The sequence below is a fragment of the Harmonia axyridis genome, chromosome 7 (genome assembly GCF_914767665.1).
Source record: "Harmonia axyridis chromosome 7, icHarAxyr1.1, whole genome shotgun sequence".
Classification (NCBI taxonomy): Eukaryota; Metazoa; Arthropoda; class Insecta; order Coleoptera; family Coccinellidae; genus Harmonia; species Harmonia axyridis.
In genome coordinates this window covers 26,649,388-26,721,476 of record NC_059507.1, presented here as the reverse complement: position 1 = coordinate 26,721,476, position 72,089 = coordinate 26,649,388, and the positions used below count along the sequence as shown (strand labels likewise).

Below are 72,089 nucleotides of genomic sequence, written 5' to 3'. Positions count from 1 at the left end.
GTATGTATTATCGATAATTCCAAATAGACTAGGGCCCTTGATTGGTTCACTTACAAAAACGTGAAATAGTCTAGACTATTAGCGAAGTGGGTGAATTAGTATGTCACTGATGGAATGAATACCACCAACTTCAAGAAATGGAGATTCAAAGTGAATACGACGAAAACGGTTGCAATCTTCTTTGGAAGAAGAACAGTAAAGAAAAAGAAAGTAGGAAACGTAAAGATAGAAAATCAGACGATAGAATGGAAAAAGGAAGCAAAATATCCGGGAGTAATTCTAGATGAAAGAATGAACTTTAGCAAACAGATAGAAGAAAATAGAAAAAAGGCAAGGCAATTGAACGAGAGACTCTATCTGCTGCTCAATCCGAAAAGTAAACTTTCCTTAGAAAACAAGCTGAAGATAATAAATATTATTAGTATTAGTAACAAGCATTACTTATACAGGAGTAACCTGCTTTAACATGGAAGACAATAAGAAAGATCAGTTCCGAAGTATACTAAAATAAAGAAGATTATAGAGTCGGTAAAACCACACGAGAATAGAGAATCAAGAAAGATAATACAAAGTCCAAGGAGAAAGACAGATAAGGGGGAATACCCCTTTCAAATCATCGAATAGAGTAAAATAGTGTCATGAGAAGGAAGAAAACTCCTTCAAATGAACAACAGTAGAAAATTAAAGAAATTATAGTAGAGACGAATGGAATAAAATTGCAGTTCTTAACAAAAAGAAGACCTGTATAATATGTTAGAGCTATTCTCTCTACAGTTCGCCTTCCAGTTTCAGGGTTCTGATGAACTCCAATATCTGGGATGACTTCAAGGAGGCTAATTCCTAACTTCTATAAGTTTCGTGTCCAAGGTAGGTTTTGCGTTGACTGGCGATTGCGAGGCATTCCGTCACCAGGTGGTCCAGAGTTTCTTTCTCTTCCCCACAGAATCTGCACTCGTCATTTTCTGTTAAACCCATTCTCATGAGGTGTTTTCTTAGGCGACAATGCCTTGTGAGGAATCCAGTGAAGAGGTGTGGCATATTCTTACTAAGATCCAGATACTTCTTGGATCTTGTAGAGTCAAAGTTTCAAAGGATTCTTTTGAAGTGATCCAAACCAACAAGATTTCGTCAGAGTTTTTCTTTTTCGGTTGCCTCCCTTTCCTGAAACTCTTTCTTGTAGGTACAGTTGTCTACACCACAGAAAGGTTCCAGGCCGATGAAAGGAGTTTGTGCTCCTTTTCGGGCAAGTGTGTTGGCCCCTTCATTCCCTCTAATTCCCTAGTGGCCGAGAACCCAGATTAAAAAAGACCATGTTCATCTTACCTATTTCAGTTTTCTTCGGCACTCCAATACCATCTTAGAATCGATGATATGTGAGCTCAGTGCTTTAATTGCAGCGTGACTATCGGAATGTATCTCTACGTCACATTTCCGATTGTTTCTTGCTATGTTAATTTCTACACATCTTTCTATTGCAAGTATCTCTGCCTGAAAGACACTTGGACTGTGGCCTAGCGATATTGAGCATTTGGTATACCAGCTAGTCATCAGACAGCCTTACAATGAAACATAGAGAAAATCAATATTATGATAATCATAATTGTTATTCCTCATTCCAATTGGAATGATTACAAATTCATGTCAATTCAAATCCAATATAACCATTAAACTATTGATATTTACAGATATTTAATAAACGGACCAAAAGCTATCCTAATCGATTCATAGGTCTGTTGTCTCAAGAGATTCTATATATAAATTCATATCTCCCGATAATTTTACCCCCTGGTAGATAATCCACAGACTGCTTATCGTTTGTGACTGTTTACAGTGAGAGAATCTGAAGGGCCCGTTTCTTAATTGGTCTGTTTTTTTATTTTTGTTCCGATATATGTTGTTTTCAAGGTATTATCACTTCAATAAATATATAGAACGATGTCGGATTTATTAAAAGTGTTTCGAGATAACGATGAACTTATCGAGAAAAATTATGACACTTAATTGATAAGTTTTCGAGATGTAGCAAATTTATTGGAATTCTTATCTACTTCCTAAAAGAGTTCGTAGAGAGGTCAGCATCGAGTTATGTTAGGGGTACTTTTGAATTCAAGCATTTGTATGTGATCGTAGAATATTTTCGTTTTGTTTGGCAGGAGTGACTTTCTTGAATTTTTACCTTCTTAGTAATCATTTCAGAATAATGAATTTGATCAATGAAGATTAATACAGATAAAGATATCAGTGAAATTCCTAAAAATCAAGTACTTATATTGCTCTAAATGATTCTATAAAAGAAGATATTTATTGCTTGACTTGATATCAAGCTACTTGAAATCTTTTTCATAGCAGATTCGGATTCAGCGGGAAATTTTACATCCGAATTGGTGTTTTTTTGTGCCCTATGCAGCGTTTTTGTACAAATATCCGTGGACGTTCATTCAGATCGGATGCAGACTTATATTCTGTTACTGAGGACACTGAGGTCCTTAGTAATTTTTCTCGTTGAATCGATAGTTATACGAGACAAGAGGCACAACCTTGAAAATTCATAGTTGGCCCTTTTATCTCGTATAAGGCACCCAAAATCTGATGGGCTCAATCGATTCAAGGAAAAAATTTTTGAGGACCTCAGTATCAGAATATGAATTTTTGCATCCTGGTCTGAATGAACGCCCCGGATTTTTGAACAAAAAATGCTGCATAGAGCACAGAAAAGGACGAAAAAATTCTGGTCCCAACCAATTGAGATGTGAAATTTCCCGCTGAATCCGAATCTGCTATAAAAAAGCTGAGTTTGCATTTAAAATTTCAAAGTTGGGCCTCATATCTCTTTTTGGGTCCTAAATCTGATGGGCCCATTCCATTCCTCAGGCGAAATTACTACCTCAGTTTCAGAATTCCGATTTTCCACTTGTGCTTGTGAATTCACCGTTTCCAGACTTTTGAACCACCCGGTATATTCATTTCACATAACAGAATCTTCATTTTGCAGAGTTTTTCTTTAATATTTGAATTTCCAATCTTTCAATTCTTGAGATTCATATTATTTTGTAATATAAGAATATGGGGGGCATATGTTCAGTTGTTGAATTTTTATCGAAGAAATAATCACAAAAGAATAAAAAAAACCATCAACGATATTGATAATCGTGAATTAATTCTAATTCTCAAAAAAAGAGCTAGTCAAATATAGAAAAATATACAGGGTGTTCCATTTGAAAAAATTAATTTGCAATCAATATGTTGGACCCTCTGTATATATTTCATTTCCTGAAATCATTTTAAAAAACACTAGTCGATTTCGTGAAACTTTTATAGAAAACATTCTTTTGTACCTCTTTTAGTAACAAAGTTAAAGGGGGGGTAAAATTATGGTGAAAAACCCGGTACAACTTCATCAGCGATACCAAGCTTTTGGGAATATTTCAAAGTTATCAGGGGAAATAATTTTACCCCAGTGAAGCTAGTAGAATCAATTGGAATTTTAGATTTTTTGGTCATAAATTTAGGACAATTTATTACCCAACTGAAATTTTTTTTTCTCAAATTTTTAATGAAATTCTGCTAACTTAACGTTAGTACCAGAACCTAAAAGCCTATAATTATGTAATCAAACAGTGCTCGGAGGTTTCGCGATATCAAGAAACTGTATTTTTTTATATTTTATTTTGTTATGAGTGATTTAATTTGTGTTTTCATTTTAAAATAGTTGATATTATTGGTTTAATAAACAAAAGATTTTTTTGCAAGATTTCTTCTCATTTAATTATTTTTGCATGCATTTGATTTTTCAAATAGTTGATAACAGAGGACTTGGATTGCAATTGAAAAACTACCACTTGACTTGATTTCAAGTCAAGTCATGTCAAGTAGCTTGAATATCTAGTCTCAGCAATCAGAAACACATTCTAGAAATATTCGATAAAAACCATATTTCAAAATATTACCTATACACCTTTTTATGAGCAATTCCAATCCAAAAGCATAATTGCTGAATATTTTTTCTCACTATACCTTTTTCTGCAAATAAAATGATTATAATTTGTTCTTCAATAAAAAATATTGAACAAAAAATTAATCAATTAATTAATTGAATCTGGATGACATGTTATTTTTCATTCAATCGCTTCGCCGAAAAAATCGATTCATAATCATTATAGTGTCACAAGCGAGAATTCACATGAAAAAGCTTTTTGTTACTAATAGAAACGTTATAATTACACTTGGGTCGCCTTAAAAAACTTATTTTATCAGCAAGGATGTCATAAGTCAATGTGGAGGTGATGAAAGGTTTGGGGAATATCAATAGTATACATTTTGATAGAGTTACTTTTTATATGTATCATAAATAGATATAACATAACAAAATCTCATTCTGGCATTTTTTACAATTACTCAAACAACACGAACAACATTGAAAATTTCGAAAGCATTTCCTAAGAAATTGTGATTTTATGATTATACAATGCTGCAGTAAATGAGCGATATGAATTCTCTCCAATTCTTTTATCCCATTTCGGTAATTTCATTACTCGAAAATCCTTTTTTTATAATCGGTAAGCATTCCAAACTTTTCTTCAATATTTCAGTGACAGCAAATTCGAGTGAGTTCAGAATTTATGGGAAATATATAAAAAACCATTGAAATTTCGAGTAGAATATAAAAAAATATTTCATTAACAACAATAATAATTTCATGTTTGATGCAGAATTTCCTGTTCATCGTTAATCAGGACCATAACAAACTCAATCAGAATAATATCGAAAAAAATGTTAAAATTAGGTTGTATATGAAAAATAATCAGTCGAATTGTAAAAGGTTCATTACAATCACTTATCAAGATAAGTTCCGTGGTTCAAGGGTCCAATAGGCGCATGAAGGAAAGATTACTTGAAATCTCCTGACCCTAAGGCGGTGCTATTCTCGATTTTTATTGTTATAACATAAAAAATACTACTCCTTTCAAAGTTTTAAAATATAAAAGATCTCATTCGGAATTTGCGACAAATAATTTTAGGCATAAAAAACATGAATTTTCTCTACTTCCAGAATCAATTTATATTCGGCATTTACACCATAACAATGAAATAATTGAATCAAATCAGAATATTCCTTCAGTAAAAATTATTATTCTAAGGTTGAGTACGAAGTTTTGATTCATGAATAATAAATAACCCAACGTTGTGTTTAACAACATTTACAATCTACTCCTGGCTTAGGTGCTCATTTCCTTTAAAGGCTTAGAATTCCGAGTACGACGGAACCGGGAACCCTCCATCAAGCCCACACCTACTATGAGAAGAGTACAGCAAAAATTATAAATGAATATCAAGTTATTCAAGCATTCTCCACTTCAGAGTATTTATTTTTGAGGTTTCTACGTCAGAATATCTGAAAAAATTGAAGAATCATTGACATCTGGAACTTAAAAGCGCTCGTTCTTTCATGCGCAAATTGTGTCCTTGAGGACCTTGTTATTTTTTTTTTCGATAATTTCAAAACTATAGATTCGATCGAAACGAAATGTGCCATTCTGACGTAAAATAGCTTCATTCAAAATTTCATGTGTCCAGAGAGAATTTCATAGGTCCAGAGAGAATTTAAGAAGACTATTGGAAAAGCAATACCCAATACTTCCTAGACAACATATCCGATCAAGTTGAGGTTCTGAGTGTAGACGTATAATATACTAATTGACAAAGAAACTGCAAGACCCAGAAGGAGCTGTTTTAATTTTAATTTTTTTTTGGTAAAAAAAAAACATAGATAGCAAGGAGTAAATGATAGAAATTTGCAGAAAAAACGAAGGGTTTGAAATAAAAAAAAATTGTTAATAATGTGTTTGTCTATCGCGATTAACTATACACTCCCTAACATGTCTTGGCATTGATGCAATAAGATGGTTTATTTCTTCTTGTGGGATACTATTCCAAGCTACCTGTACTTCATGTCTCAGAGCCGCCAAAGCCCGTGGGGGCTGGGGTAAATTTCCAAGCCTTCTACCCATGATGTCCCAAACATGCCCTATGGGCGAAAGATCGGGGAATCTGGGCGGCCATGGCAAAAGATTCACATGGTCGCTTCGAAAAATTTAAACTAACTCTAGCAACATGAGGTCGGGCATTATCTTGCTGAAATATTGGATTCTCGAGCCGGTTAAGGTAAGGGAGAACATATGGCTCCACTATTTCTTGAAGGTAACGCAGCGCTGTCATTTTACCTCGAATAGATACCAAAGGTGACCTACTTGCATGTGCAATAGCACCCCCATACCATAAGGCCAACTATCCGGTCTGCATGACGCTCAACACCAAACTGAGGTTCACGTCTTTCTCCCCGACGTCGACTAATCCTTCTTCGGCCATTATGTGCACCCAAGGAGAATCGAGATTCATCAGAAAAGACGACCTGATGCCATTCCACATTCCAATGTAGATGTTCTCTGCACCACTGTAATCGTTGCCGGCGATGCTCAACCGTCAGAGGTAACACAAGATGGGGTCTATAATGCTGCAGTCCAAAAGACCTTATCTGGCGGTAAACCGTTCGGACTTCAGACTGTTTCAGGATGGCCTTGATCTCCCAACCACTCATCAGCCAAAGATCGAGTTGTCGCAAATCGGTTTCTAATGCCCATAGGTCTTAGAAGTCGATCTTGAACTTCATTTGTGCCCCTTCGACGTTCGGTGCCTACTCTTCTTCAATTTTGGGCATTATCAAACCACGCTTGACAAAATCTCATAACAGTAGTTAGATTTCTGTTTGTACGGTTAGCGATTTCTCGCCTCCCATATACCAATAATTCGAACTCTTTTAAATTCAATTAGCTGGCGATTAATTCCGCGTACACGTGCTCTAGGCATTTTAACAACAAATCAAGATCGACTTTGGATCTCCTCGAACAGGTTTGTTGTTTGTTTGTTGTAAAATTTTGAAAAGTTTCAAAAAACGACTACAATATTCAAGTAACAAAAATTGTTTACATGAAAAAAATTTACGACTTTTTTCTCCAAATTCAATAATTTACATCTTGCTATATAATCTAAGTTCCACAAAAAAAATAAAAATAAAATTTAAACAACATATTCAAGTAGGTCAAAATTTAGCATGTTCATGTAAAAAAACCAATCCAAAGAAGATTGTTCGATTGTTACATCTGAACCACTTATATAGCGAAACTAACCGACAACATTGACATTAAAATAAATAACTTCTCATGTATAAAGTTCTGTGATATCCACGGGCACAAAGACAGTGCTTTTCTTGAATTTTTTACTAGTAATTATGTTATTATTCAGAGCACACTCGGGTTTCACCATTATACAAGCCACGTATCTGGATATATTGACTGAATATTGCTGGATTATTTGCTAAGGCTGACAGAAACTCGTGACCAAACTTCGGTCCGCCAGTGTGTAAACATATAGTCATTTTGTATTCCTTAAATCCTATCCGTTTGTTCTGTTTGCACACTCAATAAAGTTACGATAGACCGATTCCAATTATTCTCGAATACATGTTTGTTACAGATTGAGTGCTAACTAGTGTTAATAAGTTCTTACGTGGGTAGGCTGAGCGTCTTACAGTTCTTATGTAATTTTTGTTACAAAAGTTCGCGGAATTCCAAGCAGTATTCATCAATTTCAGGGCTTTTATGATATCTAGATATTTTTTCATCGAATAGGGATTTTTTTTCGGTTGTTGGTCATAAATGAAAAATGAGTTGTAAAGTGTATCACAATTCAAACCAAAATTTATTTCTTCTACATTCATGCAAAAATCAAAACTTTATTCGACTATATTTCGTGGAAAAAGAAGTTCTTTATTGCACTAGTGCAATAAAGTTTTTATTGCACTCATCTGTCATTCTACTTCAACGTGCTGTCATCATGACAAACAAATATTTCAGCCTGAAGGAAATAACGATGTACAGTTACCAAGTACTAGTACGTTTACAGCAGTAACAAATCAAGAAGTGGATTTGAAAAGTACTTTACTACGAAATATTCATATTGAAAATTGCACCAATTGTTCATTCACTTTCAATAATGAGGGTAAAAATAAAGTTTGAGTTAAATTGTTCGTAACGTATTAGTTCCTGTTTCAATGCAAATCGATATTAATAATTAAGTTGCGCTTTTCATTTTCCTACATCTAGTGCCGCACCTCAATAAATCATTTTCTGCTTTTTGCATGAACGTAGAAAAAAAGTTGTATGCAACTCGTACAATAAACATTCACTTTTTGCACTTGTTGCATAAATAACTAAAAGATATAACATGATATTGGAAAATCCCCCAGGAGGTTTGATTCATTTTCCATTCCTCCAAAATTTTCAGGAATAACGTATAGTAGTTGTTGAATTTTATTCATTTCTTGTATTGTTTTAGGAAACAATTCACGAATTTCGAAATGTTTGACTCAAAAAATTTAACAAAAAAAAATACATACCTCGCACTTCAAAAAGTATTTAACAAATTTGAAAAAAGTCAGGATCTTTTGAGCGCTCCATCATTCATGTGCCAATCGCACACTTGGATACCACATAATTCTATAATAGGTATACAGATTGGGTCGAGAGGAATACACCAAACTCCAGGTGAGTATTGTTCACGTGAAAATAATTTTAAAAAACTCATATTATCCAATTCTCATTTGTTTTCAAATTATGGTGTAATTAAAATGTTTTGAATAGTTCACACGAAATAGTGTATCGAAAACTAATTTTCAGCAGAAGTTTTTGGTAAACTTTTGGTGTGCTATTGGCGATAGTTATTTAATTGTCCACTCATTATTTGGACGAAAAGTTTCCAGGACTATTGTTTGGTCGCCTATTAGTTGGCCTTAAGGATCACCAGAACTCACACCACTGGACTATTGTTTGTGGGGCTGGTATGAAGGTGAGATGTACAAAGTGAAACTCGACACTCTTGAGGCCTTAATTCGACGCATTAAAAATTTGACAGTGTTTGTCAAGCAAATACATGAATCACTTAAAAAAACTACAAGAGTAGAATGTGTTTAGAGGTTAACATTTGCCAAAACAGTGCTATAATTAATCCATGTTCATGTATGAAATTTTGTTTGTTTTAAATTACGCATTTTTTTGAAAACAAATGAGAATCGTATGAGAACATAATATGTGTTTTTAAAATTATTTTAACGCTTATAATACACACCTGGAGTTTGGTGCGTTCCTCCCGACTCACTCTGTATATGTGGTCTTCGAAGATGCAATTAGAGCATGAACGACGAGCGCTTAAAAGTTTTTCAATTAGATATTCTCCTTGAATTTCTTATAGTTTGCTGGTGATCGGCCAGCTTCAGTTTTTGCGAACCGAACTTTAAAAGCCCTAAAAACCTCATGTAAAATACTGTATAATGTCGTTTGTGCAATGCCTAACTTCCAAGATTGACGAGGAATCGACAAACCTGGGTTTTTGTAAACACTAAGTTGTTCTTGAGCGACGCACACGGTTCCAATTCTTCACATCACTCCACAACTAGAATTTTTCCACTAGTTTCACTATTGCCGGCCGGTAAGGTGCTTCCCGACGAGTCAAAAGATCTTTGGTTTCGCTAATTGTTACTGCATTTTTTGACCATTTTTTTAGTGAATTTTAACAATTTCAATACATTGTTGGTGCGTGTATCGTTCCATTTTTAGTAAAAGCGTAGTGTGAACAGCTTCAAAGGCGACAGTTTTTCAAAATAAATTCTCTTCGCCTGATATCAAAAAGTAATATTACTTGAAATATTCTTTTCTGAAATAGTATTTCTAAATTAACAAAAAATATAGCTTTTGTCTAGCATTTATTCAATTGTTTAAAATCGCGGAATAAATTGAACTACAAATATTCTATTTCTCACGTTTTCTGGCAAGCAACTGAAAATTTTTTTATCATTTTTTCGTTCTCAAGTGAGAAGCTCTAGCTTCTGCCCAATTCTCCTAAAAATTATACGATAAACCTAACACTTTACGGTGGCTATTAAGATAATCGTAGGTCCCGATGAAATTTTCCTCAAGTCCACTGATAGCTCAACACTGAAAACGAGTCCTTGCTCTTGAGATAAGTAGACTCAATTATAGATCTTATCAGCTAAATTGAACGGAGCAAACAACTTATTACCTTTAACATTGAATACCAACTCCGAAAGCAGTCCCGTTTCTGTTCTTGTCCAGAAGAAACGGCATTTAATTTTATTATTTGCTAACCACATAATTTGAAAAATTTGAAACCTCAAACATTGTGATAAATTGAATTTGGCATTTTGATAAAAATATTATCATTCCGAGTATCATTCCTAGATTTTTGGTTTCAGACTTATCCATCAAAGTTTTATATTATATTCTACTCATTGAAATGGAAATTTAATAACATAATAATTATATATTTTATTTGTGAGAATGGGTAGATTTTATCATAGAGATTAATTCAATTCAAAATGCATATTTACAAAATCACTCATCAGCCAAAGATCGAGTTGTCGCAAATCGGTTTCTAATGCCCATAGGTCTTAGAAGTCGATCTTGAACTTCATTTGTGCCCCTTCGACGTTCGGTGCCTACTCTTCTTCAATTTTGGGCATTATCAAACCACGCTTGACAAAATCTCATAACAGTAGTTAGATTTCTGTTTGTACGGTTAGCGATTTCTCGCCTCCCATATACCAATAATTCGAACTCTTTTAAATTCAATTAGCTGGCGATTAATTCCGCGTACACGTGCTCTAGGCATTTTAACAACAAATCAAGATCGACTTTGGATCTCCTCGAACAGGTTTGTTGTTTGTTTGTTGTAAAATTTTGAAAAGTTTCAAAAAACGACTACAATATTCAAGTAACAAAAATTGTTTACATGAAAAAAATTTACGACTTTTTTCTCCAAATTCAATAATTTACATCTTGCTATATAATCTAAGTTCCACAAAAAAAATAAAAATAAAATTTAAACAACATATTCAAGTAGGTCAAAATTTAGCATGTTCATGTAAAAAAACCAATCCAAAGAAGATTGTTCGATTGTTACATCTGAACCACTTATATAGCGAAACTAACCGACAACATTGACATTAAAATAAATAACTTCTCATGTATAAAGTTCTGTGATATCCACGGGCACAAAGACAGTGCTTTTCTTGAATTTTTTACTAGTAATTATGTTATTATTCAGAGCACACTCGGGTTTCACCATTATACAAGCCACGTATCTGGATATATTGACTGAATATTGCTGGATTATTTGCTAAGGCTGACAGAAACTCGTGACCAAACTTCGGTCCGCCAGTGTGTAAACATATAGTCATTTTGTATTCCTTAAATCCTATCCGTTTGTTCTGTTTGCACACTCAATAAAGTTACGATAGACCGATTCCAATTATTCTCGAATACATGTTTGTTACAGATTGAGTGCTAACTAGTGTTAATAAGTTCTTACGTGGGTAGGCTGAGCGTCTTACAGTTCTTATGTAATTTTTGTTACAAAAGTTCGCGGAATTCCAAGCAGTATTCATCAATTTCAGGGCTTTTATGATATCTAGATATTTTTTCATCGAATAGGGATTTTTTTTCGGTTGTTGGTCATAAATGAAAAATGAGTTGTAAAGTGTATCACAATTCAAACCAAAATTTATTTCTTCTACATTCATGCAAAAATCAAAACTTTATTCGACTATATTTCGTGGAAAAAGAAGTTCTTTATTGCACTAGTGCAATAAAGTTTTTATTGCACTCATCTGTCATTCTACTTCAACGTGCTGTCATCATGACAAACAAATATTTCAGCCTGAATAACGATGTACAGTTACCAAGTACTAGTACGTTTACAGCAGTAACAAATCAAGAAGTGGATTTGAAAAGTACTTTACTACGAAATATTCATATTGAAAATTGCACCAATTGTTCATTCACTTTCAATAATGAGGGTAAAAATAAAGTTTGAGTTAAATTGTTCGTAACGTATTAGTTCCTGTTTCAATGCAAATCGATATTAATAATTAAGTTGCGCTTTTCATTTTCCTACATCTAGTGCCGCACCTCAATAAATCATTTTCTGCTTTTTGCATGAACGTAGAAAAAAAGTTGTATGCAACTCGTACAATAAACATTCACTTTTTGCACTTGTTGCATAAATAACTAAAAGATATAACATGATATTGGAAAATCCCCCAGGAGGTTTGATTCATTTTCCATTCCTCCAAAATTTTCAGGAATAACGTATAGTAGTTGTTGAATTTTATTCATTTCTTGTATTGTTTTAGGAAACAATTCACGAATTTCGAAATGTTTGACTCAAAAAATTTAACAAAAAAAAATACATACCTCGCACTTCAAAAAGTATTTAACAAATTTGAAAAAAGTCAGGATCTTTTGAGCGCTCCATCATTCATGTGCCAATCGCACACTTGGATACCACATAATTCTATAATAGGTATACAGATTGGGTCGAGAGGAATACACCAAACTCCAGGTGAGTATTGTTCACGTGAAAATAATTTTAAAAAACTCATATTATCCAATTCTCATTTGTTTTCAAATTATGGTGTAATTAAAATGTTTTGAATAGTTCACACGAAATAGTGTATCGAAAACTAATTTTCAGCAGAAGTTTTTGGTAAACTTTTGGTGTGCTATTGGCGATAGTTATTTAATTGTCCACTCATTATTTGGACGAAAAGTTTCCAGGACTATTGTTTGGTCGCCTATTAGTTGGCCTTAAGGATCACCAGAACTCACACCACTGGACTATTGTTTGTGGGGCTGGTATGAAGGTGAGATGTACAAAGTGAAACTCGACACTCTTGAGGCCTTAATTCGACGCATTAAAAATTTGACAGTGTTTGTCAAGCAAATACATGAATCACTTAAAAAAACTACAAGAGTAGAATGTGTTTAGAGGTTAACATTTGCCAAAACAGTGCTATAATTAATCCATGTTCATGTATGAAATTTTGTTTGTTTTAAATTACGCATTTTTTTGAAAACAAATGAGAATCGTATGAGAACATAATATGTGTTTTTAAAATTATTTTAACGCTTATAATACACACCTGGAGTTTGGTGCGTTCCTCCCGACTCACTCTGTATATGTGGTCTTCGAAGATGCAATTAGAGCATGAACGACGAGCGCTTAAAAGTTTTTCAATTAGATATTCTCCTTGAATTTCTTATAGTTTGCTGGTGATCGGCCAGCTTCAGTTTTTGCGAACCGAACTTTAAAAGCCCTAAAAACCTCATGTAAAATACTGTATAATGTCGTTTGTGCAATGCCTAACTTCCAAGATTGACGAGGAATCGACAAACCTGGGTTTTTGTAAACACTAAGTTGTTCTTGAGCGACGCACACGGTTCCAATTCTTCACATCACTCCACAACTAGAATTTTTCCACTAGTTTCACTATTGCCGGCCGGTAAGGTGCTTCCCGACGAGTCAAAAGATCTTTGGTTTCGCTAATTGTTACTGCATTTTTTGACCATTTTTTTAGTGAATTTTAACAATTTCAATACATTGTTGGTGCGTGTATCGTTCCATTTTTAGTAAAAGCGTAGTGTGAACAGCTTCAAAGGCGACAGTTTTTCAAAATAAATTCTCTTCGCCTGATATCAAAAAGTAATATTACTTGAAATATTCTTTTCTGAAATAGTATTTCTAAATTAACAAAAAATATAGCTTTTGTCTAGCATTTATTCAATTGTTTAAAATCGCGGAATAAATTGAACTACAAATATTCTATTTCTCACGTTTTCTGGCAAGCAACTGAAAATTTTTTTATCATTTTTTCGTTCTCAAGTGAGAAGCTCTAGCTTCTGCCCAATTCTCCTAAAAATTATACGATAAACCTAACACTTTACGGTGGCTATTAAGATAATCGTAGGTCCCGATGAAATTTTCCTCAAGTCCACTGATAGCTCAACACTGAAAACGAGTCCTTGCTCTTGAGATAAGTAGACTCAATTATAGATCTTATCAGCTAAATTGAACGGAGCAAACAACTTATTACCTTTAACATTGAATACCAACTCCGAAAGCAGTCCCGTTTCTGTTCTTGTCCAGAAGAAACGGCATTTAATTTTATTATTTGCTAACCACATAATTTGAAAAATTTGAAACCTCAAACATTGTGATAAATTGAATTTGGCATTTTGATAAAAATATTATCATTCCGAGTATCATTCCTAGATTTTTGGTTTCAGACTTATCCATCAAAGTTTTATATTATATTCTACTCATTGAAATGGAAATTTAATAACATAATAATTATATATTTTATTTGTGAGAATGGGTAGATTTTATCATAGAGATTAATTCAATTCAAAATGCATATTTACAAAATCATAAATTACTATAATCAAGATTCAAGGGTTAAATTTCAACCGATATATTTCACCACCATATTATGGTGGTGAAATCACTAGATTTTTTTAGATCTATGAACATTGAGAACAGGAGAATTCTTATAAATTATAGAAGCCTTTATGATTAACTCGTTCAGATTAAAATCAATCGGCTTTACGAACAAACTATTCTAGCTTTGAATCTCGAAGATAAATTTCATTCAAATTTTTTGAACAGATTGCTCATGTAATTTTCGACTTTTGAGTGTGGATTGGACTCAAACGATAAAATTCGCCTCACTAATGAGTTGAAAATTTTAGGTGTCGTGATAAAATAATAGTTCATATTTTTGGAAAATTTTCAAGCAGATCACACCATTAAAGCATGGAAAATTTAAGGAGAATATTGGAAAAAACCATCCGATATTTTCGAAACAACATATCCGAACGGGTTGAAATTTTACGAAATTTCAAGCTTGATGTATAATTTCTTGTTGATCTTATCATCGGAACCACAGAAAATTCAATCAGAATATCGAGAAAAGATTACGTTATATTGCTGAATATAAAATAAAAATTTCAAGTTGCAAAATTTCATGCTGACCGCGCCATTAGAGTTTAAAAAATTTGAAGCACTGACGTGAATTCAGGATGAATTCAAAACCAATCTATACGAAATCGACTCTAAATCGACACGGATATGTGCACTTTGGGGAGGTGCATTGTTCAACACGGGTCAAAGGATACGTCCCACTTGCAATTGTCATAATATGGATTCATCTAGCGTAGATTTCGCGAGGTACCAACAGGTCAGTCAGCTATTCGAGTCAGCGACGCAGGTCAACAAAAGACATAGCAGTCAGCAGCGTTTCAAGTAAAAGAGTTCCCGAAAAACAATATCTACTATTCTTTATAAAACAAATTAAATTTTGTAGTTCTCACTACAATCACCGAAAAAAATCTATATACATCTTTTCTGAATTTCTCTGTTGAGTCTACATCGTAAGATCATTGGTTCCATAAGAATTTACCATCGGTTTATGTATGCGCACAGGAGTGTCTCAAAATAAACCTCAAGGGGGCGCATATCTACATCACCACGGACAGCCAAACCACGCTGAGGTCCCTGGAATCGTGTTGCCAGGGGTCTCTGCTGACTTGGGAGTGCCGTAACACCATAAAGCAACTGACCAGAGGCAATAAGGTGACTCTACTATGGGTACTAGGGCACTGTGGGGTTGAAGGAAATGAAAAAGCTGATAAACTTGCAAAAAGTGCATCAAGGTTAACACCTTCTGGACCTGAGCCTTTCTGTGGGCTAGGAAAAGACCAATATAAAGCCGAGGTTCAGCTATGGGAGTTGAACAATAGGATAATCCACTAGACTAATACTCCTAGACTTGTTCAGGTAAGGAAATTCGTGAAGATTTCAACTACCTACGCCGAAAAGCTCTTGAAGCTGTCACGAACCGAGCTTCGGGTGATGGTGGGACTGCTAACGGGCACTGTCGGTACAAACATAATTTGTACCCTATGGGAAAGTCAGCAGACGGGATTTGCAGGCTCTGTGGATCAGAAGCAGAAACAGCCGAACACATGGTATGCAAGTGTCCGAAGCTGGCTATTCTAAGAACCATTCACATGGGTAAGACGGTCCTGGATACCAGAGAGGTAACGGCCAAGGCCCCTAAGGAGATTGTCAGTTTTATAAACGTCATTGACGACCTCCTTGGGTTTCTATGAATGAGTAGGGTAAAGAACAAAAGATCTACATGGTCGCAGTTCCCGGAAGGCTTACTGAACCAATACACGACCCCAGTTCAAATAACAATAATAATACTATCGGAACGAAATGTCAGCTAAGTCCAACAATTGAAATCCAGCGCATACAAGCGGTTGATTGCGGTCAACAACGCTCTTGTAGTCCGAATTACAAGGCTAGAAAAAACATACCAGAGGGTCGAGTAATTTTTAACCCTAATTGCCTTAAAATTAGGGAATATAGAATCCAAGAAGGAAAAGGGACACAGCGGTATGTAAATGGCGCATACAGGTATACAGTGCAAATGACCATCGACGACAGTGAAGACTCGGAAATTAGAAGTGTCAAGAACCAAGCAAATGTTGATGTCTGGAACTCTCCTATGCCGAGCATATCGGCATGGAACTACTGGTTGCATGGGATGCAACGATGACATGGACGTCCAACTCCCTGCTGTTCAATCCGCACTAGCCAAGGACAGCCAATAGGTTCCTAACACCAGCGAACCCAAAGCCGTCAAGAAAAAGAGATTTCCTCCGATCATCCTAGATGACTTCAAAGCTTGGAAATAGTGTTCACTTCCAAACCATGGCGGATCAAATAATTTGTATTCAGGTCAAATCTGTGGATTCCTAAAGCAAAGTAGCCAGACAGCTTGAAGCAAGGAAGGACAACTTCTACACATATCTTCTAGAAGAATTCTACCAATAATGCTCGATGGAGTTTGTGAGGAACTGAAAAATTTGGGATTCGAGATTAACCTTGTGTCGCGAATGCTTAAGAGGCAGAAATAGATGTCTTCATAATGATCGCCCTAACAACTAACATGGGAAGAAAATCAACAAGCTGATGCGCTTGTGTGGGCTGATTGCGACACTCAAAGGGGATCTCAAGGCTGTTGATTGAAGATGGGTTAAGTGTGGAGGTAGGCAATCAACAGAAGGGTGCAAGAAGGTGGAAACTATGCTTCAAGATTCCTGCTACAACAAAAAAAGGCCATTAGAGTACTTTTCAGTATGAAAAGTACAGAAAGCTGTCGGGAGGTATTTATTAGGGAGGGCTTGCTCCACATAACCTCTGCCTATATACTTGCCTCAGTGAACTATGTGCACCAACATCTGAAGCAGTATCCAACGGGCTCGAATTACCATGACCACAACACTCGAGGAAAAGCTCACTGGTGATACCTCACTCCAGAATAAAGAAGACTCAACAAGGTCCAAACTACACTGCGGTTAAACTTTATAACAGACTCCCCCAAGTCTTTAAAACGCTTCCATTCACTCAATTTAAAGGGAAGGTGAAAAATTTGTTACTCAAGGAAACAATTTACGACTTGAGGAAATTTTTATCCTGAAATGTTATCAAAAGAGGCCATGCTTTCAAGCTACGAAAAGAAAATTTTAAGACGGTGCAAAGGCAAAACTTTTTGACGAACCGGATATTCGGTGTTTGGAACGCGTTACCTCCTGCTGTGGTTGAGTCAGTATCGGTGAACTCGTTCAAAAACAATTATGACAGTTGGCATTCAAGTGAAAGGAACCTTTTTGTGTAATTTTTTTTTTCTCCCCATATGATCTGTATCATATTTCGCTCTTCAAGCACTTTCACCTTGTTCTCTTCTTTAAAAAAAATTATAATATCTTTCTGTGAGTTTATAGGCATTGCCTAAACTTTAATCTATATTTAATAATAATAATAATAAAAAAGTTCAAAGTTTGAATACAATACGTCCTATGTTATATACCTATTTGTGAATATTTGCTTTTGTGACTTATCATGTAATATTGATGGTGCATTTTTATGCTTGTATCTCTACATGTCATAAATAAATAGTATATAGTAAATGAAAAACTTTACCAACGAAGTGAGTCAATTGCAGTGGTCCACACCCAGAAGATGTCCGAAATTCCCGAGAGCAGGCTGAAAAACGTCCTCCAGAACAGCGCCTCAAATCAAAGAAGACCACCGACAACATCCCTGAACGACTCGTCACATACCGACCTCAAGGAAAAATGTAGATTACGCTGAGAGGGGCCACCATAATTTTCATCCCAAAGCTAGGAAAAGACCAGAAATTCCCTCAAAAGCTGGCGTCGCCTCCCCATTACTCTCAATATGACATTTTGCACGAAGGTTGGAATTGCTATATTGATATAATATGTTTCATTATAAAGGGCGTTTTTTTAAGAGCTATAGAACTTCAAATTGCAATAAAACAACGATGGATCTTTCGATTGACATGAATTTTATTTATCCGCGAGATAATCTTGTGGCATTACATTTTAAATATGATTTCTGGCATATGACAGTCACGGCTGGCTCGGATGTAGTCCAATCTGGACGTCAAATTTTCGATGACTTTTTCCAACATTTGTGGCCGTATATCGGCAATAACACGGCGAATGTTGTCTTCCAAATAGTCAAGGGTTTGTGGCTTACCTGCATAGACCAATGACTTTACATAGCCCCACAGAAAGTAGTCTAGCGGTGTTCAATCACAAGATCTTGGAGGCCAATTCATAGGTCCAAAACGTGAAATTAGGTGGTCACCAAACGTGTATTTCAATAAATCGATTGTGGCACGAGCTTTGTGACATGTTGCGCCGTCTTGTTTGGACCACTGCTCCTGGACATCATGGTTGTTCAATTCAGGAATGAAAAAGTTAGTAATCATGGATCTATACCGATCACCATTAACTGTAACGTTCTGGCCATCATCGTTTTTGAAGAAGTACGGACTAATGATTCCACCAGCCCATAAAGCGCACCAAACAGTCAGTTTTTCTGGATGTAACGGTGTTTCGACATACATTTGAGGATAAGCTTCACTCCAAATGCGGCAGTTTTGTTTGTTGACGTAGCCATTCAACCAGAAGTGCGCTTCATCGCTGAACAAAATAAAATGGACGTAGTGCGCGATATGTATTCCACACAGAACCATTATTTTCGAAATGAAATTGCACTATTTGCAAGCGTTGTTCAGGAGTGAGTCTATCCATGATGAATTGCCAAACCAAAGTGAGAATAAATCACTTGACAGCTGTTAAATCGGTCGCCATCTTGAACAGAAATGACAACAAAACAACACCCGATACTTATTCACGCTGAAAAAAATATTTGTTCATTGTATTGATCGTCAACAAATTGATTTCATTGATACTGATACAATTCCTTTTCAACAATATAATGGAATTTGTTTCCTTAATGTATAGAACTATTCATTGATATTATGAATCTAAGTTCATTAATATCACGTATGAAACTTAAGTTGAGTGTTTGCTGTTCGATAAAATATTATTTATTCGATGGAAGAACTTTTTACATTAGATATATACCTACATCTCGTACAATACCTGCTTCGGATAACCGAATATTGTAATAATGAATATTTCATTGGTTCAATGGAAGTTGTTTCTTGATACAATGAAAAAAAAATCATCAATATGATAAACGACTCTTCATTCTATTAATGTTTCTGTTCATCGGTTGAAAAATGATGACTGAATTAATCAATTTAATGAACTTTTTTATTGAATTTATGTACACTTTTGGTTCAGTGACATTCAGTGATGACCTTTCTCTGATTTCTCAGATTCTAAATCATCGAAACCATCAAGGGGCCAGAAAGTTGGTCTGCTTATTGCATCCTTATACAATCTGGTAGAGCATCATTGAAATCTTGCATGGTTCATTGCACCATGTGTTGTTGTTCAAATGAGCTAATTCCTTTCGATATTTGACAATATTTACGCTTGATTTGCAGTTTGGTCATTAAAACAGAGAGAAAGATTGAAACTACAATATTTACAGAACGCCTGATCGAATTGTGTTTATTAACCAACATATTCTGACTTGACTTGACTTAATTTCAAGTCAAGCTCAAGTCAAGTAGTAGTTTTTCAATCTCAAGTCAAGTCAAGTATTTATTTATCAACTACTTGAATCATATCAAGCTACTTGATTTTTAGCAGTTTCATTGTGTGGTATCACATCAATAAAAAGTGATCAAATGAGAAGGAAACTTAAAAAAATACTTACCGAAACTGAAAATATCAACTTTTTCGAAATAGAAACATGAATTAATTAACTATAAAACATAACAAAATAAAGTTTCTTAATATTGAGAAATCTCCAGGCTTTATTTGATTCCATAATTTTCCATCCAGGAACTAAAACACTTGAGGCGTCTTACAGATTTGTCGCCTAACCTCCTATTGCTGGTTTTCGAAACTGTAAGAGCAGCTCTGAAAAATTGTCTTTCAACAGGAGCTGAAAATGCTGACGTTGATAAAAAATCTATTATAGAATAGATTTCATAGAAATGTGAGAAAACTACTAATGAATTCACACTGGCGAATGCTTCAGTCTCTCGGCGCTTATTTAGTCTAAGCGCACACGAGATTGCAGAAATATATGCCGTCCGACGCGTGCATATCAAGCTCAAGTAATATCAAGTAGCTTGATATCAAGTCAAGCAATAAATATCTAAAATCAAGTCAAGTCAATCTCAAGCATGAAATTTTTCACGAGCTTGATTTTCAAGTCAAGTAGTTGATTAAATGTCAAGCTACTTGGCTCGATGAATCCCTAATGGACAAGGACAGCGGAAAGAATTGAATTTGAGGATGAATTCGTCATCAGTGTGCCGAACCTTTTCTTTTGTGTCCAATTTTGACTGAAAATTCGAAACTTACAGAAATCGTGACGAAATAATCTGTTCAAGGAACGATGGCTCAAAAACTTTTCCCTAATCAATCAGTTTAGGTTTCATAAAGCTAAACTCAATTTATTTTGATAACATGTTGCAGGGAGAATTCTCCTCCTCGGAATTTGTCTTGAATGATTTGTCAAGAATTCATCTGGATATAGGGATTTGGATTCCAATTCGGCAACGTCGTATGGTTGATGCATATGTTATTTTTTCCTTTTTTTTTTCATTCTAATTCCATTCTTGTGATAAGCTATTGGGAGAGTGATTCATGTCTATCAAACAATTAATCTATTATTTATACTAATTCCATCGAAATAAACAAAAAACTATTATACAGACCTAGGGTTGCCAGATGTATATGAGGAAAAAACCGGACAAATTTTTATTTTTTATTAGTTCATATTTCAAATTACAAAATTTAACAAAAAATTACGAAAAGCTTACAGTCTACTTCTTTATATACTTAGCATTTGACGAGACTGCTTTCAATAAAGATTTATTGCTTGACATGGCATCCTTAAATTCCGAGCAACTAGCATTTATATTGACATAAACACACAATTCATATTTTACAGTGTTTACGTCGAGACGATTTCTTTCGTCAGTCCATAGATTTCCCATAACATTGACATGCGCAATATCTATCTACGTAACTACAAACAATACTGTTGGTTGTCACGCGGTTGCGCTAGATATTGCGCGGTCGCGCCAGATATTGCGCGAAATTTAAAAACCGGACAATTTTCTGTCCGGTTTACCCAGATTTTTTCGAACGGACAAACATGAAAAAAACCGGACTGTCCGGTCGAAAACCGGACATCTGGCAACCCTATACAGACCACGAAAGTATACAAAGGAACTACAAAAATCAGAACTAGTGATATCAAATTCAAACAAAAGTTTTTGGTCCTTCGAGCCGGATTTTCAATTCAATTTACACCAAAAAAGAAAAAAGAAGATTAGTGTTCGAGAAAATATTATTCAGGTGTTCCTACACATACTATAAAGTAACACTAGATAACTTTCAGATAAATATACACATTCCATTTTTTTTGTTATGGATGTCAGGTAATTCCAATCGGTTACAGTAGGTACCTACAGGTTGTCTTACAAGTCATTACAAGTCATGGATAACCAGATTTTGTTGAAACCATTTTCGGTATTTCAAATTATTCTAAAATAACAATAGGTATATAAATTATAAAATAAATAAATTTTAGTTTTAATCCCTGTGTAATGGATTATTATCCATTACACAAGCATTAAAACTGAAATTTTTATACATAACATAATTCTTCTTTTTCAATGGGATCATCTATAATATGCATGAAAAAATATTAATTTTCAATCCTAAACGTTTGTTCCATCATATATGTCCAAGTCCGATCCTGTCCTGATGGTACCAAGTGGTCTGGCTGAATAATAATGAAACCACTACGAAGGATGGCTATCATTTATTCAATTAAAATCTCGTTGAACGTTTAATTCGAGATAAGACGGTGATATATGAAATTGTATTTCCTTTAAACCTTTTCCTTGTTACAACACAAAAGTTTTTTTTTATTTGCTGTACCAATTGCGCATCCCCTTCATTGGCCTTTTTAATTGAAGGTCTAACAAACTAAAGGCTCTGACAAAACCATGATCTATTTCTTGTTTTTTATCTTGTATCTGATGGAATATTAATCTTGTAAATTGATAAGTGGATTAAACAAATGTTTGCAATTTATGTGTTTTAATCAGGAGTGATATTAAATGGTTGGATTCGACTTACCGATGGAAAATTCGAGGTCAAAATAAATTCTGTCCGTCCGTCGTGTAAATTAACACTGAAACGGAATGTGCTAGCGATTTCAAATTTTCAGGGTGCGAATATCTGTTTTGTGTAAGTTAATGGTTAAATTTTATTCTCAAGCTTTTACAAGGAGACAAACAATGAACAAGTTTAGTGATGTTGATAATACTATATTTGACACGATAGAATTAAAATATAGAGCAAAACTGATAAATCAGTGAAAACATTTTGAAAATCCATCAATAAATGACTGAGAAATAGATTATTTAAATTTACGTATTTTAGCGCAGAACGTCTTTGGTCTCCGACTCGTCTGTGACGTCACGCCACTTGCCTGTAATCTCTACACCATAAATTACGTTTAAATACTTAGCCGTGCCAAGGCTCTCGCGCCGTTTGTAGTTGTACAGTGTAGTTTTAACTCGAGTTTTGTTTTTATGTCACCACAATGGAAGAAGGCTTCGTGAAAGGACAAAGTTATTTTTACTCAATAACTTATTTCAAACCAACTTACACCTTAGTATTTTTATTATCAGGAATAGACAGCTAGTACTGGTAGGTAGCTAGTACTGGTAGGTACTTACATCAAAATGATCTTCACACACATATGAAGTAGTTTTAGGTCCAATTAAGTCACGCCTTTTTGATTTGCACCACTTCTTCCTTTGATTCATGTCATTTGGTACATGAAAAAATGTGAAAACATGTCATTTGGTACATGAAAAAACAATTTATTGGGGTTTTTAATTGTAGTGCCTGCACACATAGGCACAATACAATATTTGTAGGATTTTTTTTTATTTCAGCCATCGTGTAACGAACAAAACACGACACGAACAATACAAGTGATTGTACACCAATTAATTCGTAAGCACTCTGCGAATACCAGTCGCCTCGTGTAAGTGGCGTGACGTCACACACTAGACTATGAAATTATTCTTCCAAGCGCAACTTCAAAGTCCCATAACTTTTTCATTTCTAGAGATATTTCAATGATTCTTCCACATTTTTGTTTCATTTTACTTAAATTTTTAGAACTAATCCTTAACAAGAAAATGAAAACTAGTCCATTCTCTGAATAACAGAGTATCTTTCATAGAATGCCAAGATTCAAGAGAATACAAGAACACGAAATTTTCCCTTCACTTCACTGTGTTACGAAGACTGAAAGTATATTGGAGCAAACATTCATATGCGAAATTTTGTAAACGAAAAATGACTTCAATACGTTTTGAACTATCTTCAGTGCGCTCCTGATTTCACGTAAATGCTTTTCTTATTTTTCTTATAATGCCATCCCATCGATTTTTCTTGCTTCCGATAAAAAAAAAATTATATGATATAAAAATAATAATAATTAATTTCGACTCTGTTCTACATCCTTCTCTAAAGAGGGACCATTCTCAGGATAATATTTGGGGGTCCGCTCCTCCTATCGGCGTCGTAGACATCCGACGTCTTGCGTCGCGACGGCCGTCTCATTGGCCGCAAATTTAACCCAATAGAACGCTATATTATCGGCCAATGCCCTCTTCTCAAGATAATCGTTTCCATCCCATGTTTACTCCCTCTTATCTTCAAGTGTGATTAGTTGATAAATGTGTCTTGTTTGGTATTTCTACACAACACTCTTCTTCAATCTATATTTTTGATGATTAGATATGTTTCTATGTGGCGAATATCCAGAAAATCCTCTAATCATTTCGTCAGAATTTCTGTTATTTTCGAATTTTGAGCCGGAAATGGTCTAAAATGGTTCGATTCGTTGATGATGAATCTGTCCTAAAATTCGAATTTTTGCTGTCATAGAAACATGAACATTTCAGGGTAGGTTTTGAGATATAGAAAGCCACGGTTACGTTCGTTAATGTTTAAGATCATAATGAAGTGTTGCTTTTAGATGTGAAATGAGGATTTTAAGATTCGTGCAAAATCCCATGGCAATGGCGTCAAGAGAACTAGAGAAATCCGAGGCAGAATATCGAAAAAAGAAACTAATATTTCAGTGACAACATGCGGATTCCAACAAAAATAATATTTCGCGAATAGATAAATAAAAAATATCAAATTACATTTTATGCAAAATTTCGTGTGTAATGCGTCATCAGAATAGGGCCAGCGCGAGTAATTTTGACCCCTGAAGCAAAAAATTTTTCGGCGTCCCTGCTGACCTAACTCATAATCAAAACCACCCCACCAAAAAAAAAAAACAGCTTCTGCTCCAACGATAATACGGAACTTTCTTCTTACTATGAAAAATATCACAATTGTACAGGGTGGGCAAATAAGCGAGGTAAGCGGTTATATCTCAGGATCCACTCATCGTAGAGACTTGCGGTAAAAAATGTTACCACTAAAGTGAACAAGAAAACACACTGTAAATTGTTTTGAAGTTCATACCTCTACCGCTAGGGGCGTAATAGCTACCGTCGAGTAGAAAAATGAATTTTACTCCAAAATGTTTCATATGAAGTTGAAGAAAAAATATCATCACTGTAATCCTTGGAGAATTCTCTATCTTTTTGAATTGTCACTTTCGATTCTACGACATCAAATAAGGGTAGGTGAAAGGGAGAAATCTGACTGATTGAAACGCCTGTAACTTCAGTTTGGCTCAACATTTTTGAGCAAATTAGATCTCATCTGAAAGATAATACCTTGTTGATTGAGGACAAAATATACTCATAATAAATTTGTTTTTGCTGCTTTCGATAGGGGGTGCTAAGTCAGAAGTTCATTGTTTTGTTCATTTAACTCCGAAATTTCAAATGTAATGATAGGATTTTCCTAACAGACGCGTTGTCATAATATTTCATAAAATGAAATTTTTTTCAATGGAACACCCTATATTTTTTCATGCATTTCGATTCATAATAACATTCTCAACAACAAAGCTCATTTGACTTTTTTTCGTAAAGGAGAAAATATGACAGTTGTATCAATAGAAAACATTTATAACAAACGGATTTGATAAAGCGCTATAAAATATCGAGTAAATGGTCAAAAACACCGCCTTCTTGTTGAACACATATTTCCTTCTATTGAGACTATTGATTCACAAAATGAATGCGGCTAGCGGAATGGCTTCAAGATGGAAATTATCGTTTTGTCTATCAATATCAAATAGTTTAGTGGTGTCGATTGAGTGGTGCTACATGATGATCACGGGTTTCACGAGTTCACATCCTAGCGCACTTTTTTTTTTACTGTCTTATTTTGCATTAACAAATATTGTTATTCGTATAAATTCAAAAAATGGTCATTTGGACAATCATGGGGTTTATTCACCAAAACAAATAAATTTTTTGTACTATTGAAAGAAATAAATATTTCAAAATAAGTCGCTCATTTTCCACTTTAGGAAGAAAGGTGATATGAGCTTTGTTGTTGAGAATGTTATTACGAATCGGAATGCATGAAAAAATATAGGGTGTTCCATTGAAAAAAATATCATTTTATGAAATATTTTGAAAACGCTACTGTCAATTTTTTGTTTGTTTTCGGTATCGAGAAGACCACTAAAAATACCAACAAATTGGGCCGAAATGCCTCCTCTAACTTAGAGGCGCCTGAAACTGTCGCATCACTGTTTCACCGCTAACGTCAGCCCTGCATCAGAATCATAGAAATATCAAAAGCAAAAAAGCGCAGTCATGAGCTCTTGAGCGCTCTTTCATTCATACGCCAATTGTACAATCTGATATACTCATATGCAGTTATGTGGTTTTCAAGAGCGCAATAAGCGCATGAATGAGAGTGTTCAAAAGCTACTAACTTCAGGTCTATGCTTTTGTAATTTTTTATTATGAGATCGATTTCCATGGGGTGAAAAACGAAGTAAACGAAGATTCGATAAAAGTCGATATCACTCATTTAGTCTAGTGGTATAACAAACATTTATTGTATTATACTAAGATTTCGCTAAACTTATACTTTATTGCTACTGAAAAGTTGCATCATGTTCCTGGACTTTCCAGTCGAAGAACGATTGCCATTCGTAAGACTAGAATTTGAATAATTTAGTATGAAAACCTGTATCAGAAGTGGTTTTCCTGTGAATAAGGAGTTACCTATCATCAATTACCTGAAAGAGATCTAGGAAGTGAATGGAGGTGGGAGTGGGCTAGTAGAATCTGATGTCTCGTTCGCTTAATTCTCCAATCCAATAAAAATGTCTATACAACCAACCAGTTCTGCAATTCAGTTGATAAGACTTAGATGTATTAACTATTTGAGAAGTGATTAGGAGTTTTATCGTCTTACGGAGATATAACCCATTGAGTAGACTTTTTATTTCATACATTCACCTTCACGATAGTATATTACTACATTTACGATAGTTGTGTTATTTAAAAACGCCGCAATTTATTTTGAAAAGTTTCATTACTTCAAAGCGATTCCTTCGAATTGAATTCCCTCCTATCATTTTATGTTTTTTGATTTCTCCTTATTCATTCTATTTGAAAAAGGAATGATCATATTTTATACGATGATTTTCATTTAATGAAATATCTTATCTTAATTATCTTGTTACGATGTTTGACCTCATTCTTACTCATTTCGAAATTTCCAAAATTGTATCTCATATCATCTAAGCTAGGAATTTCCAGTAAGTAAAGGGTGTTTTTTTAGAGCTATAGAACTTTAAATTGCAATAAATCCACGATGGATTATTCGATTGACATGAATTTTATTAATCCCCAAGACAATCTTGTGGCATTATATTTTAAATATGATTTCTGGCATATGACCGCCACGGCTGGCTCGGATGTAGTCCAATCTGGACGTCCAATTTTCGATGACTTTTTCCAACATTTGTGGCCGTATATCGGCAATAACACGGTGATCGGTATAGAGTCTATACCGATCACCATTGACTGTAAGGTTCTGGCCATCATCGTTTTTGAAGAAGTACGGACCAATGATTCCACCAGTCCATAAAGCGCACCAAACAGTAAGTTTTTCTGGATGTAACGGTGTTTCGACATACACTTGAGGATTAGCTTCACTCCAAATGCGGCAGTTTTGTTTGTTGACGTAGCCATTCAACCAGAAGTGCGCTTCATCGCTAAACAAAATAAAATGGACGTAGTGCGCGATACGTATTCCGCACAGAACCATTATTTTCGAAATAAAATTACACTATTTGCAAGCGTTGTTCAGGTGTGAGTGTATTCATGATGAATTGCCAAACCAAACTGAGAATAAATCACTTGACAGCTGTGTAATCGGTCGCTATCTTGAACAGTAATGCCAACTTAAAGTTATATACCTCAAAAAAAAACACCCGTTAGAAATAAATCTCATGAGGTTCATATGATCAAAAATTAATTTTCCGCCGATAAAAATTTTGTAGGAAAGATATTCTATAATAGCTCTTTGTGATGTTTATTTGAGTAACGAATTATGTAGAATCGTGAAAAAATTTCACTTTCTAGAATCATAAAAGGAAATTTTATAGAACACACGTTATAGAGGTAGTCCAAAAGACTGGATAGCTTCATATCTTTCCGAGCGTTCGCAGAGAGTGTCTATTGTTAAAACTGGCAAAGATGTAAAATCAGATATAATTGAATCAAATTATGGGGTACCTCAAAGCAGTGTTATAGGACCCATCCTGTTCATAATTTTTATAATAGCTATATATGATGTTATTGAAGAAATCCTAAAATTGTTAACTTCATTTGTTGATGACACAAATTTGATGATTGGTGAAAATGATTTTGATGATATCAAGGCAAAAACACTCTCAATATATAATAAATTAAAATCGTGGTTAACAATAAACAAATTATTTATGAATGGAAGTAAAACATCAGCTGTGCTATTTAGCACAAGCAGATCGCATAAAATGAGGGAAAATGTTTTGGATTTAAATGGTTGTAATATCAAGATTGAAGAGTCGATTGAATTTTTAGGGGTATATTTGGATGGTTTCCTTAAATGGTCATATCACATAGATTACCTGTCAGGGAAGCTATGTCGTATAGGATTTGGAATCGTTATCAAAGTATTTGAGTCTAAATAATTTAAAAACTGTTTATTTTGCAAATTTTGAATTCCTTTTGAGATATGGCATTATATTTTGGGGATCAAGCTCAGAGGTCAATGAATTGTTTGTGTTATAAAAAAGAGTGAGGAGGTATATTTTTAAAATGACTTCAATTCAATCATGTAGGGGATTATTTAAGAGAAATAAACTTTTAACAATTTTTGGTATTTATGTATTAGAATGTTTGCTTTTTTTTTCAAGAACAAAGATATTTTTTCAGTTCACACAATTAAAATTAATTACCCTTTAAGATCGCAGAACTTACATTATCCTAAACATAGATTATCTCTATCTGAAAACCACCCATCTTACATGTGTATTAAATTGTACAATAAACTACCTGATAGGATTAAACAGTTGAACGATTTTAAGAATTTCGAAAAAAATGTCCGAGAATATTTGGTGTCCTCAGATTTTTTCTATTTTTCATTGATTCACAGACGTGATAGTCAATTTTTGTTTTTTTCTTATGGACAGATTTAATCAAAGAATTTCTTCAGCTATTACTTATTATGTTATAGCAGTTGCTGAACAATTGAATCAATATTGGTTTTTCTTATGTGGTGATAAAGATAACGCAACTTTCTTGTAATTCAAGCCACCCTGTCTTTCTAACGGTTTTCGATATCCCTGTAGTGGCCCTCTAAATAGTTTTAACCATGTATATTTCTCGAAAACTGCTAGTGATACAGATGAAAATTTTCAGAATATTCGAAAAATATTAACGAAATGGAAACTTCAAAATGTTGCTTCTATCCCAAATAAGCAACATGGAGTTTGGGAAACTCTGCTTTCGAAGATTTTTCTGAGAAAAAAATTGGATGTATATTCATTCACACTTTTATATATTTCTCATATTTGATGAATTTTTCTTTGAGCAAATCAATATTATCTGATATAATCTAAAAAAAATCAATTTTTTTTTCAAATTGTCTCGGATAATATTTCGGAGAAACCAGATTCATTAGATGTCTACAGAAATCGAATGGGGTTTTCCTCGGGTTTTTCTCTACAAAACCTAGAATAATTCCTGTTATGAAATTCATTTGTTGATCGATTAACATCAGTGATTCCCGGAGAATCAGAAATTTCACAATGTTCCCTGGGTATCAATCACTAAGTATGAAACAAATTCATTTTTAGCTAAACAGACAATTTTAAGAAATAATCCCGAAACACGTAGGTTTTTGATTTTAATTTACCGTAATTTAAAATAATAATGTAATATACAGGGTGAATTACTTTCGACTAATGACGTCACCATGTTTTTTTTTAATGACGTTTTGTCTCAATTTTCCGGTTACTCCAGCTGAGCTGATTCCAAAAATGTATCACATGTTGATTCCAGTTGGTACAGGCTGGACAGAAATAATGAATCAAATCTAAGCAATAATTAAAACATTCACAAATACCAAAAATTTTGTAGTACTAAACTGTCATTGAACACCAATAAATTACTAAACAAATAATGACATTTCACAAAAAACTAGACAACTATGTTTTTTAAATTGATAAGAAATAATTTCTTTTATATTCTTTCTGCTAGACCACAAGTACCAAACATGTTTGGAAACAGATCATCTTTATTAATCTAAAAATGTAACAAACTACAGGGTGTTACATTCAATCCAATTGTTAATTTAATTAATAAAGAATGTTACGCGTTACTTTATGAGCACACACAAAACTATTGTATTTTCGTCCACCCTGTACCAATTGGAATGAACATGTGATACATTTTTGGAATCAGTTCAGCTAGAGTAACCGGAAAATTGAGACAAATGGAGGTGTTCCATTTAAAAAAAATGACGGTCATTACTCGGAAGTAATTCACCCTGTATATTAGATTATTTTAAAATACGGTAAATTAAAATAAAAAACCGACGTGTTTCAGGATTATTTCTTAAAATGGTCTGTCTAGCTAAAAATGAATGTGTTCTATACTTTACGGACATAGTGTATAATGATTGATACCCAGGGAGCATTGTGACATCTCTGATTTTCCGGGAATCACTAATGTTAACCGATCAACGAATGAATTTAATTACAGGAAGTTAGTATTCTAGGTTTTTTAGAGGAAAACACAGTCGGTTTCTGTACAGGGCCGTCGCTAGGGGGTAGGCAGGGTAGGCGGTCGCCTAGGGCGCCAAAATTCGAGGGCGGTTTCAAGCATGATCAACAAGAATCACATGTGTAGAGATTCAGAGTACTGAATGAGAATCAATTCGGTCAGCAAAAACAGGAAGGAATACCGACAAATTTAATTAACATCAAAGGTGCCGCATTATGCATTATACTTATAAGTATCCAGATGTCATGTAATCCCCTCATAGTGCTGTTTAGGAGTTATTGAAGCTAAAAAACCACATGCATTCATCATGTTTAACGACGTTGGCTTTGCTAAACGATGCCGAATTTTATTGCCACTGGATTATTTTTCTTTTCAATTCTCCAATTTAAATGTTGATTACTCAGAATGAAATGCAAAATATACTAGAAACGATTTCCTTTCACCATTTCCAACTTATCCTCTTAAGAAATATAAGAAGTTTTTGATTTCGTATCACATTACATTATATTATAAAATTTTTGCATCGAATTAACTAGTGTTTGGCGTGGACGCATTCGAATTTAAAATAATAGTTTATCCCGCATCATTTGATTTTGTTTTACTCGACAACTTTAAAGAAAAAAAAACGAAAAATTCATGCATTTAGAAGGCGGCATTACCTACTTTTTTCGAGAAATCTGGATTCTTGGAAGAATTAGATATATTTTTTCAGCGAATTCCGCGAACGATCATTTTCACTCAACTCGAACATGTTCGCATCGAGAATGTCTGCAACATCTATTCGAATTAAAAATAATAGTTCATCCGCTCGTTTTATTTAATCATATTGAAGACATAAAAAGAAATGTTCGAGCGTTTTATGAAGTCGAAACTCAGCAGGAAAATCTGAAATCTGTTAGGGCGGCCAAATGGGTATCTGCCTAGGGCGGCAGTTTGGCTAGCGACGGCCCTGTTTCTGTAGATATCCAATGAATGTGGTTTCTGCGGAATATTATTCGAGACAATTAAAAGACAAATTGATTCTTTTCAAATTATAAAAATTGATTTGCAACTGAAGCTCTACGAAAAAATCATCGAATAAGGGAAATATATCACAGACTGAATGAATATACATCCAATTTTTTTTCTCAGAAAACTAATCGAAAGCAGTTTCAGGATTATTTCTTAAAATGGTTTGTTTAGCTAAAAATGAATTTGTTCCATCAGTGACGGCTCGTGCCCTCGAGATGTGGGTCGACCACACACATATATATATATATATATATATATATATATAATACGCAGGGAAGCGTAAGCTTTCGGGGACTGACGGCCCCGCGTACCCGAGTCGCCCAGCTCCTAAGGTTGGCAGCCTGGGAGCTGATGTATTTGTTGCTCCCATTACTACGAGAAGCATGAACCAGGGCGGTAGAGGGCAGCGGGCTGGCCCTCTTCGGAGCCGTCCAGAGGAAGAGCCTGATGGGGTAAGCTGTGGGGCGAGCGGCACAGCCCCCCGAGATGGTACCGTAAGCCAAATCTCGAATGCTCCCAGAAGGGAAAGAAGGAGCTTAAGCTTGGACGGGATCAGAAACCCTCCCGCTGAAGTTCCAAGACGAGATGGACGAGCACGATGGAATGAAGAGGAAAACATCCTACTTTTACGTGTTCATTACATCGCAAAGGATCTGGAACTCAACACAAACGCCAACTACAGAAAATCTTTAGCAGACATCTGGAATGACTTAAACCCACGCAAGCAATCATACGCCAACCTGTTGGCCAACAGAGTCAAATGGCTCTTGACTAACGAAAAGTTCACAAACACCGAACTAAACCACATAAAACTCAGCTGCTATCCGCGTGGAGCTACAGTGGGATGCGACGATGAAATTGAGGAAGAAATTGCCACCCCAACACCCGAAACACCCAGATCTGGCAAAATAGAGCAGGAACTACTGAAAAACTATTTACTATACGCCGGCGTGTTACCTGAAAGCAGACCAAGAATACCAAGGTTAAAAGGCTCAAAGATCATGCAACAGAAAGTAAAAGAAGTCAATGAAATCATACAGAATAACTTACCGGCCACCTGGGAGTTAAGAAATGTGGTAGACTACGTGTATGCAGGAGCAATCACTGTATGCTCAGAGCTAGGCATGAAAATAAAAGATACTCCACCTAAAAAGAGGGACACACTACCACCCTGGAAACACCGCCTAGAAAAAAAGATCACTGCAATAAGGAAAAACATTGGCATACTTCATACTTACCTGAACGCAGAAACACCATCCAGCAGGGTCGCAAAGCTGACACGCCGAATAGCTTCTGAATTTAAAATCAAGGCCCGGAACAACCGCTACAGGGAGAGCATAGCAGAAATATCTGACAAGCTGAAACAAAAAATTAAAGCTTTAGGTAGTAGGATGCAAAGATACAACGACAGGGTGAAAAGATACCAGAACAACCATCTCTATTACAAAAATAAACAGCAATTCTTCCGCCGCCTAGAGCAGAGCAGTCCCAAAAATGAAAACGCGCCTACGGAGGAATCCATTCACTCTTTCTGGAAGGAAATATGGGAGGAAGAAAGAACGCACAACAACCGAGCACACTGGATTGGGGATGTGGAAGCGGAATCTGGCAAATACAGTATGGATAACATAAAAATCACTGAAGAGGACATAAAAGCGACACTGAAAAAGGCAAACAACTGGTCTTCCCCAGGTGTAGACCAAATACAGAACTACTGGTGGAAACACTTCACGGCAATACACAACCACCTGGCAAAACTTCTCCAAGAAGCGCTCAGTAACCCCACCAAAATACCTGATTTTTTCACACTGGGAGTCACGCACATGATTCCAAAGGGAGAAAACACCTCAGACCCCAAACAATACCGGCCGATAACCTGTCTCCCGACTGTGTACAAAATTCTAACGGGAGTACTAACCCACCATATCTGGAAGCATGTTAACAAGAACAAAATACTAGCACCAGAACAAAATGGATGCCGTGGAAGTACCAGAGGATGCAAAGAACTCCTAATCTCCGACCTAATAATAACCAAGAAAGTCAAGAAAAGGCAAAGAAATATTTCGGTTGCGTGGTTAGATTATCGCAAGGCCTTTGATTCCGTACCGCACACATGGTTAATAAAGACACTCCAATTTTACGGAATATCGAAGCCGGTCATTGATCTTTTAAAGCACCTTATGGAGACATGGCGCACACAATTGGTGGTGAATACGGGGAAAGTGAACTACAAAACCTCCCTCATAAGAATCAAGAGAGGCATCTTTCAGGGAGACACCCTCAGCACCCTCTGGTTTTGTCTCGCCCTAAATCCCTTAAGTAAACTGCTAAAGGATCAAATCTACGGATACGTCATCCAAAAGACTCCGAGTACCAAGATCAGTCACCAGCTGTACATAGATGACCTCAAACTCTATGCTGCCAACGAAGACCAGTTGAAGAAACAATTAAAAATAGTGGCATCCTTCTCACAAGACATAGGACTGGAACTGGGAATTGACAAATGTGCCGTTGTCCATGTAAAGAGAGGCCGTGTGCAAGAGGGAGCAGGCCTGGCCGTGATGGAGGACCTCACAATACCACAACTGGGAACCCGTGAATCCTATAAATACCTCGGTGTACAACAGGCACTAGACATCAAAACAACCGAGATGAAAACTATCTTCAAAGAAAAGTTCTTAAGCAGACTGAAAAAGATACTTCAGAGCAAGCTTAATTCGAAGTCCATGTTCGAAGCTATAAATATATGGGCAGTACCCTGTATAAGCTACTCGTTTGGAGTCATCAAATGGTTCAACACGGAACTAAAAGATATTGATCAGAAAGTTAGGGCACTACTCACCAAACACGGCATTCACCATCCGCATGCATCCGTCAATAGGTTATATGTTCCAAGGCATGAAGGGGGGAGAGGGCTGCAGAACCTGGAAATGATACATGACAGAACAGTTCGCGACACAAGAGAATATTTTCTGAATAAAAACTTACCGTTTCACCGAACCATATGTCGAGAAGATGACCGCTTGAGTCCGCTGAACCTGGCAGGACAAATCGAACCACAACAACTTACCATCGAAAAATTGACTCAGGAGTGGCACAGCAAAGCGCTACATGGAAGGTATCCCGGGACCCTAAAAAACGATCACGTCAATAAAGAATACTCACTTACTTACCTTAAATCCGGATACCTATTTCCTGAAACTGAAGGAAGATTGATCGCCATTCAGGACCAAGTGGTCCCAACAAGATCATACATTAAGAACATTACTAGACGCAACATACCCACGGATAAATGTCGAAAGTGCTCCCAGGTGACTGAATCCATTCAGCACGTCACCTCATCTTGCTCCATCCTGGCTCCAACTGACTATACGCAGCGACATGACGCGATGGCCAGAGTTTACCATCAGGCGATAGCCAAAAAGTGCGGACTAATAAAAAAAACAGTAAGACCGTTTGAATACCGACCCAGTAACATATTAGAAAACGAGCACTACAAATTATACTGGGATAATTTTATCACAACGGACCAGACAATCAAACACAACCGACCCGACATCCTGCTCCACAATAAAATAGAGAGAACGATGGAAATCCTGGACGTTGCTATCCCGGCCGATGACAACATAGCTAAAGCTTTCACGGAAAAACTAACGAAGTATCAGGACCTGGCATTTGAGATGAAGACAATCTATGGCCTCAAATCAACAACCATACTGCCACTAGTCATGTCCACCAATGGGCTAGTGGAGAAACACCTAGTTGACAACACCCTAAGACTAGGTTTAGAAAAAGAGCTCGTGAGCACAGCTCAAAAAGAAGTAATCCTCGCCAATACTAGACTGGTGAGGAAGTTCCTTACATCCCTCTGAGCAGCCTTGGCACAAACTGTCCGGCTGTTCAGGGTTTACCTACCCTTTATGGTGATATTAAAAAAAAAAAAAAAAAAAAAAAAAAAAAAAAAAAAAAAAAAAAAAAAAATATATATATATATATATTAAAAAACAGAAAACCAATGCGTCGTCAAATAGTACCTCTTGGGTGACGTGGAAATCTATTTGTTTATATATATTTATTTATATAAACTTATATAAAATATAAAAAAAATCTTATAAAGACCACAAAAAATATTGTGGAAATGACCGCATGTATTCTGGTCAAAAATGTATGAGCTTGCGTACCCTTTATTCATTTTTATTGATCAAATCAATTCGACGATCTTTGTTTGTCGCGAAGTCATCAATTATTTTCTCGAAAAAAATGTTTCCTCTGGCTTGTTCTTTAACTAAACCTCTTTCGATTGATATCAGTGCCAGGTTATTTAAACGGTCTTGAGACATCGTGTTCCTACTGAAAGATTTTATTCTTTTGAGCGCTGAAAAACTTCTTTCTACTGACGAACGGCATAAATAAGTTCTTTTCTGATCAAGACGTAATATCCCATAATTAACCATTCATTTGAATATATTAATTAAATTTTCATGATCTGAAAATCAATAGCTACTATCGAACGGCATAAATAAGTTTTTTTCTGATTAAGACATAATGTCTCATAATTAACCATTCATTTCATTATCAAATATTTGAAATAAACTGTGAAAAGTTGCTGCTTGACGCTCTGCAATAGGATAACCGGCCAGCCGACCCTGTGTATTGGGAAGCGACCTTACATCGAGTTGTTGTGCCGTTCTACTGAGTGGTCGTATTCTGGGCGTATGTCGTAGTATCTTTTCCTTTACGTAGCGCTCTCGGTAGCGCTGGTTCCGCCATCGGCTCTTGGCCGACCTAACGTGATGAGATGCTTTCAGTGACATTCCAGGAGTTGCAATTGTTAATTGTATAGTTGTAACATTTGTGTTACATTTCAGACCTAATGTTACGGTGTTACGTACAATTCTGGAATAACTTGTTTGTGGTGATGTTACGAAAAGTAACCATTTACGATTGTGGTTTGTTACAATTTATGAAAGGGAATAACAACGCTGAATGCTTTGGAAATCGAATATTAGGTGGGTCCGAAAGAAAATATTGGCCGGTATAAGTTATATTTTCCTGTTCTGAGTGGAAATATTCATTACCAAGGGAATTTGGATATCGAAATCGATAACTCCGATCGAGTTTGAATGAATTGAATATCTAGAATTATTTTCTATTTTCCGATAATTTTTGGGTCGGCCCGGCCGACCCTGACGAGCCGTCACTGTGTTCCATACTTTACGCACACAGTGTAGAGAAATAGAAGAAAATTGCGCATGATCAGAAAATCATGCCTTCCCTGTGAAACTGGTATGTATCGAAATTTACATATTATTCATTATTGTCGACGGAAAGCTAATGATATTCCTTGGTTGTTTACAACACCTGGAGGTCACCTATAGGTTCTATAAATAATCAAGCAGTTTTTTCTGATACCCGGAGTTTACAGTCCGGTAAATCATCGTCGGCTCGGCCCATTCCAGGAAGCTGATTGTTTCGAGTTGTTTCAGTTGAATGGGATATTCTGAGGAATCGTAAAGCGATTTGCTTCTTACAAATCGTTATTATCATTCTTCTTTAATATCACTATTTAAATGAAAATCGTTGTAAAGGATTTACCATTGGGATTTTCCCAAAGATTGTTAAGTGGTCAATTTTTTTATTGAAAACTACTTTGTGTTTACCAATATGAGTGGTATCCAAATTCAGGTATATCAAATAGTTTTCAAGGCTTGTTTTTTATCATTTCATCATAATGTTAGTAATGTTCAAATTTTGGGCTGGAAATGCTTTCAAAAGATTAGGTTAGATGCATTGATGACGGATCCGAATCGAACAACAGAATCTATAAACTTGAAATTTATAAGGTTTGGATCTTGAATGATGCGGCTTTATTCAGGTCCAAAGTTGCATCAGGGGTTCCGTAAATATGGCCTTTCAAAATTTCGTTTTTTTGTTGTTAATTTCAAAACTTCGAAATGAAAGTTTGCATTTCAATGTAGAATGATAAATACACTGCTCAACAATTGATAGGGATCACTTACTTGTTCTAAATTTATTTCTGAAATATTCGCTCCAAGATTATAAATTTAGTCTGATATCAGAGTATTTTCAGTTGATAATATGGTTCACTTGAGAAAAGAATGAAAAAATGGAAAGTTGGAGAGAAAAAAAGACTTTATTAGGAACACTCAAAATTCTGTGTTTGAATAACATAAAAATTTCATGATGAAACCACAAGAAGGCTGAAGTTTCGGTTAAGCTAGTACCTAGTTGGTCCCCCACGAGCTCGTCTCAAGCATTCTACCCTACGAGGCATACTTTCGATCAAACGATTTATAAAATTTTGGAGCAAATTCGTCCAAATATCCCGTAAAGCGTTAGGAAGATCCTCCAGGTTATTGATCGGTTGTTCTTAGGTTGACAATTGTCTAGACATCTCAGACCAGACATGTCTGGAGAGCGAGCTGGCCAGTCCATCCTATCAATAGCATGAGTTTCTAGCGCTTCATTAACCAGACGACTAGGATGTGGACGGGCATTATCGTCAATTAAAATGAAATCATCGCCCACGGCAGCCGCAAACGGAACAATTATGGGTTCAATAATCATATCGTGATATCTCTGGCTGGTCATGGTGGTGTTCTGCAGAACAACCAACTCTGTGCGTTGGTTCAAACAAAGGCCTCCCCATACACATATAGAACCTCCGCCAAAAGCTGTTGTGGGTACCATAAACTGTTCTGCATACCTTCGACCTCTTTCCCTCCAAGCAAGAATACGTCCATCGGAGTTGACCAAATGAAATCTAGACTCATCCGTAAATAAACATCGGCTCCAATCTTCAAGTGTCCAATTGCGGTGCTCCTCAGCCCATTGCCGTCGATGAACCCGGTGTTCCCTATTCAAACGGGGATGTTGTACCCTCCTACGTGCTCTCAAACCACGAACATGTAGTCGTCGTCTTACAGTCTGGTTCGAAATTAGAACTCCTGTTGCAACTCTCAGTGATCTATTGAGCCGCGACGCCGGGTAAGTGGGATTTCTTCTAGCATTGAGGATAAAAAGACGATCTTGGGCAGCTGTTGTACTGCGCTGCCGACCTCCCCCATGAACATAAGCTACTGAGTCGTTTTGGATGAACCTATTCCAAGCCCGACTCACGACACTTTGCGAAACATTCAACCGCCGGGACACTTCTCGCTGGGACAAACCTTCCTGTATCCACCGTATGGTTTGGTCCAGTTGCACAGGAGCCAAACGTCTTCTCGGCATGACTGACAAGCTGATATTGTTGTCATTTCTTCAATTATTGTCACCTTATGTGTTTGAACGAGAGAAAAAAACAGATTTAATAACAAATACCACATTGCTTTTCACTCCACCTGTAACAGCCTACAGATAATAATCGATTTTGTGAACAAGAGCCGATGAAGTGAGGAAGACTTTGATATAATCAACTCAAAACATCTTACTTTTTCCTTAGAGAACATATAATGTACAGATATTCACGAGATAACTTGAAAAAAATACAAATGAAGAGAAGTTCATAAGTGATCCCTAGCAATTGTTGATCAGTGTAATTTGAATCCTCGTGTAAAATTTCATGATGATCATTTAATCAGAAATAAAAGGAAATTCAAGAAAAATAATGAAAATCATTATCCAACATAGATATTCTTCTAAACTGAATTCTAGTGCGCAAGCAATTCACTTGCAAAAAACAAGCAGAAATTAAGGTGTGTATGTGTGTGTTCAACAATAATGCTATGCAAGAAAAACAATTTCAAGCTGATTATATCATCAGAACCATAGGAAATATTTCTGTGGTTACAAATTACAATTAAAATTACAAATTATATCAATCATTTATTTATTTATTTATAATCATTTATAATCATGACAAGCATCGTGTAAAATTTCGTGTTGGTAGCGTAATTCCATACTAAACTCAACTGAAATATCGAAAAAATGCTCGTTTTTCAATGACTAAGAACAAACAAAGTTGAAATTTGGAGTGTGTAGGATGTCCCGAATTCGATAGTCACTAACAGCATCTTGAGAACCTAAAAGAAAAAATCTTCAAGGACTCCCGATTTGTTTCTTCGAAATATTAAGATACCGGAAATCAGATCATGAATATTTCGATTCGTTCTCGAGTTATAGGGCCTTTCTGAAAAATGACTCAAATATTTCGCTATATGTCAACAGGTTTCTGTTCGAGATATTCAAAAAAATTCAAAACGCTTTTTTTTATTATAAAAATTAATTATCGTTTTAGGGATATAGAGGACCCTCGGTTGAAATTTTTCGAATATCTCGAACAGAAACCAACATACAACATACAATTTTTCAGAAAGGCCCTATAACTCGAGAACGGTTCAAAATATTTATGATCTGATTTCTGGTACCTTAATATTCCGAAGAAATAGATCGGGGGTTCTTGAAGATTTTTTCTCTAAGTTCTCTAGATGCTTTCAGTGAGTTTCGAATTTGGGACACCCTATACATGGCGAATTTCAACCTTGTTTGTTCTTTAGTCGTTGGAAAACGAGTATTCTTTCGATGTTTCGGTTGAGTTTTGTATGGTTCTGATGACGTTTTTCATAAATCTGAAGCTAAAAAATTCCGTTGAAAAATATAGGTAGGTAGACCTTTTTAAAGAAACACGAACTCTCCTCTATATATCTCTAAAACTATAATCAAATTCAATGAACGATTATAAGTATCATAATATAAACTATAAAAAATACTGAATAAAACAATACAGAATTTTTTGAATAGATAGGGTGAAATCTTGAAACAATTATTTTTCTATCAACAAAATCTTGGGAACAACATGTTGTATAGCTATATACAGTTATGTGGTCTCCAAGGGAGCAATTGGCGATTTAACGAAGCGCACAAAAGCTTCTGACTTCTCTCGACTAAGTTTCAATGAACAAGAAATAATCATTGTATCCTACAACATAATTATTGACAACTCCCAGCGAGTATTGTGATTATCATGAAATTTTATGGCTTTCCGTAATCAAAAAAAAATTCGAGCGAAACGATAACCTGAAGTCAAGGGTTATCGTTAAATAATAGGCCAGCCATATTAGAAAGAGAAGCGAACACATTCTGAGTAATGGACGTGTCTTGGGTCATGAAAATACATCAGTATTCTCCTGCCTGCTTCCGGATGGAAAACTTCCCACTCATTATTTTGATATTTTTATATTGATAATACGTTATCTACTAAAAATCCGATTTTGATGCAAAATACTACCAAGCGTTCACAGTTTGACTTTTCAGCCTGTAGAAAAAGCTTGTGGTTATACCTACCTTTATTTGATAAGTGACTGCAAGTTTGCAAATAAAATTAGAATATCTTTATTGCAATATGCAGAATTAAATCAATACGCATAACGGTGAATAATATGGTCATGTGGAAGAGTTCTATTTATAATATCTAAAACACTATCGTCTTTCTACTCGTCAAGGACGCTAAGTCATAACTTTGGGCAGTTGACTTATTATCATCAGCTATAGGCGAATGTGGAAGAGTTTGAAATTCTTTCAGAAATGTGTCCATCTTGTTTGATGAAGTTTCAAAAGCATTTCATAAAATTGCCTATTGAACATTGTTCGAGTGAAAATAATCATTTGATGGTGATGTTCAGTGAGTTTTCCAATAAAAGGTTTCATTTTGATGTTAAATAATATAGTATTCATATAATAAGAGAAATCAATGGGTGCTTATTTTATTGTGAAGAGGCTACGGTTGCAGAACCATATCCTTTTCATAAGATGTGCCATGACCAATTCGCACTTTTGAATCGGTTGCGTAGCATAGATCTCATCTTTCATGTTGACCCAAAGACAAAGGACTAAAGGTTTCAAATAATAAGATCTGAGTGGCCAATTGTGATCATCTATTCGAGAAATAACACGGCTAGGAAACTTTTCTTACAAAATTGCGTTTGTTTCAATGCTTGGGGTGCTCCGTGTGTAGTGCCGTCTTTTGAAAATGAAAGTTGTCCACATCAATATCTTCCAATTTCGGCCATAAAAAATCCTAACATTTGCATCAGTCTCATTCTCGAATAAGGGCCGGTATTATAAAGGATGGTTGACTCTCGGTTGGGATCAACCGGAAGTCACCAAATAAATATAAAGTTATAGACATTGAGGCATGTAGAATTATCAGTTTTTTATTTTTCTTTCTATGTTCGGACTGAGAAATCTAAGAGAAAACTATCAGAATTTGAAGAGCAGTGTAGGTAACTGAAATAAATTCGGTCATAACCGATGGTTGTACAACCGACACCAAAAATATCTTTATAATACTTACCAGCCCTTAGTAAGTTCCAATTTGAGGTCCAATTAAACCACCAGTCTATAAACCGCACCAAACTGTGACATGTTGAAGATAAAGAGGCTTTTCAACAATAACAATTCTAGGATTTACTGAGAACCAAACGCGACAATTTTATTCATTGGCGTAGCCTACGAGGTAAAAATGGGCTTCATCACTGAAGATGATTGTTCGATGAACGTATCATTTTGATGTATACCAAATTTTCTTGATTTTTTTGTGAATTTTAACAATTTCAATGCGTCGTTGAAACATGTATCATTCGATTTTTAGTAATGTTGTAGTTTTAAAAAATGTCGAGAGATGATAGCTTCAGAAGTGACAGTTGGCCAGATAGAGGGAAATTCAAAATGAAGCATCTTATTGGAAAACCCTTTGGTTTAATCCGCTTCCATCATAGGCGTAAATAGAGTTGACTCATGGGGTTTACCCCCTCTTATAACTCTCAATAACCCTCACTTGTTACCCCTATGGCTTCCATAGCCATAAAATTTGCAAAGTTTTTTTGCAAAAGGCTCACCAAAAAAAAAGTTCTGGGAAAAAATAGTGGAAAATATTCTGGAGATACTATCACCCTGTGGATTTACTATCGAAATTGGCATGTCACATGGTGTGAACTATCAATGATAATATTTATGCCAAATTTCAGTCGAATATCTTTTGAAGTGTAGATATTTTAAGAGAAAAACTTTAAAAAAATTCTAACTTTAACACACTGTATCTCGAAAACAAATGAGAATCGTATAAGAACATCTGATTTTTTGGAATTATTTTCACGTGTAGACTACGCTCTTGGAGTTTGGCCGTTCTTCTCGACTCACCCTGTTCTTGAATAGTTTCTGTGTAGCCTTTTGAAACTTTTGATTCCTATGTTTAGATAGAATAGCTGCGTTTAGACGCAGCTATTGAGCTATTGTATTAGTAAAACTTATTCTTTTTCGTGATAGTGGTATGTATGCAGTAATTTCAATAATATAGTGCTCCATAAGAGTTAGTTATATCATATTCAAACGTTTTGAAAAGTATGTAATCTTCGAGAAAATCGCTGTAAATCATTTAAAACTCAATAACAACTTGAATCGATTCAATAAAAATTAGTATGAAACATTTCATCAATCTGCTCGCCTTTTTTCTGAAGTTTGGTTGTTTGCTTATGCTTCATGAATGTTCTTATTTTGAAATGGAGTCAGTTTATCAACGGTTTCGATTTGAAACGAGTTTTCTGAAAATGCCAAGACGTAAACGCTGAGGCTAATAGGGCTATCGGAATGCTACAGAGTGGCCTAACTCAAGGTGCTGTAGCGGAAAGGCTCCAAGTCAGCCAAAGTGTGATATCTCGACTTTGGAATAGGTTCAGGGAGACAGGTTCCGTGTTGGAAAGACCAAGGCTTGGTGTGCGACGAAAAACAACACCTTCTCACGATCGTTTCATCACCGTTTCGGCGAGAAGAAACCCTACATCTACGTGTAGAATGCTACGGAATACTCTTCAAAATGTAGATGGAGACCAAGTTTCCATCGAAACCATCAGACGACGTTTGAGAGAGGTGAATCTAGGTTCTAGACGTCCATTAAGAGAAGTTCCATTAACACGTGACCATAAGCGTCAAAGACTGGGATGGGCAAGGCAACATATCAATTGGAACGATCATTGGCGTAGTGTCCTTTTGACTGATGAATCCAGATATGGACGATTTTCAGATTCTCGAAGAATAAGGGTATGGACAATCCCACGCATACCCCGTAATCTTCGCTATGTCCAAGAAGTCCATCGATTCCGAGGGGATAGTGTAATGGAACGGGCAGGGATATGTTTCAACGGGCGCACAGATCTACACATTTGACCTGGGAATATGACCGCGTTACACTATAGGGAGCATGTCATTGCTAATGTTGTGCCAAATTTTCACGCTGCTATTGGTGAAACTTTTCAATTTCTAGACGATAACGCTAGACCGCACCGTGCAGCGATAGTTGAGAATGCGCGCGAGGAGCTTGGTATTCCACATTTACCAATTCCTCCGCACTCACCAGATTTGAATTGCATAGAATATGCATGGGATATGCTCCAAAGAAGATTAGATAATCATCAACCTACCCCAGAATCCTTAAATGATCGGACAGAGCTTCTGCCCCGTTTATGGAACCAAATTCCTCATGAAATGTTCAACAACCTCGTGTGTAGTATGCAAAAAAGATGTCAAGTTGTTATTGATGCCCGTGGAGGCCATACATTGTATTGATAGTCTTAAAATGCTTGAATTCTCTGAGAATAAAATTTCGTTATTTTACTCGATTTTTCTTAACCACCGTGTATACGTTGCAGGCTGAAATTTATTTTATTTCCTGCAACTTGAAATCATATTAATATGAATTTTATGACAAAAATCTCATTTAAACTATATTTTTCTGCAATTTAAGTCAATATCCCTAACTCATGTGGAGCAGTTTACTTATATCATAATCAAACATATCCCTTCGTCGTTCATCCCTTCTTCTTCGAAGAGCAGTTAGAATAGTTGCTGGTTTAAACTACAGGGATGATTGCGTAGACGCCTTCAAAAAACTTAAAATCTTCACATTTCCCTCTATCTATATTTATGGATGTCTTGTTTATGCATATAATAATAACAGGGATCTTCCGAAGTTTGGTGATACCCATGATTATTACACACGATATAGAAACAACATCAAATCTAAGTATATGCGATTAGAAAAATCCAAGAATGGACCTAATTTCATTTCACATAAACTTTTTAATAAGATACCTGAAGAGGTGAAAAGGCTCAGTCTCAAAAAGTATAAGCAAACTGTCGGTGAATTTTTGCGGCAGCATGCGTTCTGGAGTGTCCAAGAGTTCCTGTCCAGTAGTTTGAATTTTAATCTTTTTTAAATTAATTTATTCTTTGTGTTGTAATGTTTGTAATGAGGAATGGTATTTTATATCATTCATAGTCGTATTACTTTATTGAGTAATGCATTTATATTTTATATTTTGACAATGATACTCTGTATCATTTGAGAATTGTATAACTTTATTGAGTTATTCCTACTATTTTTATATTCTGACATTGATGAGAAATGCTCTATACAATTTCGAAGTTATTACTTTATTGAGTAATGGCTTGATATTTTGACAATGATACTCTGTATCATTTAAGAATTTATATAACTTTATTAAGTTATCTCTACTATTTTTATATTCTGACAATGATGAGAAATGATTTATACCATTTCAAAGTTGTATTTTTTATCGAATCCTGTGACGTGTGCAATACAATGAATTTTTGTAAAGGAGCACCAATAAATTATCTATCTATCTATCTATCACCTAAATTTCCTTCAAAAATACCTTGTTAATATTCATGTAGCAACCGAAATTTTCTGCTAATTTGAAGTATGAAATATGACACCTTATTTAATCGAGAATTATACATTCCGTTCCACTATGGACATAATTTAATTTGCCTGCACATGAATCAAAATCTGTATTCCTCTATTTGGGCAAGGCACGTAGGCAATTTATGAATATTGTAACTCACTTTCTAATTACGTGTTAGGTCATAGATGTTAAATTAAACTCATGATTCTTTTCATACATAAGAAGTTGAGTCGTTTTGATATTTTCTGTATTCAAATAATCTAAGCTTCGAGAAAGAAGTACATTCTATTCTGAATAGGTACTCGAAGGTTTGTTTCTTTTCCCAATTTATTATAAGAATAGAAACGTTTACATTATAATTGTATACTAGTTTTGATTGGATTAGATAATGTACTCAGTAATAGAAGAAGTGCTAACAATGAGACGAATAATTTCTTCTATTTTTTTTTCCTTGGTAATTTTTTTTTATTTCATTAGATTTCAGTGGATAGGAACATGTTTCTTTTGTAGCAGTTTACATTAATTTGTATGAACTATGAACAACTTCATTTACAAAGTATATTTCATGAGAGGAGCTTATGATTATTCATTATAACTTATATGAATATTATTAGATTTAACTAACTAGAAAAAAACGAACTATATTCTTGATGTGGGAGATAGCTAGAATTGGTTTTTGAGAGTCTGTTACTTTACCAGATCGCTAGTTATATCATTCGGTCATGATTGCTGTATTTTTCGAATTTTGAGGCGTTGGTTTAAGAAATGGCCATAAGGCATTGCCTAGAAAAATCCAGTTCTAGAGTTCTAATGAACTCCAATATCTGGATAGGTTATTCCTCACTTCTACATATCTATTGTCCAAAATGATGGTGAGGCATTCAGTCACCAGGTAATCAGGATTTTTTCACATAATCTGCACTCGGTTTTCTGCTAGATTCATTCTCATGAGGTAATTCCTGAGGCGACATTGCCACCTAGGGATTCCAGTGAGGAGTTGTACCATATCCTGGCTAAGATCAAGATACTTCTTAGACCTTGCAGTATCTGAGTTTCAAAGAGTCTTTTTGCAATAATCCAATCCATGAAGATTCCGCCAGAGTATTTTTCTTTCGATTTTTTTCTTCTCCTGAAACTGTTTCTTGTAGGTTCATTTAGTTCATTCACCTTACCACAGAAAGGTTCTGGGTCAATTTTCATTCCCTTTAATTCTCAGAGGTGCTCTCGAATGTTCTCACCTATACAGTTGAAGTCAAGTTCTGTATGTGGAGTAACCCACCCACTACTAGGCACCATAAAAATGGGAGATATTACTCTTAGAGGTGATCTCGAATTTTCCTCTTACCATTAGGTAATCAGCATAGCCTATACAGTTGAAGCCAAGCTCTGTAAGACTGTGTAATAACTCACAACTACTGGGCTCCACAAAAAGGGAGATATTACTCCACCTTCCGCGAGTGACTCGAACATACGTGGTTTGATTATTCACCTGTGTCTCAAGTATTTTCATCTTCAACATCTAATACATTCTACCTGGTAATGATCTCGTTCACCTCACGCCTGTGATGTGATGTGTTTGTGTTTTCAAAGTCCCCAGATATGCCTATATCTGCCTATATCTATATATCATTGAGATTTTTTCGTTATTCAGAGTACTCTTCATGACTTCTGTTAGCTGATACAGAACAGTTTCTGTTGATCAGTCAGACCACTTTGTAAGCATGATGACATTTATGAAGTTGATTTTCGTCCAGGTTCTTCATTCTTATGTAGTTCTCCACCACTTTATCCATCATTTTAAGTAGAAATGATATTAGGCAAGAGGATCTGAATTGAAAGATCGAAGGTCGGTCTAATCTTTCTTCCTTATTTTTGGTATAAAGGTTACTTTTGCTTTTCTCCATATTCTAGGTATATGAGTTTCTTGTTCATTAATGGGAGCTTTTTTTTTAATAAGGTCATGAAAAACCCTTAAAATTCACTGACCTTATTCTGGAACACCCTGTATATTTCGACATCCACTTTTTGTTTACTTGACTCTTCACTTTTATCATGAGCTGAGAAACTTATTCCCAAATATTCGGGGATAGTCACAGATTTCGTACCAATAATTGTTATATTATCAGTTTTAAATGTTTTTGCATTAAGTACATGGAAACAGCAATTTTGATTTCCTTCGCTGGACAGAATGAAAGAATGCTTAAACATCCCGTTGTTAATTTATTATAATTCACTTCACTTTGACTGCGTCATGTTATTTATATTTGTTCAATTATAATTGAATTTTGTATAAAATTAATATAATTTATTTTGAGCCACCTTGATGGAAAAGCTACATTTGCAATGACATCTTTTTTAGCCATTATCATTCTAGTTACAAGTGTTAGGTCTGACTTGATCTTGAAAGACAAAATTAACTGAATATGTATTATTTCCTTATTTTATAACTTTCACAAGTTATACTTTTGAGACACGGAATTGAGGCAAATAATCTGCACAAGCTGTACATTCATGGAGAGTTTCATTTATGACGAATTCGTGTAGTCATTCGAATAGTAACATGTTCTTTATCAACATAGAGCGGAACTGTACTAGAGATAGAGCTGACAACTTGTCGTATAGATTGCAACAACTGGCCAATGAATTCCAAGAGAAATTGAATAAAGAACATTGACATTTCTTATCTATAACGTTATTAGTAAAGAGGGAACAGAAAAGATTCGATAACGGTGGTCAGTAATGCATACTCGCTAATCTGTTTTACGATATTATATGCATATAAAACAAAGATAATTAGATCAAATATTTGCTTATTCCGAATTCAACACAATATTGCATATTTAATTTTTTTTTCTGCAAATTTTGACTCTATCAATGCCATTTTATAATTCTAAAGTTTTTTCCACAGATGCACTTTTACCTCTAAAATACCATGAAATGAACTAATCCAATATTTTGATCCGTTTGTATACAACAAACTTTCTTAGACTGGTTAAGCCTTTGAAGTACAGAAAATCTATTTTTCCGGGCCTCAAAATTTATCCCTACTGATTTTTTATAGTATAGGTACACTTTGGATAGTAGGAAATTCACACTTTAAACCAACTAACATCAAGAACATCCATTTAATGAATTTATTCGATACATATTCACAGTCCATTCAGGAATTATTGACATCCCGGGTGGCTTTGGAAAATCGAAATTAAGTTGGTACTGGCTCATTCAGTAACTTTTTGAATTGCAGATTTCGGGTTGGCATTGGAAATGCCATTGACAGGAGGTTAGATTTCAGTTTGTTTATATTGAAGAAATTTTGAAACTTAAAAAGTTGTATCAATTTCAAACACACATTATAATAATAATAATAATAATATAGTTTATTGAATCATAAACGATAATCGCAGAGGCTATGAGCCTGTACGCGATACATTGATTAGTCTATTTGAGTATTTCTCACAGTACTGTTTGAAAAAAGAAGAAGGCAAGTCATTACAACCTGGATTATTAGTGGAAGAAAACCTGTGCAATACGATTTCACCTTCAAAGAATCATTGAATGATTTGATTGTTACCAAAACCCGAGCCAAAAGCAACCAATATATCAGCCTGGATGAAATTTGACCAAAAAGCATCTGGATTTTAATCAATCAACATTACAACATTACATAAACCTAATTAGTTACAAGTTCAAAACAGTTAATAAAAGGAAAATTCTTATTGATAAACAGAAAAATATAATAAGTTGAGTACGATTTTATGGTGAATACAGAGAATATTTGCAACAAAATGTGAAACTCATTCATCTGGAGGAAACTTGGTTATTTGAAAATGCCAGCATTATTCAACAGTGGACTCTAGAAAGAAAACAAAATTTTTTTCAAGTATATTCAAGGTAAAAGTAGAAGGAGCACTATTTTGAATGCTGGATATTTGGATTTTTACCTGGATGTTTTGTTTTGACAGTGGTGATCATGAGGATTATATAAATCTATGAAGAGAGAGTTATTTTATAATTGGATTGCTAAACAAAGTCTTGGCATTGCATCTATAGATTATTTATATTCTATATTGAAATTAAGTATTGTTATATCTGTTTTTTGTTCTTCAATGGGTAATCCAAAAATCTAATAAATTCCAATCGCTTTAAAGAATTTTTACTGAGTATTTAATCGAAAAATATATTCAGAAGAGTAACTTCAAGAATTTCTTCACCTCTTACCCACTTGAAGATAATAGAATGCAATAAAATTTTAAAATTCACAAATTAAAAATAATTTCATGCAAAAATGCTTTTAGTGAGTGAGTTAAAGCTGTTATGGGCAAAATAATTTATGTAATTTAGTAGAAACTAGTATAAGAGCATTTCAATAAAAAACAGAAAACTCGAGTACAAATAGTACCTATATTTTTCATACAAGTTTAATCAATCATTGATGTCATGAACAGTTTCAATAAATAGTAACTTTAGAAAGTAATTTACACATCGGCTGATAAATTGGTTCCAATTTTGAAAGTTATAATACAACTGTGATGTCAAAATTTTTCATATACTAAATGGATTCTTTGAATTTTATTTCTGTCTTATTATGATATGGCTCTTCCATTCACTAAGCTACACTCTTTAAATTTATTTTTCTTCACCAGTTTAGACACCACAGTTAAAATGATCCATAAGAGTTATTTGATAAGAATTTTGCAAGCAGGTTGGTATCCAGTGTCCATCAGTAATGCAACAATTTTTGAAGAGCCTTTGGTGAAAAGGAATATGCATATTTTAATGATCTTCAATGGGATCTTTCATGGGCGACTCTTAAATGAATAGATATCTCTTCATTGAATTTCCTCGAAATGAATTAGCATTTCACTATATTTTTACGTTATATAATCTGAATTTCAATTTATGAAATCATGATTGTATGCGTCCCTTCGTAATAATCGTAATTTCGAAAATTCAAGATCTTTCGGATACAAAAATGATGAAAATAATTTAAACTGGTTATTTCTATGATGAACCATAGCAATTTTTAGTGATATTTTTGTAACCAGAAATAAAGCCGCGACTAGACGTTCATGGCCTACTTCGATGTCAATAATTCCTGAATGGACTGTATATGAAATGGTTTTTAAATGTATTTATTTTTATGTTGATCTTGATAGTTATGTTGTAGCTGCAGATACAGTTATTAAACATAGGTTGAACTCTACCAGTTCAAATCTGCCTCAGTATTGAGGAAAATGGTTATTATAGAAAAATTCGAAAAAAATTGAAACAATTTGCTGAATTTTATATCGATGTTTCTCTACTATTTGCCTTCAACTTTTCCCATCTGAATATTCAAAGAAAAAACGATTGAGCTACCAAACAATGAGGTTCGACTCACTGATGACGAATGAGTCACCAAATTCGATAATGTAAATCAGTTCGTAAACACGTAAACTTTCTAACGGAGAAACCTAGAAACTTTTCAACAAAAAAAAGTTTCATATTAATCCAAATAGATTGAGATAAATAACTATATATATCAGATATTCTGATATAAAACACAATCAAAATGTAAGCTCGCCAAACGATGTGAAACAACCGATGACACTGGAGCGCAATAGATACCAAATCTTGGATTTCAGCAGGTGGATACAGAAAATAATAAATTTTCAGCTTACCATTAATTCGATAATTAGGGAATATTCCAAATTTTCATATTTGACTGGAAATCACACAAATAAATATATTTCATTCAATATAATACATAAGGATTGTTGGATTGTTCATGTCCATTTCTGTTAATGTTAGTGATATATTGGCTAAATTGGACTATTATGAGATAGGTGAATCAAACCCAGTTTAACCTTGTCGACGTTTCGGATATTTACTATCTTAAATTTACATCTAAAATAAAGGGGCTTGTCCTTAATATACATTCATAATGATATAGTGAAATTGTGGATTCGAAAATACAGGGTTAGAACTATTAAGAGGGGTACTACAGGAATATCGAAAACCGTTGGAAATACAGGGTGGCTTGAATTACAAAAAAATTGCTATATTTAGGGATGAGTACGTTGGTGTAAACAGATCGAAAATATCTCCAATGGTTCCCAAGATAACTCGAAAAAACTAAAAATCTAAATTTTCTTTTTTTCTTTGAAACTTATTTGATTCTAGACATAACTTCACAAAATTCGATTTGTACACATAATCCAATATAGAGATTCTAATAGTGTCGTCAGAAATTGTTTGTTTTCCATTGTTTCAGAGACACGATAGTCAGTTTTTTTTTCTTTTGGACGCCATATCGGTTCACCTTATATGGTTATAAAGAAAATATTACGAATTCAACAATGTATCACACCACACAAAAATATCGAGTCTAGCTATGCAAATTTGAACTTCTTTTCTATTTTTTTCTTTAAGTAATAGGCTGGAGCCAGAATTGTCAAATAACTTGTTACTTTGTTTACAATTGTTATGTGAAACAATCACTTAATTTTTGTGAAAACCTGAATCCTGTTTGATGAGTAACGTCCTATTTATTATATAGTTATCTCAACATAGCGTACAACTGGCAATGTCTGTAGAAATTGTTCTGCATAAGTTGAAAAACTCAAGTTATGGTTTCACGTAACAACTGTCAACAAAGTAACAAGTTATTTGACAATTCTGACACCAGTCTGCTTCTTAAACAAAAAAATTTAAAATCAAATTTGCATAGCTAGACTGGATATATAAAAAATTGACTATTCAATCTCTGAAACCATAAAGAAAAATATGAAATCTGACGACACTATTAGAATCTCTATATTGGATTATGTCTACAAACCAAATTTTGTGAAGTTATCTCCAGAAACAAATGAATTAGAAAGAAAAAAAGAAAATCACGATTTTTAGTTTTTTCAAGATATCTCGGGAATCATTGTAGATATTTTCGATCTTTTCAAACCAACACACTCATCCCTAAATATCGAAACTTTTGATAGCAACCCTGTATTTCTAACGGTTTTCGATATGTCTGTAGTGTCCCTCTGAATAGTTCTAACTTTGTATATCATTACTGTGCTATTGAGTTTTTGTTGATTTTTATATTTTTATTGAAATATGTTAAAAGAATTTGATCATGATTTGTGAATTTATTTGAATACTGGCTACTGCATTATATTTTGTTTATTTAGAAGTCACGTACAGGCTCACGCCTCTGTGACTTTATGTTTATACCCTGTAGCTTACAGAATAAACCATTTTATTATTATTATTAAAACAATCCGACAACTTCATCTAACCATGTTGGGGACTCGTAAAATTGCATATTATCATATTATTATTATATTATTTATTATGATTAAGAGCGAAGGCAAAGTCTATAGCCGCTCAGAATATAAAAATTACAATATAAATATGACAAAAAAAAACTCTACTACTCTACTCTATTCCCTCCCTCTACTCAATTCAACTCTACTCCTTTATCTATGTTTATTACTATACACTGGCCATTATAGAGTTGATATACCTCAAAATCACAAGTTTTTAAAGTATTAATATCAAGTGAACAAAAACCTGAGGTGTTTCAAAGAACAACTCTAGTCCAACAGATTCCAAGTAAAGTTCTCAAGCAAATCCGAATATTATGGAAAATATAAAACAAAGGTCAAGGAATAGAAGCTGAAACTCATCCCAGTACCTATCCAACGCAAAAAAAAGTCGATAATTCTGACGCAATCTAATTATCTGTCAATGAATGATTGTTAAATCAAATATAACAGTCTTTATTGAAAAGTACTAACCATATGATTGCAAGAAGGCAACCGGTGTACGCCGAACGCACCTTTCGGTGCACACCGAGTTCAGTCTACCCACAACCTTTTTTCCTCGCTGACATATCAATTTCTATGCATCGTTTCGATATTGATTGTTGAACCGTGGTTGATAAGAGTTCGTTCACATCCGCGGGCAGAGTCCTATTCATTTTCATTTCGTACCGGCTTGCATTTAACGACCTAGCTTACAAAGAAATTCCATTCGTCTTCAGAAGATCGACAGTTCACAATTCTCTATTCGCTGGCCCGTCCACAGAATGCGCCTTAATTGTCGATTGTTTTTACTTTTTCCTTGGCGTTGATGAATTGGCTTGGTCTTGACATTTTTCATTTGCACGTAGGTTCGTCTGTAAGGTCATAAAATAACGGGGTATGATTAGTTCTCCGTGACGTTGGTCATAGAGAAAATCATAAGAAACGATAGAATTCACGTTTTATTTTGTATCTATTGTAACAATTCAGTTTCAGTGAGAAGTTCAATTATAGGATATTGAATTCAGTTGAAAATATTTGTCGTCTTTTTGAATGGACTTCATTTAATTTAATGAATATTTTTGAGCATATTGAAAGTTTGATATAATTAAGTACAAATTTATAAATGATTAATGAAGCCTCTGGGTGATTTCTTTGCAAGAATATTGATTTTGTTTATTCTGTGATTTCACGAGCTACCTACCGTAAGGAATATTTTGTCAAATTTTTGTAGCTATGTGATTTGATTAGTCAAAAAGTTCAAACTTCATTTATAAATTGAGAAATATCTTCCTTGATCGTTGAATTTGCAACATGGTAATAGTTCTTTCTCTAATTCTATGGCTAATCCGTTCATTCTGCCACAACTTGTATGTTGGTACTCAGAATTCTCTTGTCACAGAATAATCTATTATCTGTCAAATTTGTGATACAGAAAAAAGTTCTGTCAATCCACATTTTTCAATGTAAAAATCACACGATTTTTACGGAAATATTCTATTAATTCCTGTCAAATTAAGTGAATCTCTAATTATTATTACAGACACATTATTATGTATAATACTCGTACAGAAAGCTCTTATAAATAACTATTATAACACAAGTGCAGAAGGCATTGACATTCTTCAATTGTCCAAAATTGCAAAACAAGCCACGAAGTGGCGAGTTTTTTGAAGAACGAGTATTAAAATCAGCCTTCTGTACTTGTTTTATTTATTATTTTCTCCAATTCACTGAATTTCCTTGGATATCGTTTAGTGATTTTTCAATAGAAAAATGTTGGTTGGTTGGCGGTACTTTTTTCTGTGTCAAAAAATCCACAGACATTAGATAAATCCGTGATAATATGAGAGTACCATGAAATCTTTATGAATCTGAGATATTCCAGCAGATTTTTTTCTACAAGGTATGGCAGAACAAATAGATTTGTCACAGAATTAAAGAATACACTGTAATTTCATTGGAATATCGGAATATGATATCAGTTTTGACTAACTGATAGTCAATAAACCGAAACTAAGAATTCCTCTACCACATCGGAGTTGAATAAAGAAATCCTATTTATTTTCATTGAGCACTATTTGAACACAAAAATAGGCTTAGTCAGCATGTATACACAAGATCTCACATCAGCGAAAAAATCTCAATACAAATGAGTAAATGATTTCCTACTAACACCTACCTAAATGATATACTGAATCTCAGAAATGATTTTTAAATTTTTTTTTTTGGATCATTTGAAGAGAAATTCAATTTCCAATATTTACTTCCGAGTGATGAAAAACACAAAGCACTCCGAATTTTGGATACCTGAAATTGAATATACATTATATGAATGAAAGCATATACATATTGCATTATTTACTGCTATTTTAATTAAACGTGTTTGTTTTCAAAATTTATTTATAAAATGAAATGAACAATAATAAAATGAAGGTTACATTCCAGATATAAAAAGAATTAAGCTAATTGAAATAGAATTATAACTAAATGTTTGATAGAATTACAAATATTGCTGAATATTATTTAATCTTTCAGGTGCGTTGGACACGGTCAGTTTTTGCCTATTATTTGTATGCATATCTACATCCTACAAGATACCTCAGAATCTTGAAACAATGTACAAGACTAGACTATTCAAAATGTAAAGTGTAAAAATTTCTCAAATTTCCTTGAAGTCAGATAATGAAAATACTGGTACTAGACAAATGCACTGAGGGGGGTCAAGTCATGAAGCTCAACTAATATTTACTCAATTTATTGAGTCGAGAAAGTTCCAGGTAAAAAGTCTAGCTGCACATCGTTTCGAAGAATGTTATTATTTTTATGCGTTGCAGCGTTCTCGAAATCCAACAAGTAAGTCCGAAGGACGCCGGAAAAGATCCTATCGGCTAGCGAATAAAGGGCTCAGTCCCACCGGAAACACCACCACTTGCACCATAATCGGAACAGATAATTTTTACGAAATTATTAGAATAGGAAATGGGCCATGAGAACCGTGCAGAGATATCGGCTGTTCAATCTTTTCAAAACCACACTCGCGCTAAAAGATAGATAAAGGATGAAAATTTAGGATGTCGTAGGTTGTAATTGCTGTATGGAATTTAAACTGGGGAATTGTGATATTGGTGATATAAAAATTGTGGTTTTTTCTTTCATGCTGAGGCTGTTCAAGAAAAGGGTAGCATTAGTTGCACAAAATATTCTATTACGGATTATGATTTTTGTGCTCATTTATTATTTCGATTGTTTTTTCTGCATAAATAAAACTTTAGCATTTTCTGAGGGAAAAAATTTAACCACCCCTAAAATATTTAGGTACAGTTTCCGTTTTGGAATGTTGGAAAAATTGAATTGAATAAATCCAACAATTCGTCGTCCAGAGCATTTTTGAAAACCATACGAGCTTAGGGTATTAAAATTTCGAACAAAAATCAATGCGGCATTGATATTCCTAATTCTAGAACACGACTCATGAGTTTTTAAAGCCAAAATTAAGAAAATAATAATAGAACAATTCATTTCTTGAAATTTTAGAAACATAGAAATTAAATATCTGGGAGTCATCACTGATTCACACTTAAGGTGGGACTCTCACATTAAATATATCATTAAAAAACTGCAAACTATCTTATACAGATTCAAATACCTTAAAAATATTTTACCAACCCACCATCTAAAAATACTATACTACGCACTAGTGGAAAGCCATCTCCGCTATGGAATACTGGGATGGGGAGCTGCAGCGGAAACCTACATACACCTCCTGGAAATATGTCAGAAGCGTTTTCTCAAGCTTATTTTCACTAAGGATCGACTATACAACTCTGATCAACTATACCTGGAAACTAAAATTATGGACACCAGACAATTATACTTTTTTCACGCACTCATAAAATACCAAACCACAAAACAAACTCCACTGGTAGCTAATCATTCATACTATACACGTAATCGAAATCAACACCTAGTTCCATATATGATGAAAACAAAAACACAACGTTCCTTCAATTACTTGGCACCAAAATTTTATAATAGTTTACCTGAACAAATGAAAACATCAATATATCCACCGCAATTCAAAAATTCATTGAAGAGATTCATTCTTTAGAGTCCAAGACAACTAATTCATCGCCATTTCGATGCTTACATGTGCTTCTTGCATAAGTAGGGAGAAACCTATTATGGTTCTCCATATTGTGTATTTATTTTATTTCTGTTGTTTGTTATTTTTGCGTGTATTTTTGTAATTTATATTTTTAGGTACTATTTATAGGTATGTTTTTATGTAATGATTTTTATTGACTTTTTATATTTATGCGAAACAAGTGAAAGAACACTTATCGCTCGTCAACCTTGTTCATTCATTTTATTTTATTGTGAAACATTATTTTTTTGTATTTGTTGAATAAAGGTTATTATTATTATTATACTCATGATATCGAAGAAAACGGGGTGATTCACCGCGATGGCCAATTCATTTCTCAAAATTTTAGGAACGATCATGATATTGAAAACATACAGGGTGATTCACCGCGATGGCCTATTAGAAATTTATGAAAAACTATGATTAGTTTATGAATAATTTTGTGCTGAAAATTGGTATGTTGGAGTTTGAGATAAAGATCTTTCTCCCTGAAATATTTTCAGATTTTCCTTATTTCAAATGGCACATCCAGTATATTATTGCATCATTGAATAGTTTTCTGATTACAATTTCGGCAATATGCCATACCTCGGGCAAAAACTCAATTGATTCATGAGTTGATGAGATTCTTATGAAAAAATGGTGACGACGAGGACTTCTGCAGAAAAGTTTTTTGGAAGAAACGTTTTCTATTATCGATTCTGCACATGCGTAGTATTATAAGACTGTTGGCGGTTTGGGCCATAAATGTACAGGGTGTTTATCAGAAGATCATGAACTTCGACAACTCAAATTCATCAAAACTCAAGATTTGCAAATTAAAACCTATATTTTTCATTATTTCATTCAATTCTACGTATAAAAAGAAGGGGGGTTACTTAAGCAAACCCTATACGCACCTTAAATGAATACTTTAAGAGTTATCGAGGAAGAAATGAGGAAAAACCGCAATTTTTAATTGTGTGGACTAATCTGTTTCCACCGGAAAACACAAAAACAAAATTTGACATTTAATGAATTGTAATCAATTATTCGAAATTAAAACTTTTATTGGTTCATAGATTTCTTAACAATCCCAACGTTGCAATTCATGAAATGTTAAATTTGGTTATAGGATTTAAGTTTCTTTCTGTAATTTTGTGTTTTCCGAAAGTCACAGACTACTCCAAACAGTGAGAAATTGCTGTTTTTCCTCAATTAAATTTCTTCCTCGATAACTCTTGAAGTATCTATTTTAGGTAAAGGGTTTGCTTAAGTTACCCTTCTTTTCAAATGTAAAATTGACTGAAATAATAAAAAATATAGGTTCTAATTTCGAAATCTTGAATTTTGATGAATTTGAGTTTTTCAAGTTCATGATCTTCTTATGAACAACCTGTACAGTTTTGGTGCAAACCACAAACAGTCTTATAATAAATACTACATAAGTAGTAACCTGCAAATAATTGCAGGTTTTTTCGATATTTTCAAAAAACGTGAATCCTCGTTGCCACCATTTTTTCATAAGAATCCCATTAACTCATGAATTGATGAGTATTTACCCAAGGTATGGCATATTGCTTTGCTGAAATTGTCATAAAAAAACTACTTATTGATGCAAAAATATACTGGGTGTGCCATTTGAAATAAGGAAGTAGTAGTCGGTTTCCGATTTAACCGGAAGTTGTAGAGGTCTAAAAATATTTTAGGAAGAAAGATCATTGTTTCTCGAACCCCATGCAACTTTGCAGCACAAAATTATGATTAGTTTTCCATAAATGTCTAATAGGCCATCGCGGGGCATCACTTTGTATATTACTACGATGATACGGAATACAATATTTCTTACCGCAACTTATGGTTTCGGAAATTTCGAATATTATGATATTTTCCATATAATCATCATAATAACTCACTTAACTTCGAATAGCCATAGTTAGTGGTTAGCGAAATAACCTTTGGGGTAGACAACTTGGAATCAATTCGAGTACATCTTGTTGTGATATTTTGTCATTGTTTCGACCGCATTTTTTGATATCGTAGAATGAAATCGGTGTTTTTCATTCGATTTTTGTATTCTACACATTCCAAAACGTAAAATGTGCAATATAGAAGTCCTATAGAATTAGTCTCGACACAATCTAAACCTTCATAAAAATAAAAAAGTTATGAAAATAACGACAATTCCACGTTTGCACTTACTAAACGCGTTTCGTTCAGGAAATTGTGTTTATGATCATCTACAGCCCAAACAGCATACCCATGCCAAATTTCAATAAAGAATTGTAGAAATAATAAGGGCAAAAGTTTTCGAACACAAAAAGACCAAAGTTGTTCAGAATGTTCCGAAATGTATTTTGCGAATGGAAATTTAGATATCGGAGACCTAAAAATTTCATCCTGAAAGTGATGATGAAAAGTTTCCTTTAGCTTCGGTAGATTCCGAATCAATAGACCTCAATATATAAAAAAAAACAACATTATAGTCTAATAAGTGTAATGAGGCCCTTTATTTTTAATATATATTAAATCCAATGAAAAATATCAAGTCATCGGAGACGTATCTACCGAACAGGATGAAAATGAAATCAACAAATCGTAATTATCAACAATTAATGAAGATTCCAACGAAAAATAAACAATTTCTCAGATCCATAATAATCAATATCTTCATTCGTATAAAATGAAAAATCATTGTTAAATATTTTTGTTTACATTCAGATATCTTATCTGACTGTGTGTTTCTTCATTGTTCAAGTAATCAAATTTGGTAATGAATTAGACAATATGAATAATGCATAATTAAAAGATTCCTAACTAATTGTTTGATCAAATTTATACAATCATAAAGTATATACAAATGGAATCGGGCATTAATTTTGAGTTTTGATTTTTCAATATAAAGCGAGATTTCATGGTTGTATATACAAATGGAATCGGATATTTATTTTTAAGTTTTGATTTTTCAATATAAGGCGAGATTTAATGGTTGAAAGTAATTTTTCAACGTTAAGAGGGATTACCACTACGTGGCTTTCCACGTTTCAGTCAAATATTAGTTACCCATTCATTAATTTGTTGATGGGAAGGTTATTCATGAGTATTTGTACTTGGTGAATAAATTTTATTTATTTATTTATTTAATTACCCCTCTGGCACTCTTGCGATGACCAAATATCGTACGGTGTAAGAAGTTGCACATTCACTTCATCTTCTTTCTCTTTACAAAGCATATAAGTTGAGGGCAGCACTTTACGACGTTTGATTTTTGTTTCCAAAATTATAGTTTTACCTCTTTTGTAATAATTTTTTTAAGGTTTCTCCACCAATATTCTAAAAATATATCAATGCTTTGTATATTGAACATATTATCAATTCCTTTGCGAAAAACTAAAAGTTATCAACATTTTTTCTTCATGTATATGTGTGCACAATGTTTAAAAGGAAAGTCGGTGGTTGTAAGAGGAAAAAATCTATAATTTCGTTTTGGACTGAACAGTCATGTGATGGTATTTCCTCTTAATTTCATTTGTCAAAATGAAAAAATCTATGACCTTAGAGAATTCAAATTTTCGAAAATGGAATTTTTCTCTATTTCAGTATCGTAATGAGTTCATTACAGTTCTAAAAACAGTGCTATAATGAACTTATTACATTTGTACTTGTTGTGGAGGGCGCGAAAGCCCAATATGTTGAAGCTTAAGTTATAGTGGGACAGACAACAATTTTATACAAGATCTCATTCTGGGCGGAGATACAGTTACGACGACAGACAAGCGAAGACAATTTGGCAAGGACCTTTTTACTCTAACGGACAGCATAGCACAAATCCTGATTCAATGTAACCTTCTTATCCAAGATGACTCCCAAATATTTTTCTTGAGAAAACCAGGGCATACCAAGTCCGTATATTTGGACATGGTCGAAGGGTTTGATTGATATCAATGACAAGAGAATAGCAGCTCTCTTTTCTGGGTTTACTTCGATTAGTTCTTTGCTGCACCATTCTTTCAGTTTCAATTTGGTTGCCAATCGGGGTGCATGTGATTTAGCCATAAACACAGATGATACTGCTGTGGCTGCCAGACTTAGGTATGTTGGCTGTGTGCGCTGAATATAGTAGAGGAGAAGGCACCGTACTTTGTCGGCCAAGCGTATGTGGATAATCGTTTCGGCGATTTTCCCAATTGATGGTAATCGCCGGGCGATGGTTTAAAGGGTATTTTTGATACTCTTCTGGATTCTGGATTGAAATCATGGTGGCTCTCTTCCATCTATCTGGAAAACATCTAAATCTCAGTATATTCTTACACATACCTGCTAGGGTTTCTACGCCCTACAGTATTGTCTGTAACCTTTTCATAGTCTTGTTTGAGATATTATCAGTTCCGAGGGCTTTTCTTCTTTTGAGTAGCCAAATGATTTTCAACTTCCCCCGTGGAGGTTAGCTCTATGATGTCCTCTTGGTAGGATGGTTTCCAGGAGTCCATATTCCCGTGTTGTTCCACTAAATCCATGTGGTCTACATAGATCTGCTCGGTCTGCATTATAGTTGCAGGCTTTCAGCAAATGCTTCTGATTGATTGACTTTTGGTTCCTTTAATCCATTCGGAAAGTTTCGCCTGATATCTCCTGATGCAATCATAGGAGTGTTGTCCGAGAATACCGCTGGAAGTTCCGTACCAACCAGTGATCTAACTGGTTTACTATAAGAAAAAAAAAGTTTAGTGAAACATTCGACGTTGCTATTATGATACCTGTTACTTTCAGTTGTTGTAGAGTTGGTACTGCTGGTGCATTTCTTGCCCGACGATATAGTTTCTTAGGGCTTCAGTTTTGTCTCGATATTATGATGATATCGAGATTCTCCTAAGACTCGAACTCTTGTTGTTCATCTCTCGCTGGTTGAAGTTCCTCCGCAATCCAGAATACGATCTCTAAAAAATTTGTATTATTCCTTTTTCTTGATATTTCTTACATATGTTTTTGTTAGAACATTGAGCAACCATGTCTTGATTAGGTCGGTAAGTTGGTCTTGTCCTTTGGTTGAGCTAGGTTTCTCATTCTTGTCGCTGGCTGTTTTTTGACCTTGAGCCATCATCTCACGGAGACTTCTGGGCTGTTTTCGGTGGCTATTTTTTTGAGGCATTGTTCCAGGGGATTTCCTAGGAAATTCCCTGTTGAGGCTTGGTGTGAATCATTCCAATTGGCACAATTCGCTGTTGACGTTACCGCCTCTGCAGTTTTTCTCGTGTCTGTTGGTATATCTGTTGCCTATGGCACTGCTGCGGTTCGGTGGATTTTTGTGGTTTCTCAACCGTCACAACTAGCCCACAGAAATCGTCAATTTGCTGATTTTCTTCTCTATGTTAGTTGATAGTGTGATCATCACGACAAGAATCTATTTTTGCTTCCTGTGCATACGGCACCAAACAATTCGAAGCATTGGTTGTTAGTTGGTAGTGTGATCATCACGACGGGAATCTATTAATGCTTTCTGTGCATCTGGGACCAACCAATGACTCGAATCCCAAATCTTACAGTTCCTCGCAGATTCTGTCAGATCTTACATGGGGGTTGTGGATAGACCTCTGCTGCCTACCCTCAGTGTCTTCTTCTAGATTCTTGAAGATAGGTATAGAAGTTGACGTCGGCTATCGTGGCTTCAAACTGTCTGGTTACTGTAATGATCTAGCTATAGATTTAATTTTAATGTGAATTTTTTGATTCATCATGGTTTTGGATATGCGCTCTGTTCGGAGAAATCTGGAAAACTTCAATATTTGGATTTGTAAAGGGTGTTTTTTTTAGAGCTATAGAACTTTAAATTGCAATAAAACAACGATGGACTATTCGATTGACATTAATTTTATTTATCCGCAAGATAATCTTGTGGCATTACATTTTAAATATGATTTCTGGCATATGACCACCACGGCTGGCTCGGATGTAGTCCAATCTGGACGTCCAATTTTCGATGACTTTTTCCAACATTTGTGGCCGTATATCGGCAATAACACGGCGAATGTTGTCTTCCAAATGGTCAAGGGTTTGTGGCTTATCCGCATAGACCAATGACTTTACATAGCCCCACAGAAAGTAGTCTAGCGGTGTTAAATCACAAAATCTTGGAGGCCAATTCAAGGGTCCAAAACGTGAAATTAGGCGGTAAGCAAACGTGTCTTTCAATAAATCGATTGTGGCACGAGCTGTGTGACTTGTTGCGCCGTCTTGTTGGAACCACAACTCCTGGACATCATGGTTGTTCAATTCAGGAATGAAAAAGTTAGTAATCATGGCTCTATACCGATCACCATTGGCTGTTACGTTCTGGCCATCATCGTTTTTGAAGAAATACGGACCAATGATTCCCCCAGCCCATAAAGCGCACCAAACAGTCAGTTTTTCTGGATGTAACGGTGTTTCGACATACACTTGAGGATTAGCTTCACTCCAAATGCGTCAGTTTTGTTTTTTGACGTAGCCATTCAACCAGAAGTGCGCTTCATCGTTAAACAATATAAAATGGACGTAGTGCGCGATATGTATTCCGCACAGAACCATTATTTTCGAAATAAAATTGCACTATTTGCGAGCGTTGTTTAGGCGTGAGTCTATTCATGATGAATTTCCAAACCAAACTTAGAATAAATCATTTGACAGCTGTTAAATCGATCGCTATCTCGAACAGTAATGCCAACTTAAAGTTATATACCTCGAAAAAAACACCCGTTACAAGAACACCGGAGGAATTATCTGCTTTTTGACGGCTCTGGGTTCGCTGGAAACAGGAACCTTTTGGTCGTCCTGATTGTCTGGCGCAGAGAGGCAGTAGACGGTTGGACTACTACCATACCATGGCAACAGGGTGTTCCATTCCAATGTGTTCGTTTTTTGACTTGAACGATATCCAGACCGCAACTTATTGGTTCTCCTAAACACTAAATAATTTTTATTCTAAATTTTGTAATGATGAACCAGAGCTCATATCCAGTAGAAATTCTCCATGAAATGAAGGCTTTCTCCTAGCCATCCAAGATCAAGTGATCTCAATGAGAACTAATTAAACTGTATCAAAAAAGTAAGTATCACTGATGATCTATGTCGATATGTGACCAACACATCAATCCCACATATTATGGTTGGATGTCCGATAATTGCAAGCTTCACTAGGACTAGGTATTAAGAAAATACAAGTACCGATTAGAAAACATCCTGGAGGCATAAGCTCTTTCAGGATTGCACAGATTCATTGCAACCGACTTATCATATTAGTTGATAAACATGAGAAGAGCATGTATCATCGACGTACTGATTCCTAACAACATGTGTCAAAAAGAGGATAAAACTGGAATTGATTTTCGGGGAATTATTTTAGCAAGAACAATTATAATTAACGTCTCGATCAAAAGAATAGTGCTAACAAATCTTATGGCAAATATCGAGGAACTAGTTATATGCAACATAATATTTCAGATGGTTCCTTCAGGAAGACCAGAGGTACACCAAACACATTCGTTTTAATATTTCAAATATCCGGGACAAGTGAATGTTCCTCTGAGTAAAGATTTAAAAAGGCGATTGCCAGGATAATTTCCTTTCCTACGCTGATGTGTTGGAGTCAAAACTGAATAAACAACTTTCACTAGGTGCAGGTATCATTCTTAACAGAATACGCATTTATTTTGTCACGTTGTTGTTGAATTTAATGTAAACAAGAGGAGCAGTTTTTCTCGTTGGACGAACCTTTGCAGCACATGATAAAGTCTCTACTTGAACTAGTGGGATACTCCAAAAATAAGTAAACTACTTGAAAACCAGACTAATATTACTGGTTTATGTTCTTGAGTCCACGACTCACTTCGCCGCGAACTAGTCCGTTCGATAGAACAAACAGGTTGTTAAGTTCCTCCTTCTCTTATATTTCACTAGGTTTAAAAAAAAACTATTAACATCATTCACATTTTATGTTTCTCATTGTGTTGGACAATAGTAACGAAATTGTGCGAATAAAAGTAACGAAATACTTTGTAATATTGGTAACTGCACTGTTCAAATTAACTTCATCGATATTTGAAGGAGGACTTCTTCAAGCAGCATGGCTGAAAATTTAACCTGGCTTTGATGACAGAAGTAACACTTTCTTCTTGAAAGTATTATATTCTTTCAGGATTCATGAAACAGCTAGCTTGAGGGTTTCGATTCCGTGTTTTTAGCGTGCAAAATACACTGGCGGTAAATGTGAGACGCCACACAGACACCGCCCAACCAAGCTTGGCTGATAGAACTCGCAAGGATGTTGACGTCATAACAAACAGAAAGCAACATGTATTTCTTTATGATTTGTCATAAACTGGCGAGCAAAAAAAAAGTTACTAAGCTTTTACAATGTTTTTTTTTCAATGGACTCAAGTGTTCAAATCGATTTAATAATATTTTATTCTCCATCTATCTCTCATTAGAAAATCAATTAAAAATGTGCAAAATGTAGACTTTGGGCCAAAAAACTTGATAAAAGGAACCATCGAATAATCAAATCATTCACGATAAATTCATCGTTTACCAGTTGCGTTCAACATTGGTCATTACCCATTGAGAAGTTTGTTTTCCACTCTCTGAAGTGAACAATTCCATCAAATAAGTTTGAAGATTGTGTGAGAATAGTGGCACTTATTGAAAATGGACTGAGCCAGAAATCTGTTGCTAGAAGAATGAATATTAGCATATCTACAGTCAAAAGAATACTGACAAGGCATTAGAAGGCAGGCAGGCTGACCAGAAGACCTGGATCTGGAAGAAGACGATGCACATCGTTGGGGGATGACAGATTCATGGTTTCCACAAGTCTTCGAAATCGCCGTCTTACTGCTGTTGAAGTTTGAAATTGAAAGTCAAAAGACCGTGAGACAACGTCTCTCAGATTTGAATTTACGACCATACAGACCTGCGACAGGTCCAGAACTTCTCAAAAAGCATTGAACTGCGAGTTTTCGATATACACAAGATCACATAAACTAGTAAGAAGCGCATTAGGCGCAGGTACTTTTTTTATGAATCCAGATTCAACATTCGAGGAGCAGAAGAAAGATTCGACAATACCTGCATAGAGGAACGAGTCCCTTTAGGTGGAGGATCTGTTATGATTTGGAGAGGTGTGTCTTAAGGGAGCCGCACAGAGTTGAATCTTTAACAGCAGTAAGATAAATAGAGGAAATTCTTATGGACCATGTTGTACCTTATATATACCATTTCTGAGAGGTGGAAGATCACATACTGCTCGAATAATGGCAGCGTACTTTAATAAGGTTGGAATTCCAAGGTTTAACTGGCCAGCACTTGAATCCCATCGAAAATTTATGGGAGAGGAGAGTCAAAACTATGGTTCCATCGCCCAATAATGAACAAACGCTTTGTGGATCTCTTCGTCATGAATGGTAGAATTTTCCACGAGGGGATATTCGAAGGATCATCACGAGGATGCGAAGACGTTTAGGAGCTGTTATCAGAGCTAAGGGAGTAACCCATTCTTTATTTTTTCCAAAAAAGCTTATTATTTTCATACAAATCGAGTAAAGAGTCTCATTTTTCTTTGGACAATTTCCTTTTAATATTGCTTATCCTTAAACTTTTTCACCGTACTGATGAGGGCCGGAATTCCGAAACACGTGTCTACAGTTAGCAATTCGTGAGGGACTGTCCTTAATTCCTCTTCCTTAGTTTTATGAACAATTATCTACGTTAGCCATTCCACAATGTTGTTTTTCTTGGACTCGAATTTCAGCAGGTATCTATCCCTTTCCACGTGGTGTTGTTGGTTTTTTTCATACCATTCCAGAAGTTTTATAATTCTCGTAAAATTTTCAAGTTAGAAAGGTATTTGAACACTTGAATGCTCGAGTTACCCGTTTTTTCTGCTTGCCAGTGTGTTGTGTTTAACCATCACGCTGCGCTAGAGATTAGAGCTCTTTCATCAAACCACGATAGCATCACACCCCGTCACGCTTTAATCTTTGACGGTGCCTTCAGTATGCAAGTTAGCAGTTTCAGGCTTGAGTAATTTTGATAATCAAAATTTATCTTTTGGTTGATATTGAGTGTTGATATTCACATATTGAATCATAATAAATTCAAATGAGTCAGAAGTCTAGACTAGTCGGGTATATTTCATAAATAGTCAAACTTCATGAAAGCAAAATAATTATTAATTTCTAGTTCCTGGGTATGGAAGCGAACCTGGTGACTGACAAGATCATCGAAAAGTTTCACTTTTCCTCCGTTGCGTCGGTGGAAAGAGTGATGCTATGTCAACGATTTATTGTTTATTGAATTCCCGAAAAGTTTTCAAGTTTTCTGCAAATTTAGGGATTACTCTATAGGTGGTCCGAAAGACACTACAGTTTTTTGAAAATGAGCTTTAAAAAATGTCAATTAATCGATTTTTTTGAATGACCTGTTTTTTTTTGTTCGTCGGAACTTTTAAATAAGTCAATAAGAAATAAATCGTACAATTATCTCGAACGGTTTTCAGTATTTAATCTTGAGCCTTTATTATATTTTAACCATGAATTTTTCAAAAAAAGTGGCCTACGTAAAAAATTACCACAGTAAAAGATGACAAGTGGGGTATTTCAAATTCAGAATTTCATGGAGATTAGGCATTTTCTTTAAAAAAGGGTGGTTTCGAGTATTGCAACTTTCGGACCAGCATGGAGTTCAAAATAATTTTACTAGCCCAAAATTTACTAAAGTTATCTACCGATCAAGCACTATTGATTCATCGTGTATACGAGATATGACTCAAAAAAAGCTGTATTTTCCGAATTTTGAAGCAGAAATGTTCTCAAATGATAACGTTTTATTTATTCATGACGAATCCGTTCGCAAATTCGATTATGTTCGTCTGTCCGGTCGTAATCAGGATAATAACAGGACGAAATTACATAAAAATGTAACAATTTCAGGTTAGGTTCAGATCCTGAATGATCTTATATTCGTTAATGTACAAAATCGGAGTAGGATTTCCGTGAGTATGTTCCTATTTGTTTCCACAGGTTTGTTCGAAATAAACTAATTAAAGTGATTGAAAACAAAATAATCTGCCAAAGGGTTGGCAATATGCTTCCTCGTCCTTCGCTGCTAAAAAATCAGCCCTCCACACTAAGTTGTTTTCAGTCATGTAATGCTATTATTATCTCTCGAAAATATCTAATTTACTCATTCGCAGTACAATGTTCCATCAATTAATGAAAAACTTCTATGGAACCCAATCTGAGCAACCTGTATTTCCCCAAATTTCATCTGAATTCGATAAAAATACGTTAATTATTGATATTCCAAGTACATATTTCATGCTTGCGCATGAGATACTACCGTATATTCGAAAGATCTAAAAATTTCTATATTTATTTCTATTTCTACTCGAATTAAACCTTCATACTTACTTTCTTCAAATTCGGACTAACGGAACATGAAATATGGAAATATCGTACATTCAAAATTCTCAAGAAACTCCTGGCAACACCTTCCAGACGCATAAACACAAAACTAACATCTAATTTATTTATTTTATTTATCGACTTCACAGTCGCTACTTACCGGTAATTCAATGTTTTCGCATACTTTAAGCGCATCATCAATTTCGAAAAACTGAATTTTGTATGAGACCGTTTACGGCCCAAACTGAATGTTAAAATCAGTTACAACTGTAATTGAGAAATTTTTGAACGGAAGATATTACTGTAGAAATTTCTAAATATTTTCTGTTTGTTAGTTCAGATTTCAAGAGATGGCGAAATACTGTAAACATCCGAAATATAAACAGAATGGACCTGGCACCAATGTCAACGTTATAAAGCATTTTCGTCTGAAAGGGTCTTCAAGCTTTTTCTTCTTCGGAACACTTGCAGCTCCACAGGGACGGTGGATGAAGGGCATGACAAGGGTAAATTTATCTCGAAAAGATCTTTTTATGAGGCAACTAGGAACCTAGAACTGACCTGAAGCATTGAAAAGGGGCTTTCTTTTATCCCCAAGGGTAGTATATTGAAGTGAAATTTAATGGTTTTTGGGCCCATTTCGGTATCTAGGGTCAGAATTAACACTATTAAGTATGGTAAAAAAAAATTAGTTATGAGGTTGGCTGCCCTGAAAAGAAATTACGGGGTCCCTCATTTGGACTTTGGATTGGATGAAATTAAATTATGGAAGTAGTTTTCCTACAAACGTTTATGTAAACAATATACACAACAATGAATTTTTTTATATCTGCTACATAACAGATTAGTATTTTTGCGCACTGAGTAAGCGGTTTATAATTAATTAATTGTCGGGTGCTCTTAAGTTATTATCTACGATGTCGGATTGAATTAAAAATCCTTATCAAAGAAGCTTGTATGAACGAGAGCATAATTGATTATTATTTCTGATTCAGAGCCGTCCCAAGTCAAACTGCAACCCTAATATGGATACAATTATGAAGTCTTCTCATATTTCATTTGCATTATTTATTAAATGGTGAAATGGAATCGTTTCTCTAATATTTAAACTGCCCTTTCTGATTGAAAAATTAAAAATAAAAGAATTCTTGAAACATCAAAAAGGTGCCCAAACACTCCATAAAAGTCTTCATAGTTCATCAAAAAGAAAGCCGACATGAGTTTTAGCGTCAATAACTCGTAAAAAAGTACTATTACGCGTCATCTGAGATATTTATGAGTTTATTGCGGCACCCTTGATGTTTTTTGGTGTTGAATTAGTCTCATTTGGTACTTTGAATTTCTACACATGTCATTTTTTCTTTTTTTTATAATCTGTTCATCAAACTTGAAATGCCGCCCCTGAATTTTGGCGCCCTAGGTGACCCTTTACCCTGTCTACCCCCTAGCGACAGTTCTGATTGTAACTGGTAACTGTGAAATTTTAGGTTTGAAAGGGATCGAAATTGTAAAATCAAAATTTCATGCTTTAAAGAAGACTGCATGATTTCTTCGGATATTCAATCAAATAAACCAAGCTTTCTGAAGGCGAGCATAAGATTTGAAAAAATCTACTTTTTTAATCGTTTGAATTACATGATGCTGCAGTGTACTCATAAATCTAAATACATGATTTTGAAGAACTTTTGCATTTAGATGTAGAATTTCGAATTTCTTGAGAAAATTTAATATTGTTGAGAAACCAGAAATGAATCGGAGGAAATCCAACATTTCACTGGAAAATATCCAATTGAGTTGAAAATCTACGTGTGCAAAAATAATTTAAAGTTTCTATCGATATTTAATATTCATAACTTTATCAGAACCATCTAAAACTCAAGCAAAATATCGAAAAAAAACTGATATTTCAATGGCAATAGTTCTGAAATTTTGCGTGTAGATAATAAATACCAATGACTCAAATTCGGAAATACATACATATATCCATAAATTTTTCAAGAAAGAGAATTTCTATCTATCAAACTGTTTATAAAGTATTTTCAAATTACTCAAATTTGGAAATATATATCCATAAATTTTTCGTGAAAGATATTCTTTCATCAAATTTCTCTTTATCGAACCATTCAAAGCAGGATTCTCCAATAAGAGTTTTTTTTCAGAAAATAAATGAGTATATTTTGACAGAAATCTGTTAACGTAGACTCCTAAATTAAATTGGGCCTCATCACTGAAGATTATATTTTAAAGATAATCCGGATCAAGAACCAACGTTACTGATGATCGACCGGCTTCAATGTGTTAAATGTTAACTGATCTTTAAAAAGCCTTAAGACCTAAGTCTTCATGCAAAATACTGTGTAATGGACTGCCTAATTCCCAAGATTAACAAGGAATCGACAAACCTGGGTTTTCGTCAACATTACGAGCTAATATTCTCAATTTTTCCTGAACGGCGCACACGGTTTTGATTCTTCATATCATTAACTTGTTCCAACAGCTAAAATTTTTCCACCAATTCCACTATTGCTGGACGAGAAGGTGGAGCCTTATTGGAAAACCATTCATAGAAAGACACTATAGCATAATATATTGTTGATATTTCATCAAAAATAAAATGAATGTTTCGATTGAGAATTCTGACTTCTTCTAACTTTTTCATTTCGTCAATCGAAATTAACATTTCTTGCACGTCTTTTGCAGTCGATAAAGTCTTTAGAAGATGATAGCCGAAAACTTTGAATCCTTCAATAGGTATCAGGTGTGTGAATAAGTCTTTCCCGTTTTTTGTAAGAGATGGCGCCACCAATACTGTGCGAGTATTTAATGGTTACATATGTCATAATCAAAGCTTATTCATCTGTCAACAATTCCACACTAACACATTAGTTGAAATTTTTTCGCATCATAAATTTTTGAAATCGTGAAAATGTCGAAATTTGAGCCGAGTCGACGTCATTTGCGGGAAGTTTCACTTTATTGGTTCAATTTGAAGAAATCTGCTGCCGAGGCGCATCGGTTGCTTCAGGAAGCTTATGGAGAAGGTTGTGTCGATGATTCAAGTGTTCGCGGATGGTTTCGACGCTTCAAAAGTGGCGATTTCGACGTGGAAGACAAGGAGCGTTCCGGGCGGCCGCAAATCTTTGAAGATCAAGAATTGGCGTCTTTGCTTGATGAAGATTCGTGTCAAACGCAAGAAGAACTTGCTGAAGCATTGGGAATTGACCGAACAACCATTTCCAAGCGTTTGAAAGCCATGGGAATGATCCAAAAGCAAGGAAGTTGGGTGCCGTACGAACTGAAGCTGAGAGACGTCGAACGGCGTTTTTTCCACTTGCGAACAGCTGCTTCAGCGACATAAAAGAAAGGGTTTTCTGCATCGTTTCGTGACTGGCGATGAAAAGTGGATCCGTTACGATAATCCGAAGCGAAGAAAATTATGGGGAATACCCGGCCATGCATCATCATCGACGGCCAAGCCAAATATTCATGGCGCCAAGCTCATGCTCTGTATATGGTGGGACCAGCTAGGTGTGGTTTACTATGAGCTTCTGAAACCGAATGAAAGGATCACAGGCGAGGTCTATCGACGACAATTGATGCGTTTGAGCCGCGCACTGCGAGAAAAACGGCCACAATACTCCGACAGGCACGACAAAGTTATTTTGCAACATGACAATGCTCGCCCACATGTTGCACAGCCGGTGAAAACATACTTAGAAACGCTCAAATGGGAAGTCCTACCCCACCCGCCGTATAGTCCAGACATTGCTCCGTCTGATTACCATCTCT

At 34.9% G+C, this 72,089-nt stretch overlaps 1 protein-coding gene across 1 annotated transcript; it reads left to right on the top strand.

Annotated features, from left to right (window-relative positions):
• Positions 1-32,124: 32,124 nt before the first annotated feature.
• Positions 32,125-35,613, top strand: LOC123685372. The gene has a single exon (XM_045625026.1). The coding sequence runs from the start codon at positions 32,125-32,127 to the stop codon at positions 35,611-35,613; it is 3,489 nt and encodes a 1,162-aa protein (XP_045480982.1).
• Positions 35,614-72,089: the final 36,476 nt, after the last annotated feature.

Coding starts and splice junctions, on each gene's coding strand:
- LOC123685372 (XM_045625026.1), top strand. CDS start 32,125: ATGAACCAGGGCGGTAGAGGGCAGCGGGCTGGCCCTCTTCGGAGCCGT.